The sequence below is a fragment of the Trichomycterus rosablanca genome, chromosome 11 (genome assembly GCF_030014385.1).
Source record: "Trichomycterus rosablanca isolate fTriRos1 chromosome 11, fTriRos1.hap1, whole genome shotgun sequence".
Lineage (NCBI taxonomy): Eukaryota > Metazoa > Chordata > Actinopteri > Siluriformes > Trichomycteridae > Trichomycterus > Trichomycterus rosablanca.
This window is the reverse complement of record NC_085998.1, coordinates 36,784,415-36,836,923: the sequence shown is the minus strand read 5'-3', so window position 1 is coordinate 36,836,923 and position 52,509 is coordinate 36,784,415. Positions and strand designations below refer to the sequence as shown.

At 40.0% G+C, this 52,509-nt stretch overlaps 4 protein-coding genes across 4 annotated transcripts; 3 read left to right on the top strand and 1 right to left on the bottom strand.

Moving 5' to 3' along the window:
• Positions 1 to 3,935: 3,935 nt before the first annotated feature.
• chkb (choline kinase beta) lies at positions 3,936 to 20,740 on the top strand. The gene is made up of 11 exons (XM_063004288.1): positions 3,936 to 4,422; positions 6,784 to 6,892; positions 7,314 to 7,427; positions 8,231 to 8,364; positions 8,454 to 8,558; positions 9,987 to 10,045; positions 11,216 to 11,303; positions 11,413 to 11,521; positions 16,682 to 16,776; positions 18,425 to 18,506; positions 19,108 to 20,740. Exons 1-11 carry the CDS (start codon positions 4,166 to 4,168, stop codon positions 19,162 to 19,164), a joined length of 1,209 nt encoding a protein of 402 aa, XP_062860358.1. The 5' UTR covers positions 3,936 to 4,165; the 3' UTR covers positions 19,165 to 20,740.
• A 1,595-nt stretch (positions 20,741 to 22,335) lies between these two features.
• Positions 22,336 to 30,104, top strand: LOC134323353 (kelch-like protein diablo). The gene is made up of 4 exons (XM_063004860.1): positions 22,336 to 22,614; positions 23,002 to 23,721; positions 28,092 to 28,392; positions 28,474 to 30,104. The coding sequence occupies exons 1-4, from the start codon at positions 22,336 to 22,338 to the stop codon at positions 28,812 to 28,814; spliced, it is 1,641 nt and encodes a 546-aa protein (XP_062860930.1). The 3' UTR covers positions 28,815 to 30,104.
• Positions 30,105 to 30,417: 313 nt separating this feature from the next.
• On the top strand, positions 30,418 to 44,991 carry cpt1b (carnitine palmitoyltransferase 1B (muscle)). The gene is made up of 19 exons (XM_063004286.1): positions 30,418 to 30,586; positions 33,040 to 33,198; positions 33,764 to 33,903; positions 34,693 to 34,864; positions 34,955 to 35,056; positions 35,162 to 35,299; positions 36,264 to 36,341; positions 36,426 to 36,533; positions 36,637 to 36,721; positions 36,858 to 37,053; positions 38,354 to 38,539; positions 38,724 to 38,829; positions 38,915 to 39,031; positions 39,119 to 39,283; positions 40,661 to 40,795; positions 40,885 to 41,037; positions 41,124 to 41,237; positions 42,000 to 42,092; positions 44,053 to 44,991. Exons 2-19 carry the CDS (start codon positions 33,058 to 33,060, stop codon positions 44,158 to 44,160), a joined length of 2,337 nt encoding a protein of 778 aa, XP_062860356.1. The 5' UTR covers positions 30,418 to 30,586; positions 33,040 to 33,057; the 3' UTR covers positions 44,161 to 44,991.
• A 686-nt stretch (positions 44,992 to 45,677) lies between these two features.
• sephs1 (selenophosphate synthetase 1) lies at positions 45,678 to 50,701 on the bottom strand. The gene is made up of 8 exons (XM_063004287.1): positions 50,373 to 50,701; positions 50,179 to 50,282; positions 48,826 to 48,933; positions 48,558 to 48,712; positions 48,377 to 48,467; positions 47,875 to 47,974; positions 47,547 to 47,759; positions 45,678 to 46,667 (listed from the first exon to the last, which is right to left on the bottom strand). Exons 1-8 carry the CDS (start codon positions 50,563 to 50,565, stop codon positions 46,453 to 46,455), a joined length of 1,179 nt encoding a protein of 392 aa, XP_062860357.1. The 5' UTR covers positions 50,566 to 50,701; the 3' UTR covers positions 45,678 to 46,452.
• Positions 50,702 to 52,509: the final 1,808 nt, after the last annotated feature.

The window sequence follows — 52,509 nt, the reverse complement described above, 5'->3', positions numbered from 1 at the left end:
TTCTCTGATGAGTCCACCTTTACTGTTTTCCCCACATCCGGGAGAGTTACGGTGTGGAGAAGCCCCAAAGAAGCGTACCACCCAGACTGTTGCATGCCCAGAGTGAAGCATGGGGGTGGATCAGTGATGGTTTGGGCTGCCATATCATGGCATTCCCTTGGCCCAATACTTGTGCTAGATGGGCGCGTCACTGCCAAGGACTACCGAACCATTCTGGAGGACCATGTGCATCCAATGGCGGTGCCGTGTATCAGGATGACAATGCACCAATACACACAGCAAGACTGGTGAAAGATTGGTTTGATGAACATAAAAGTGAAGTTGAACATCTCCCATGGCCTGCACAGTCACCAGATCTAAATATTATTGAGCCACTTTGGGGTGTTTTGGAGAAGCGAGTCAGGAAACGTTTTCCTCCACCAGCATCACGTAGTGACCTGGCCACTATCCTGCAAGAAGAATGGCTTAAAATCCCTCTGACCACTGTGCAGGACTTGTATATGTCATTTCCAAGACGAATTGACGCTGTACTGGCCGCAAAAGTAGGCCCTACACCATACTAATAAATTATTGTGGTCTAAAACCAGGTGTTTCAGTTATTTTGTCCAACCCCCGTATGTATAGGGCCAATCCTGTCCATAGCACCCAAGCACCTACGGCTAAAAGATCCATTGGTTATTTATATCCTACATTTTCTTTAAATTCTGGTGTTTAAACAGAGTGACAAAGTTTGTGTATGTACTAATAAACAGTGTATGTACTAATAAACAGGGTATGTATAAGGTTATAAACAGGGTATGTTTAAGTTTATAAACAGGGTATATATAGGTTTATAAACAGGGTATGTATAAGTTTATAAACAGGGTATGTATAAGTTTATAAACAGGATATATATAGGTTTATAAACAGGGTATGTATACGTTTATAAAGAGGGTATGTATAAGTTTATAAACAGGGTATGTATAAGTTTATAAACAGGGTATATACTTATAAACAGGGTATGTATAAGTTTATAAACAGGGTATGTATATGTTTATAAATAGAGTATGTACTAATAAACAGGGTATGTATACATTTATAAACAGGGTATGTACCAATAAACAGGGTATGTACTTAAAACAAGGTATGTATAAGTTTATAAACAGTGTATGTACCAATAAACAGGGTATGTACTTATAAACAGGGTATGTATAAGTTTATAAATAGAGTATGTACTAATAAACAGGGTATGTTTAAGTTTATAAACAGGGTATGTATAAGTTTATAAACAGGGTATGTATAAGTTTATAAACAGGGTATGTACTAATACACAGGGTATGTACACGTTTATTAACAGGGTATATATACGTTTAGAACCAGGGTATGTACTAATACACAGGGTATGTATACGTTTATTAACAGGGTATATATACGTTTAGAACCAGGGTATGTACTTATAAACAGGATATGTATACATTTATAAACACACACACACAGATATAGATCCCCATTCTGGAATTAGAATGTGTGCTAATAAAACCTTTATGAAGTCTTATTGTACTGGTGGGTTATTTAAGAATATATGCGTTACTATGGTGGAACCTTTATGTGGACTGAGGTGCTGCCTGTCGTACACAGGAAATACAATTAATCACACCTCCTGTCAGCTACTTTCAAGGTTACGTTTTGACATTCACGATCTATAGTCAGTGCCTACAGGCCTGTTAGTGTCTGTTATTTATTGAGTGACGTATGGAAAGGTGGAGGACGTGTTATCTCCAGTGTGAACGTGTAAACAGGCACATGGGAAGATGTTTTAAGTGGGGAGGGGGGCTGTCAAATGAATCTAAAAGTGACACAACATGCATGCACATGCACATATGCTAACAAACTGTCCACAAAAATCTAAATGAAATCCTTTAAAATTAAGAAGGTGCATATAATAACTAATAACTGTAACAGAACAAGAAGAACACAGCTTAGCTGGCAAACTGGAGGGCTGTGTCTCAATCCACACCCAAAATCCTATACGGTATCTAGGAAATTGAGGCCTTTCCATTTGTTGAAATCTAATTCAGCACAATATTTAATATAGGATGGTATTTAAAGGCCAACAGCACTCATCTGCTCAGTGGGCAGCCTAATACAATCAGTATCATGCTGATATACGTATCAAGTAATTATCCATTTCATTGATTTTATATTCCTGTTTTACATTTAATTATGCCTATTGTGTAAATGTGCTACACATGCACTAAGAGCACCATGACCTGACTGTGCTGGGAACGTGTTGTTCCTCTGAAATGACCTGAATGTTTTTTTAGGTAATAATGTTTCATGTAGAAAAACTAGAGAATAAAATGGACTAGAATAACGCAAATTGCATATTTAGTATTTGGAGATTTTGCTACTTTGGTACAGACATAGTAGTTTTTGTACACATTTTATTCTTCACTGATTTATGTTACACATATCTGGAATAGTTGGGACATTCTATAAAATGCAATAAAACAGTAATCTGTGATTTTTTAAATACTTTTGACAAAGGTAAAAAGTGAGATCAAGTGTGCTAAATGAGATCAAGTGAACGAACAAATTACAGATTCTTGATCGTAATGCATTTTACATAATGTCCCAAATGTGGTGGAGAGATATAACACGTGTAACTGGATACAATAGATTGAGAGGAGGAAAAGGGGGAGGAATACAGAAATAGAATAAAAAACCCATCAAAAATAATACTGTTCAGCACAATACAGAGACTCTCTGGGTGTTTACTTTTTGCCAAACAAGAAAAAAGTTCGTTTTATATAAAATATTGTATTATATAGACAGTTGTTAGGGTCAGTCACAGGCTCATAGAATCACAGGGACAGTGGCTTACTATGTAGCCTAGTGGGTAGGGCTTTGGGCCATCAACTGAAAGGTTGAGAGTTTGAATCCCAGTTCTGCCATGCAGCCACTTTTGGGCCCTTGAGCAAAACCCTTAACCCTCTCCGCTCCAGGGGCGCCATACAATGACTGACCATGCGCTCTGTCCCCAGCTTCCAGACAAGCTGGGATATGTGAGGAAAGAATTTTATTGTACTGTACACATGTATATGTACATATGACAAATAAAGGCATTCTATTCATTCAATTCTATACTAGAATCGTCCTGGAAATGGGGCTGATGAGAATGTAGTTACACCACAGGTCCCCAGCACACACACACACACAGTACCAGTTGTACAATGTTTGTGTGTATTTTTGGTTACTTATTTTAATTAAAACTACATTTTACAGCTGCATGCAAATCAGCTATTTAATCTACAGGAAATCTTTAATCTTAATGTACAGGGAAAAAAAACTCATCTAAACTCTGTGGCTAAAACAGACCGACTTACGGCTTTTATTGTAAAAAGGCGGTGCTTGTCCACTACAGTCCAATCAAATATCAGCAGTCTATGTAGTGCGCAAACTGATTGGTTGAACTCCTTATCAGTCTTCTCAAACTAGCCCGGCGTTCGAAATACCATGATGCTCCCTATTCCCTACAAACTACCAAACGCAGTCTGTGCGCAGTTTATCTTAAACTAGAGTGTTAGAACCATAATTCACTTCAGAAAATAGTTGTATATCGTGTATGTGTTCGATTTCCTAAATCAGATTGACACATCCTAACTAAAATAATAAACAACCCTAGGTAGTGCACTAGGTAGTGAACTAGATGTGGTTTCGGATACGGTTCAAAAAATCTAACGGCCACGGCTGAAATAAAACGACTATGTTTTCATATGAAGTGAACTAGATACCGTATTTGCCTCTAGCACTATAGGGCCCCGATGTAGTGTGTAAGGAGAAGGATTAGGATTGAACCAAAGACGGAAGCGAAAAAAGCGACTTGGTATGAAGGAGATCAGTTAGATCACTTTTGAGGTTCATTTGGGTGTTTATGCTGTGTGAATTATTGTTGTACTGTAGGAATAGACAAGAAAATAAAAATTTTTAATATAATAGTAAATGACAGGGAGTAATTTGGTCGGAGCTGATTGATAACGGGCGGATTAGTTGGCACATGGCATCAACTGGGTTGTAGTGAACTTTGCCACAGTGTTCAGATCTATAATAGAGGACTAGGTGATTCTGACCCACGTTTGCTTAATATCGCCGGTATTATCGGTTCTTTATATCGGACGCTGTCAGTATGCAGGCTGCTAGTGTGAGTGATGGTAAGTCTGACTGTAAATCGGATCTGAATGGATGTATGGGTCACATCCCCGCTATCAGAGATCTGATCGAGATGAATGGGGACGATGATTCAGAGGCAGAATCTTACATGCATGGTCGGACTGAAGGTGTGGATCCAGAAACCAAAACCCGAGCTTACACATGGTGCAGGGACTTTCTGTCCGGGGCCTGGAAGAACATATCAGAGGAGGACTTCGAGATCAGCATCATTAGGTAAAATACTACATTCTGAACAGGGCGGATCAATATATTGGTAAAGAATTGGTATCGTGATGTGATTAGAGCTGAGTTTCCCCTAGTCCAGACTCCAGACCACTATGCAAATGAGCAGTCTGGCCATCATCATCATCATCATCATCATCTTATTATTATTATTATTATTTTGATCGGCTTGGTGGGTAGCACTGTCGCCTCACAGCAAGAAGGTCCTGGGTTCGATTCCCAGATGGAGCGGTCAAGGTCCTTACTAGGTGTAGTTGGCATGTTCTCCCCGTGTCTGCGTGGGTTTTCTCCAGGAGCTTTGTTTTCCTCTGACAGTACAAAGACATGTAAGTGAGGTGAATTAGAGATCCAAAATTGTCCATGACTGTGCTTGACATTAAAAACTCGAACTGATGAATCTTGTGTAACCAGTAACTAACCACCTGTCCTGCCATGATTGTAACCAAAGTACCTGGCAGTGGTGGGGCTTGAACCAGAGACCTTTTGATTGCTAGTCCAGTACCTTAACCACTAGGTTACAACTGCTCTTAATTGAGGTGCTATCATGCAACTCAAAATGCTTTATAGTTTTATGATGTTTGATTGCATCTGTTCAGTGGAGATTTCTTAATCATATTTGCTTTTCTGTTTCCAATACAACAGTGATAGCAAAGCTGATTATTAGCCAATGTAAACACAGTATTCAGCCAATGCCACACGATCGATTGGCATCCTGTCTGAGAATTGCACCCAGTGATTCTGGGGAAGCCACACCCACCGTGACCCTGGCCAGTATAAAGTGGTAGTAAAACCAGAAAGAGGAAACAAAATGAACACTAAGCCAATAAGGTCATCGTAGCAGTGAATGAGATAACGTGTTCCTGGTGTCATGCTAGTAAACTAAAAAAATCAGATGTGTTCAGGATAAAATCCAGAATTTCAGTTATGATACGGCATAGTGGTATGAAATCAAGGTGCATGAACAATCCCTCCCCGTTCCAGTAAGTTCTGAGCAATAATTTATTTATATAATCACATCATAATGCAGGCCAACCTTAATACATATGGATGCAAATTTGAGGTTTGTTTTGAATATGTGCCATATTTTTGCCATGAATGTGTCTGGACTTGACTAACACCACAAATCATTCTTGTGAGAATAAGACACAGCTGTCCAGGGTCCTAAACCATTTCACATACAATTATGTGTAAATTTTGCATTCTTTTATGCTTATAAATGCAAATTTTATTACAATTTACTGACAGAATTGTGGCTGATGTATGTCAGAGATTGAGAGGTAAAATATCACGGGCTGTGAAGTATTTGATGTCTCACTATACCAGATGAAAGCATTGTCAATTCAGTTTTGGGGTATTTTTCATATTCTTAAAAGGTTAAACACAATTTTGTTCTCGACTGTAACTTGTTGCTGCCGCACCCCTGATGTTTTGCATAACTTTGCAACTACACTCGGTTATTGTGATGACATTTGAGTCTGCAGGTGGACTGATCATGACCTGATTCCATTTACATTTACAGCATTGAGCTTTTGCTCTTAATCAGAGAGACAGAGTCAACATTTCCCAACTATAGTTGATTGATAGACAGATTAGTAAGTGCAGGATTAATTTACATTTGAGTGCTTAGTGAAGAGTTAAGTCTTTACAGGGGAAGTTAATCTCACCCCCTGGGTGCTGGAACAGAGAGGAGCAGAGATGATCTTCCTCAAGTTCTGACGGATGGATCAAGATGAGTGAGACTTGTGGCTTGAAGGGTATGAAGAGTACGTGAACAGAACAGGGTTTGACAGGTTCTTGACCAGCCCCGACCTTTGTAGGGAGGCCAGTGAAACAAGTGCAGCTCTGGCGTGATGTCTCAGTGCTTGGGTTGATTGAAAACCAGGCACACGTGGTACACCTACTTCTCTTGTATTATTTGCATCTTATAGTTATGACAGATTAACACAACAGAGTCCTATTTCCTTCTGTTCTTCTGTTTACTGTGGCATCTGTAACAGGACACCAGCTACCACACAGGACTTTTATGTACACCAACTATGTGGACACGTTTGCTTGTTTCTGTCACATTGATGGCTAACAGGTGTGGCCTTCACATCAATTACATTAAACGCCTTTGGGATGTCATTTGCCTGACAAGACTTCTTGTCTATCAGTACCTGACCTTACAAATACAGTTTTGATTAAATTGACACGAATTTGCAAATATACAGTCCATACTTTTACAGAAAGCCATGCTGGGAAATGTAGGGTTGTCAGAGCTGTGAAGGTGTTGGGGCACAGTGTGTCACTGCGTTTCCAGATGGTGCGGCCTTAATTCTAATGTAATGCATGTTTGTGTGTGTGTGTTGACAGTGGCGGACTCAGCAATTTGCTCTACAAATGCAGCTTACCTGATCACGTGAAGCCGGTTGGAGCCGAACCTTCACTAGTGCTGCTGCGCATCTATGGGGCCATTTTACAGGTGACCCATCACTGCTTCTGTTAATACAAATAGGGACTGGAGGAACGTATGCACAGCAAGGAGGTTCGATTAACTAGTTAACCAATAACCAATGGTCCCGTCAGTTCTTTGGTTATCTTTTTTTTTTGTCTTAGATTGCTTTTCTTTGTTATATATTTACACGTATTCGTATCAGATCCTGTTTTCACTTAAACAAGGTCATTTTCAAATGCAACCTGTTTAGCATGGAAGTCTGCTGTAGAAATTCACGAGCAGTTAAGATGAGAGAGGAGTGAAGAGGTCTTATGGGTCTTTAAATGCAGGAGAGATGTAATCAGCTTATTTTACCATAATGGATTATATACTGGGTCTTGTACTGTTCATAGACTTTTCACATGTTCATATGTGTTTATATCGTGTGTGTGTGTGTGTTTCTGTTTAGGGGGTGGACTCTTTAGTCTCCGAGAGTGTAATGTTCGCCATCCTGGCAGAGCGAGAGCTCGGTCCTCGTCTTTATGGCATCTTCCCAGAGGGCCGATTGGAACAGTTTCTTCCTGTGAGTTTGATTTTACAGGATGCACAGTAATACAGAATACTGCAATTAAGGACACACATCACAGACATGCATGTTTATTTTTAAGAAACTGCTTTTATTGGTTTGGAATTGGTTGGAATGGCAAATTTAGCCAATTTTATTATTATAATTTTTTTAAAATGAGTGTTCCAGTCCACTTGTAGAAGTCATTGTAGAGATGCCATGACGTACATCTTCCTTTACAATAGACGTAATCCTTTGAATTTGAGGTAAATATAACTGCGGTTTGGGGCTCAGGTGGCACAGGTGTCTATTACTGGTCTATCAGGGCGGCTCAGTGGGTAGCACTGTCGCCTCACAGCAAGAACGTCCTGGGTTTGATTCCCAAGTGGAGCGGTCCTGGTCCTTTCTGTGTAGAGTTCTCCTCGTGTCCGTGTGGGTTTCTCTGGTTTCCTCCTACAGTCCAAAGACGTGCAAGTCAGGTGAATTGGAGATACAAAATTGTCCATGACTGTGTTTGAGATCAGACTTAAACTGATGAATCATGAATGTGTGCAAAACATGACGTTAAAATCCTAATAAATAAATTACCAGTCTACTGCAGCTGACATCCAGGATTGAATTTCAGCAGTACTATCAGCCGACCGGGCATCTACACGGACATGATTGGCTATGTCTGAGGGTGGGGTGGGGGAAGGGGGGGTGGCTGAAGCTGTGTGATGCATTGCCACCCTGTGTTTCGCAGTGGAACCGGACCCACTGGGACCCCCAACCAGGGTAAAATGAAAAGAACTGATGTCTGTAAGTGTGTGTGTGATATTCAGAGTAAACGCTTGTGCACCGAGCAGCTGCAGCACCCAGACATCTCGGCTGAAATAGCCAGTAAGATGGCCCGATTCCACCGCATGGTCATGCCCTTCAATAAGGAGCCCAAGTGGCTGTTCCAGACCATGGACAGGTAAGAGCCTGGATCAGTGACACAACCTCAGTATCACCATTCTAAGAAAAGGTTTTGATTATTCTAAATGCTCTGCTTCTTTTACTCAGGTATATGGATCAGATCAAGAATATTACATTTGTACGTGAGGCTCACATCAAGAAGTTCAAGAAGCTGATGAAGTACGACCTTCCAGCTGAGCTGCTGAATTTAAGGTGAGGGGGCAGGAGTGATAAAGAAGGGTGGGATTAGAGCAGTAAACACGCTAACACAGCATTCAGGCACGACGAGACAAAGCAGCCGTAAGTCATCGAGATTTACACTGGTTAGGGATGTAGTGTGTAGCCACGGGGTGGGGCAGGGGGTATAGAGCGCTGAATTGAGTTTTAAGAGTTTGTAGTTACAGGTAATAATAATAATATGCTTTAAAAATACACAATCAGGCAGAAGCTGAAGGAAACCCACACAGGTACGAGAAGAACAAGAGCAAAACTCTATACAGACAGTAATCAGAGATGAGCATTGAACCCAGCTCTTCAGGTCGCATGTTAGATAGATAGATAGATAGATAGATAGATAGATAGATAGATAGATAGATAGATAGATAGATAGATAGATAGATAGATAGATAGATAGATAGATAGATAGATAGATAGATAGATAGATAGATAGATAGATAGATAGATAGATAGATAGATAGATAGATAGATAGATAACTTTATTAATCCCAGAGGGAATTAATAATGCGCCACTCATTATAGCAGCTCCGCTACCAAGTTGTCGGGCATTATATGTTGGGCTTTGCATCCAAACACTGCGTCCATCAAATAGTTTCATTTTACTAAAAGCAACGGGCGGCACGGTTGGCTAAGTGGGTAGCACTGTCACCTCACAGAAGAAGGTCCTGGGTTCGATCCCCAGGTGGGGCCGTCCGGGTCCTTTCTGTGTGGAGTTTGCATGTTCTCCCCGTGTCCGCGTGGGTTTACTCCGGGTGCTCCGGTTTCCTCCCACAGTCCAAAGACGTGCAAGTGAGGTGAATTGGAGACACTAAATTGTCCACGACTGTGTTCGATATAACCTCGTGTGAACTGATGAATCTTGTGTAATGAGTTACTACCGTTCCTGTCATGAATGTAACCAAAGTGTAAAACATGACGTTAAAATCCTAATAAACAAACAAACAAACTAACTAAAAGCAGCTTATTTTTTTAAACCAGATAGACAGTTATACTGAATCAATGTACCTTTTGCAGTTAAAGAGAGGCTTTATTGTCAAATGTTCTTCCAGGACCAGGGTGCAACACAGAATACAAGTGCAAGACAATACAATATACAGAGTGCAGATAAACACAGTACAATAAATACAAGAACCAAAGACATTTCTACTTTCTAAAGGAATTGAGGGGGGCGAGACTACAGACAAGTGTAGTGTTGGCCAGTACATGGTACTGAGTAAATGATAATTGCAGTTAAAAAAAAACATATTCTGTTATACACAGTTAGCCTCGTAGGTTTTTTATAACAGCAAAGATATAATAGATAGAGATACCTTTGATTCAGTGTTGTTTCTTGTCTGCACCACCAGTATTCGCCTGTGTTTGTGCTCCGGATCAATCCTAAAATCCGATTGCTTTCTCTCTTAGGGCGCTCCTGAAAGAGACTGCTTCTCCTGTCGTGTTCTGTCACAATGATGTACAGGAAGGTAAGCCTCCCGTCTCTCTCTGTCTGGCAAGCCGTAGCCTAGTGGTTAAGGTACTGGACTAGCAATCAGATGGTCAGTGGTTCAAGCCGCACCACTGCCAGGTTGCTGCTGTTGGGCCCCTGAGCAAGGCCCTTAACCCTCAATTGCTTAAAATGTATACTGTAACTGTAATGTAAGTCGCTTTGGATAAAGGCGTCTGCTAAATGCATAAAATATAAATATTACATAGGAGGGGAAGTCACTAGCCTGTGCATATTGTTAATTTAGAAGATAAAACAAATATAGGTGCTTGGATGGCTTATCGGTCTATTATATTAGCCTGCTACCACTGAGATCTGGGTTTGAATCTGAGCAAGTGCTATCAACCGGCTGGGCGCCTACACACACAGACATGATCGGTCCTGTCTGAGGAGTTGGAGAAGTTGGATTGGTGGATTGGATCCTGTCCAGGGTGTATGAGTTTCCAGGGAAACTGTACCCACTGCAACCCTGACCAAGATAAAGTGGTGATAATAGTGAAATTAAATTGACAAATATACACTAATGAGCCAAAACATTAGGACCACCCACCTACTGCACTGTTAAAACAGCTCTGATCTGTGATAACATCAGTCAAGATTTGAAGGACATTACCAGCAGGTTTTTCAACTTTTGTATGTTGGGCAGTTGTATCTTAACCACTAGGCTACTGCACTAGTAATCAAAAGGTCTCTGGCTCAAGCCCCACCACACCCAGGTTGCCACTGTTGGGCCCTTGAGCAAGGCCCTTAACCCTCAATTGCTTAGACAATATACTGTCACAGTGCTGTAAGTCGCTTTGGATAAAAGCGTCTGCTAAATGCCGAAAATGTAAATGTATATTGTGAGGTCCTGAAGGGCATCCTAGCGCACATGTGCCAGGTTTAATCAGTTACTGAAGATGACTGGGTTTCTGCTGTATCAGGACGTGTTGGAGTCTCATTATGACACAGGTCTCTGTTTCCTGCTTCTAATAGATTATCTGATAGTTAGGCCTGATACTCAGACTGTCTAAGATCATTATCAGATCTCCACCCTGCACACACACAGCATATCAACACTCGACGGCTGCCCCTGCAGCCTTTATTTACAGAGAGTATTCAAGAAAATCGTTCCAAATGTTGAAGAACTGGGTCTTGTTTCTTTATTTAGGAAACGTTCTGATGTTGGACGGCCGTGATCGGAATTCCACGGATAAACTGATGCTCATCGACTTTGAGTACAGCAGCTACAATTACAGGTGAAACTGACTCAGCGGTGCTATGTGCTATACATACTACGATTAGTATTATTCAAATCATTGTAATCATTGATCGCTGCTCTAATCGGTGCGTCTGTGTTTGATGCAGGGGGTTTGATTTTGGGAATCATTTCTGTGAGTGGGTTTATGACTACACCTACGACAAATGGCCCTTTTATAAGGCAAACCTGGACAACTACCCAAACCGTGAACAACAGGTGAGTCCAATTTTCAGTTTGCATATTTAAACAGTGCAGAGGTGCAGCAGGTAGTGTTGGTGCTGGTCTAAATCCTCGCCTCCAGTCCCTGTCACACTTGATTAGGGGAGAAAGTGCACCTATGTGGAGGCCCTGTCGTGCCCCTTTAACAATAATACACACACTGACCATATGTATGAGATACCGCCAAGAAAGGATGAATATTGTTATGGCTAAGTTATCTCCTAGTCATGGGTATGGAAGTAAATCTGTCTCATCAGATTTTGAAATTTAAAAGCCTTTGAATTTTGATTACTGAACTTTAAGCCTTTGAATTTTGATTACTGAACTTTTTTGCCTCAGAATTCAACCCACACATTTTACAATAACTCATTTTCACTTTCATTTTTTGATGTTAACAAATTCAAAATCAAAAATTCAAGTTTATAAAATTCAAATAATATATATTCAGGTTGCTCAAATTCGATAGGTCAAATTCAGATCACAAAATTCAGATCACAAAATTCAGACTAAACATCCGGGACACGCAGGATGAGCAATCGATTCCAGAGCCGTAGAGAGAACAGAGTAGCGACACTCCCATAGAGAACCGCTGTGACGGGGGCGGGACATTTCTCTGCACAGCTCCGGGTGGAGCTCTGTTCATTTCCACTACTGAGCAGCATTTTCAGCTGTATGTTGCTTTGTTTTAAAGAAATAATGAATTTGATGTCATTAATATACTTAATACTGTTATTGTTTAGCATTTGCTCAGCACTAAATGTTACATGTTTATCTTATTTAATAGGTATAACTGAATTTAGCTCAGTCAGTTAAGCTTAATTAATGCCACTAGAGTCTTTTCACCTAAAATGAGGTGATTAATCAAGAGTCTTGTTACAGAAATGATAATAAAACATTAGAGCCATAATAAATCATGCTACTTTTACTTTCATACTTAAGTACATTTGAAGGTAAATACTTTAGTACTTTTACTCAGTGAAGTGGAGGTAAAGAGTATTTTTACTTTTACTACTACTTTTACTGGAGTAATATTTTACCTACTTCTAATCAACTACATGGTTTGTGTACCTTGTCCACCACTTACATTAGACAAAATGAACTAGTGCATATTATTATGAATTAATTCATGTATTACATGTAGGAATGAATTATTAATCACTCATGAAATAAGAGATGAATGAAGCTATTTCCTGTACCTGCACTATAATGTTAAAGGTACGGTAATGTGTTTATCAATCTGTTCATTCAGTGCAGGTAAACCTTATGAATCCAGCCACATGGCTCAGTGTTTAACCAAAATGATTATTATTATTATTATTATGAATCCTCAGGAAAGTGAAGGGAGATTATAGTTTATGCAAAAAAAAAAAGAAAGAAAAAAAGCTCTTTAATCTCTGTACTGTATATTGTTTATACTACTTAATGATATCACATTATGTAATGTATGCTAATATAATGTACTGTGTGTTAACAAGAACAACCTATTAAGTCATTATAAAAATCTTCCACTTCATATACCAAACTGACATTAAAGCAGATGCAGTAAATGTAAAGGCAGGTGAAAATACCCAGAAATTGTACAATATTTTATTATTTGCCGTTTAATATTTCACTCACTGCTGCTTGTCCCATGACAGCGCCGGGTTTGTTTGGAACTACTGGAGGGGTACATGAACCACGTGACCGCGAGAACAAGAAGTGTCGCAACTCTCTCTCTCTACGGCTCTGCTGTAAACGAAGCCGCTTCGTTGTCACTTGATCGCTGGAGTGTAACTTGATTGGCTGGGTGTCGGTTCGATTTGAGACAGAATCGATCAGAGCCGTAGATAGAGAGAGTTGCGACAATCCTTGTTCTCGCCGCCACACGGTCACGTGGTTTATGTATCCATCCAATAGTTTCAAAAAACCCCGCGCTGTCATGTTCTCATATCCCAGCTAGCACAATCATCTGGTCCAGCTCCCTCTTTTCTATCGGCACAGTCGGCCGAGTGTCAGAATCGGCCAGACCAGTGTAGCCAGATCCGGTCCAGTTGTTACCACAGCTGGGTTTGGCTGGTGCTCGTAGAGACGCGGAACAACGTCACCATAGCAACAGTGCGATGCGAGCCGTTAAAAAAGAGGACTAATTATTTGTTCGTGTTTGGTAAATTAACGTTGAATCTTAACATTTTACTTAGCAAAATGTAAGCAGAAAGTCTATTAATGAGTTTTGGATTAAGATAGAGAGCAATTTGGAAATGGAAACTGTTAGGTAATGTTATCTATTGAGTTTCAGGTTAACTGGTAGTCTGAACTAATACACTTCAGGTAACGTTAGCTAAAAGGTAAACAGTTTCTTGCATTAGCCAACAGCTGCAAAATAATTAAAGCTCATTCAATAGTGTATTAAATACTTAATAATAATAATTAATAATATAAAATACTTATTTCCACCACTGTATATATATATATATATATGTGTGTGTGTGTGTGTGTGTGTGTGTGTGTGTAAAATATTTATGGTATGTATGTAGGCTGTATTAGTAGATGTAGTTGTAGTAGTAGTATGTTTAGTAGTATTGTGTATGCGTAGTATAGTATGTATATTTACAATATTGTTCACTTTGATAATTATCATTCTTATATGCAATTATATGTTATTTTCTATATATAATATTAATATAGTTGTCATTTTGTTTCACTTTTATAATTTGTCTTATTTTTAATATTCTGATTATTATTATTATTATTATTATACTTGCTGCAATTATCTTAATAAAATACTTTCTGCTGCACAATCTGTAGTTAATCTGTAGTTAATCTGTAGTTAATCTGTAGAATAAATGTATTATTTTATCTATGAGGATGTGAAAGGAGAAGAAAATGGGAAATAAATGGTATCGCAGTGTTTTGGGGGCTATTCCGGCCCAGCTGCGCCGGAAGTGGGCCACAATTACAAGGCTAGCTGGGATGGGACAAGCAGCAGTGAATGAAGTATTAAACACTAAATAATAAACATTTGTACAATTTCTGGGTATTTTCAACTGCCTTTACATTTACTGCATTTGGTATATGAAGTGAAAGATTGATGTTTATAATGACTTATAATGAATAGATCGTTCTTGTTAACACACAGTACATTATATTAGCATACATTAAATAATGCCATATCATTAAGTAGTATAAACAATATACAGTACAGAGATTAAAGAGCTTTTTTTCTTTCTTTTTTTTTGCATAAACTATAATCTCCCTTCACTTTCCTGAGGATTCATAATAATAATAATAATCATCATTTTGGTTAAACACTGAGCCATGTGGCTGGATTCATAAGGTTTACCTGCACTGAATGAACAGATTGATAAACACATTACCGTACCTTTAACATTATAGTGCAGGTACAGGAAATAGCTTCATTCATCTCTTATTTCATGAGTGATTAATAATTCATTCCTACATGTAATACATGAATTAATTCATAATAATATGCACTAGTTCATTTTGTCTAATGTAAGTGGTGGACAAGGTACACAAACCATGTAGTTGAGTTGAAGTAGAGATATCCAAGGTAAAATATTACTCCAGTAAAAGTAGTAGTAATAGTAAAAATGCTATTTACCTCCACTTCACTGAGTAAAAGTACTAAAGTATTTACCTTCAAATGTACTTAAGTGTGAAAGTAAAAGTAGCATGATTTATTATGGCTCTAATGTTTTATTATCATTTCTGTAACAAGACTCTTGATTAATCACCTCATTTTAGGTGAAAAGACTCTAGTGGCATTAATTAAGCTTAACTGACTGAGCTAAATTCAGTTATACCTATTAAATAAGATAAACATGTAACATTTAGTGCTGAGCAAATGCTAAACAATAACAGTATTAAGTATATTAATGACATCAAATTCATTATTTCTTTAAAACAAAGCAACATACAGCTGAAAATGCTGCTCAGTAGTGGAAATGAACAGAGCTCCACCCGGAGCTGTGCAGAGAAATGTCCCGCCCCCGTCACAGCGGTTCTCTATGGGAGTGTCGCTACTCTGTTCTCTCTACGGCTCTGGAATCGATTGCTCATCCTGCGTGTCCCGGATGTTTAGTCTGAATTTTGTGATCTGAATTTTGTGATCTGAATTTGACCTATCGAATTTGAGCAACCTGAATATATATTATTTGAATTTTATAAACTTGAATTTTTGATTTTGAATTTGTTAACATCAAAAAATGAAAGTGAAAATGAGTTATTGTAAAATGTGTGGGTTGAATTCTGAGGCAAAAAAGTTCAGTAATCAAAATTCAAAGGCTTAAAGTTCAGTAATCAAAATTCAAAGGCTTTTAAATTTCAAAATCTGATGAGACAGATTTACTTCCATACATGGGCCAAAAAATTGGTTGCAGACAAAAATAATAATAATTAAATAAATGAATTTTAACAGGCACATAAAGCAATGAATGACCCCCTTGTGAGAGCTTTATGTTAAACATTGTAAGCCACAGTGGAACCAGATTGCCACCATTTTTATTAATTAAGTATATTTACTTTTGTGTTTTGTTTTGATGAATTTGATGTGTTTTAATGTGTAAAAAAAAGTCTGGCAAAGCAAAGATAACCAACTTCCTCAACTTCCTGTCAGTGACCGACCTGAAAACCCAGATCTAGATCACTGGGAAAAATAAGGATCAGATTAGTAGCCTGGAAACAATAACGCAGACCCAACACTACCGCTTTCTGCCATGGCAATGACCCACGGGTTACCATGATGTTAAAAACACAATACATGAAATTTGAGTGCAGCAAAAGAGAATTCAGGCGATCGCAGTGCTCAATGTTGCTTAAGGCATTAATCCATAGAAAAAAACCCAGCACAAAGTGGTTTTGCCGTCTAATTTTGGTTGGTTGTAACTTGGTAGTTACTTGGTTGTCAGCGCCATTGTTTATAGAAACAACCACAGAAAATGTATCTGAGAGATCAAATTACTCACCACACACACACAATAGTTTGTTAGATTGTTTATTTGAACTTTGCAGCCATTGCATTGGCCAGAAGTTTAATAACAATAATTAACAATATTAATACACAGTTGATTCTACTCTGCTGCACTAGTACAGATGCACTATAATGAGAATAATATAAGAAAACACTGATTGACTAGTCACTCGTCACTCTTTCCTCTCCAGCTGCACTTTATTCGACACTACTTGTCTGAGAGTGAAGATACTGGACATGAAGATCAAGCCAAGATTGCCGAGGAGATAATCATTGAGGCGAACAGGTAAAAATTTTGGCTATTCAAATACCTGACCATGAGCTTTCTAGAACCGTGGGCAATAATATGTTGCAACCACAAAAACATCTCTAACAGGAAGGCTTTTGACTAGATTTTGGAGTGTGTCTGTGGAGATTTGGGCCAATTTAGTCAATGCAGCATTTATTAGTTTAGTCACCGTGTGTTTTGATCATATCCAGCTGGACCTTTTTCACCACTCTGAGCCACAGTAGCTCTTATGTGGTATCAGACCAGTTTGGCTAGACTTTGCTCCCTATGTGAATGAACTGGCATCCTGTCCAGAAAAAGCACACAGCCATTAATGTATCCTAACAGACTCGTTCTTTCTAATGATGCCAGAATGCCAGGGTCACTGCACCTTTAATCACTGACACTCATGTGTAAGCTTAAGTCCCTAAATATCTAGTCATCAGGGGACAATTATTGAATGAATGAATGAATCCTTTATTGTCATTGCACCTTGTACTTGTACACTTGCACAATGAAATTGAAGTACAACCCCCCCGACCCGGCGCCAAAAAAAAACAACAAGAAGCAAACAATATTAGCACTATATACAAATACAAATCAACACTCAAACAAAACAAAAGCGATTGCACATGTCCCATTGAAGTGGTATTTGAAATTTTAAAAAATTTTAAATTGCCCATTGGCCCATTTAAAGTGAAATATGAAATTGCACGAGACCCATTGAAATGACACATGATGTGTTACATGTTTGTGTTTATGTTTTTTATTGCACTTTGCCACATGTGGACAAACATCAAAATTCCCCCTATAGATAAATTCCCCCTTAATAAATACCTACATCAAGGAAAAATGGCAAATTGAATGGAACATTCAGACCACCAGCAAACTCTGTGAAATACAGTATACCCAAACATTAACATTAAACTTAGGACACACGGAGGAAGATGCAGAATCGGCCACAGCAGAATAACCCAACACCTGATAAAAGTAGAAAAAAAACCCAACCTGTTAAATCTGACAAAAACCTATTACGATAAAGCGCATCCTGATAGAATGCCCAAAATACACAAACAAAGAACAAGTAAACATGCCTCAAACTGCAAACCGCAAAATAAATTCGTATACAAGACTAATGCAAGAACAGTTTTAACCTACCTAGAAATAAAATATAAAATAGACCCACAATATAAACATAAGTTACAATAAGCAGACTCAAACATAATACTGATAATGCCATAAAATGCCACAGATGTGTTAAACATGCCAGTAAAATCCAAACAAACAAACCGCATGTGGACACGCTTTGCAGGACAGTCATGTCAGGACAGAGACGACGATCGGCCGGTCACGCTAAATCTGTAATCTTGTTGATCCTGATTGGTCTATCTGTACATTCTGTGATCTGTTTTAAAAATGACATTTACAGCATTTAGCAGACGCTTTTTATCCAAAGCGATTTACAGTATACAGTCTAAGCAATTGAGGATTAAGGGCCTTGCTCAAGGGCCCAACAGTGCCAACCTGGCAGTGGTGGGGCTTGAACCGGCAACCTTCTGATTACAAGTCCAGTATCTTAACCACAACGATACAACTGCCCTGACAAATGCTAACAAAACACCATTTCACTGCTTTACCTTATAATCTCTCTCATATGCTCTTATAGATTTGCTCTAGCCTCACATTTCTTCTGGGGACTGTGGTCGATCGTTCAAGCTAGGATTTCCAAAATTGAATTCGGTTATATGGTGAGTAATTTGGAAAGTACTTCATTAACCTGTTGTTAGAACTCTTCAAATACATGAACATTTTCTGTACATTCAGTAATTGTACCATTGGTCGTATGAGCACTAAAACACGACTTATCACCAGAGCTGGGATTTCGAATAAATCATAATGAATCTCAGCTCTGCCATCTGCCTGGGCTGGGTGGCTACATGAACAACGATTGGCATGAGCTGGACCAGGGTTCCTCATAACTGGTGTATTTACGACCTCTGCTGGCTGATTGGTGGCATCTGCGACCAGGGTGTGGCTCTCTGTGCACAAGGCTGATCTGCATACGAACTCGCCTCGTGCAGGTGAAAAGATGCAGTGCGTACTGCACACGTGTCGGAGGGGGCCTGTGTAAATTGCGAAGCTCCTCAGTCAGCCGTGGAGGGTTGTATCGGTAGAGGTGAAGCGTGACGCAATCAGGGTGATTGGATACGACTAAATTAGGGGAGAAAATTCGGGGAGAAATCTGAAAAAAAAAAGAGAAAACAAAACAGGACTTCTAAGCAATGATCATAAAAGTGAGATGTCTTTAACGTATATACTGTTTTTAATCTTTATGTTTTTATGTTTTAGGACTACGCCCAGCACAGGTTCGATTCATACTTCAAGCAGAAGAAGCTGTTTGCATAATTCTGCTCTCCAAGCTTTCCGGAAGGATTGTACTATAGAAGAACACATTTATTTTGCTTCTCAGCTCTTGCTTTTTATTTTTACTTTTTCATGAAAGAGTGACGTAAATGTGAAGAAACCTTGAACGGTTCCGCTGTGGAATGAGTGGTCAGATCATTTTATTATGTGAGAAGTTCGACTGAAATGAATTCCTTTGACTGCATAGAGCACAAATCTTCAATACTGCGGCCTGTAATAATCTGAGCACCTACTGTTCTGTGTGTGTTAACTCTCCTGTCATGTAATATTGGAATATTCATTATTTATTTAAACGTTTTAAGCATTTTTGAAGCTGATTCTTATATGTTAATCCTGTGTGTAATTTAGCACGGTTGCCCATGTAGACCTTTAATCCCCTTATATACAGAAGGGTCCAAACTCGTTTTCTCGGTTTATTTGTTTCATTTACTGCCTGAAACCTACTTCAGTCTCTTCTCATCCCCCTCTCTGCCCTCATTAAGCTAATGTAAAGAAACGACTGTAATTAGGCGGTTATTTTCTTCTTCCTTAAGCTTAAAATGTACTGATGCTTTTCAGTGCTATTGGAAACTTGACTGAACACCACAGGTAATCAAACTGCTGTGTAAGTGCAACCTGTACAAACCAGACGGCTTGTATTTTCACTTGGAGATGTGCAAAACCACTTTTTGGTTGTGTGTATTTAAAACAGAAGTGTTTCAAATCAGCCTGTAATTAATTTGGAGACACAGTGATATTATTTAGACTGGGTTCATATTGTTGCGTTCAATTATTATGGGATAAAAATGCAGCTTTTTATCCCACTTTTATTTTGGCTGTCTGCTTGCACTATATGTCTATTTAAATGTGTAATTTGCTGTAGCGTATATTTATTTCTATGTTAATTGTTACCCTGTGAGCTTTTCATTTTAATGATTATTTTCTCGTTTGCAGTGTTTTTGTTTGCTTATTTATTAATTTTGAGTGTCCGTCCAAAGAAATTCATCCCTAAATACAAAATGTGAAAGCCATAGTGTTGGTGTGGACCCACAGAAAGGACAGGAACAGTGGTCAGAAAGCATGATTTGTGGTGTGACTTTTAGATAGCTTCTCATCTCTCTAAGTGTATGCAGTTATGTGTGAATTGTATGTAATTTAGTAGAAAAAGCCAGTGGTAGCTCAGCGGTTAAAGTACTGGACTAGTAATTAGAAGGTCCCTGCATGGTTAAAGCACCACTACCAGCAGGTTGCCAGTGTTGGGCTTTTGAGCAAGACCATTTACCTTTATTTGCTTGCATTGTTTATGGTCAGAAATGAAAAGTGTCTGCTAAATGCTTTAAATGTAAAAAACAAGGACGTATACACATACAAGGGAGCAAATGAATACTGGTCCATGTGTATTCAGTGTGTCCCTTCACTTACTGACTAATAGTGTGAGGCTTTTATTGACACTGGTTTTAAATGTCTCATCTGGTTTTAATTTATCCCATTCATAAGGGGCCATGTGAGTATGGGGCAGGGTCCAAATTGCAATAAACATGTGCATTCTTTTAATTCATTAAAACACTTGGTGACTTAACTTCACTTTGTTTGTCTCCTTTTTTAGCTTCATTCTCCTTAATCTTATGTAGTTTTAAACCTCCTGCTGAGTTTTCCTATGAAAGAAAACAGGCCAAAATGCAAACATTATATTTAATCTAAATGAAATTAATATAACAATACTATATAAGGTGGGTAGCACTGTCGCCTCACAGCAAGTAGGTCCTGGGTTCGATCCCTAGGTGGAGCGATCCGGGTCCTTTCTGTGTGGAGTTTGCGTGGGAGCTCCGGTTTCCTCCCACCGTCCAAAGACGTGCAAGTGAGGTGAATTGGAGATACAAACTTGTCCATTACTGTGTTCGATATAACCTTGTGTAACCTGTAATGAATGTAAAGTGTAAAGCATGACGTTAAAATCCTAATAAACAAACAAACAAACAATATAAGTAATAATTGAATTGTAACCTCTGTCCACTCCAAAATGTGCTGGGATGTGGTTTGGCTACTAAAGCTGAATTTATAAATCATTTTTTCAGATTGATTTACAGAATCCTCCTCAGTAGACATGTATTCTTACACGTATCCCTATAGTACAAACCTATAAAGTATAGGAACTGCAGTGGTGTTTGTTCAGTAGAGCAGTGGAACATAGAAGGTATGGTTTATGGACAGTTCCATATTTAGCTTGAAGATTGAAGCTTTTTTCTGCTCAGAATTTAGGACAATGGCCTAATTACCAAACTGACACACCAACTTCCCTTGTAGCGGTCACTAAAAGCTTCATGCTGCTAAATATTAGTGTAGCATTTGATACAGTAAACCCACAATCTATGTAGAAATTTGTAGCTCATCATTATGGTAAAAAGCTGAAAATGCAGTCCCACAGGGTTTAGTACTTGGTCTGCTTATCTTTTCCTTATACACTCGCTCTCAAGTTTTAACATCTCGGCTAAGGTTCAAGCATTTCTTTCTATTGAAGCCACTAGAGTTCCCCACACCAAACTTGTCAAACTCACTTTGTGCACACTGTTATTCTAAAAAGGGCCTTCCCCAGACTGTTGGCAAAAAGTTGGAAACAAAATATGAATGAATTTACTTTTCATCAAACGCAAAAGCCAGGTTCATGGCGGGTTCGGTTCCACCAGGAAACACTGTGTGCAAGGCAGGAACATACTGGACAGGACGCCAATCCCTCGCAAGGCTTCGACCATCCCCTCCCCTCAGATACCCAGAAATTCAAACCCAGGATCTCGGTGGTAGTTTTGCCCTCTTCAGCCCAACAGAGGTCCGTAAGTAGTACATAATGAGCGTGGCGATCCATCATGGCTGTCATGTGTACTGTTTCAATCCAGTACTGAGAGCACTGGGCTTCCTAAAATAACTCTGCTCCTCCTGCTGCAGTTAGATAACACACAGACTTCAAACTGAACTCCTTCAGCTTAATGGAGAGAAACCTTCAAAACAAAGAGGCTGCTTTCCAAGAGACATTAGAAGATGGACCGATTTATTTAACCAGAGACTGAGAAATGTGCCCGGGACTTGGATTAGGGTTTAGAAGTCAAGTCATGTTTAGTTAGCTTCACTTAGAAGACCAGAAACAGCCTGGAACAGACGGCTGATCTGGACTGGAGAAGGATGGGTAAAATATGGCAGACGGTTTCAGCTCTAATTCTCTGTCTAGGCTTGTGGATAAAGTGCAGTTTCAAATATATTCAGAAGAATTTCTGGTTCAGTGGTGGTTTAACCTGGATTAAATCCACTAGAAAAAAAGTGCTGGATTATTCTGGTGTTTCCATAACGGGCGACACTGAGAGTGAAACAGAAACATGGAAAATAGACCAAGAGGCGAGAACCTACAGATGCCATGGAAATGGTCCAATGTTTACCATCCAGACCAGCATGCACCTTTTTTACGTGAGTCTCCTTACAAATATACTTGGAATTTGCATTGGCTTGACCACCTTCCCAGACTTACATGTACAGTACACATAACCAGACTAAATGTTCATCCATCTTTATAGCAACTACTTGGGCGAAGACTTTTCCTGTTCCAGCATGATTGTACCTCTGTGCAGAAAGATAAAGAATAAAGTCAGGGTTTGCTGTGGAAAAAATACGATGGTCAATCGTATCTCAATCATTTGTTCATCTTCTAGGGCATAAATCCAGAGAGATTTGTGTTATGAGACTCAAACCCAGCTCATACAAAAATGCTGTAAATGATATGTCATGGCAAGCAGAATGAAATGTCATACATGTGGATTTACTTTGAGTCTGTTCATGTCATGTTCTGTGTATCAGGCTGACCTGGAGAGACTGGCTGACTGTAGTGAATACTTCAAGGCCCTGTCTAACTCCTACATGAGAGAACAAGCAGAACATCAAGTGGACCTGTCCCACATTCCCTCCAGTGTGTTCCACAATCTGCTGCAGTTCATCTTTCTACAGAGGTACTGTGTTCCCAAAGATCTAATAGAGGAGCACTTACGAGCGAGCATGTACCTCTTGGTCCCAGACTTCACTCGTTGCTTGATGTTGGCGATCTCTAGTATCCTGACTTCGAACACGTGTCTGAAATACCTGCAGCTGGCCGATGAGCTGTGCAGTTATGAGCTTCAGGAAACTGTTCTGATGTACCTGAGCACAAACCTTCTGGAGCTACCACACCTGAGCAGGGGTCTGGACGTCCACCTACAGCAAGAGATTCTTCGTCTGAGGTCGAGGGGCTCACCGCGCCTTTGCTGCCTACGGAAAGAGAATCTGGTGGCACAAAACAACCAAGAAGTGGAGTCTGCAAGGAAGCTTTTTAGACTGGAGGAGGATGATGGGAAATGGAGCTCTGTTACAGATCTACCTTTCATTGCGGATAAGTGGTGCTTCACTACAGCCATCCTGTTTAACTATCTCTATTTAATTGGGGGGTTCCGGCACAAGATAAAGAGGGGATATGAGTTCAAGATGGCTTCCTTCCGTTATAATCCCTTTAAAGGTAACTGGGTATCAACGGCTCCTCTCATCAAGGTATGGAGTACACTACATCAGAGGTCCTCAACCACTGGGTCACAGACCAGTACCAGTCCGTGGGTCATAAATCTTTTTTTTTTCTTTTATATTGACAATTACACTCTGAAAGATGTTTTATTTAGAAAAAAAATATTTATATATATTTACTGTATATATATACAGTATATATATACAGTGTATCACAAAAGTGAGTACACCCCTCACATTTCTGCAGATATTTAAGTATATCTTTTCATGGGACAACACTGACAAAATGACACTTTGACACAATGAAAAGTAGTCTGTGTGCAGCTTATATAACAGTGTTAATTTATTCTCCCCTCAAAAAAACTCAATATACAGCCATTAATGTCTAAACCACCGGCAACAAAAGTGAGTACACCCCTAAGAGACTACACCCCTAAATGTCCAAATTGAGCACTGCTTGTCATTTTCCCTCCAAAATGTCATGTGATTTGTTAGTGTTACTAGGTCTCAGGTGTGCATAGGGAGCAGGTGTGTTCAATTTAGTAGTGCAGCTCTCACACTCTCTCATACTGGTCACTGAAAGTTCCAACATGGCACCTCATGGCAAAGAACTCTCTGAGGATCTTAAAAGACGAATTGTTGCGCTACATGAAGATGGCCAAGGCTACAAGAAGATTGCCAACACCCTGAAACTGAGCTGCAGCACAGTGGCCAAGATCATCCAGCGTTTTAAAAGAGCAGGGTCCACTCAGAACAGACCTCGCGTTGGTCGTCCAAAGAAGCTGAGTGCACGTGCTCAGCGTCACATCCAACTGCTGTCTTTGAAAGATAGGCGCAGGAGTGCCGTCAGCATTGCTGCAGAGATTGAAAAGGTGGGGGGTCAGCCTGTCAGTGCTCAGACCATACGCCGCACACTACATCAAATTGGTCTGCATGGCTGTCACCCCAGAAGGAAGCCTCTTCTAAAGTCTCTACACAAGAAAGCCTGCAAACAGTTTGCTGAAGACATGTCAACAAAGGACATGGATTACTGGAACCATGTCCTATGGTCTGATGAGACCAAGATGAATTTGTTTGGTTCAGATGGTCTCAAGCATGTGTGGCGGCAATCAGGTGAGGAGTACAAATATAAGTGTGTCATGCCTACAGTCAAGCATGGTGGTGGGAATGCCATGGTCTGGGGCTGCATGAGTGCAGCAGGTGTTGGGGAGTTACATTTCATTGAGGGACACATGAACTCCAATATGTACTGTGAAATACTGAAGCAGAGCATGATCCCCTCCCTCCGGAAACTAGGTCGCAGGGCAGTGTTCCAGCATGATAATGACCCCAAACACACCTCTAAGATGACCACTGCTTTATTGAAGAGGCTGAGGGTAAAGGTGATGGACTGGCCAAGCATGTCTCCAGACCTAAACCCAATAGAACATCTTTGGGGCATCCTCAAGCGGAAGGTGGAGGAGTGCAAAGTCTCGAATATCCGCCAGCTCCGTGATGTCGTCATGGAGGAGTGGAAAAGCATTCCAGTGGCAACCTGTGAAGCTCTGGTAAACTCCATGCCCAGGAGAGTTAAGGCAGTTCTGGGAAATAATGGTGGCCACACAAAATATTGACACTTCAGGAACTTTCACTAAGGGGTGTACTCACTTTTGTTGCCGGTGGTTTAGACATTAATGGCTGTATATTGAGTTATTTTGAGGGAAGAATAAATTTACACTGTTATATAAGCTGCACACAGACTACTTTTCATTGTGTCAAAGTGTCATTTTGTCAGTGTTGTCCCATGAAAAGATATACTTAAATATCTGCAGAAATGTGAGGGGTGTACTCACTTTTGTGATACACTGTATATATATATATACTGTATATATATATATACAGTGTATCACAAAAGTGAGTACACCCCTCACATTTCTGCAAATATTTCATTATATCTTTTCATGGGACAACACTATAGACATGAAACTTGGATATAACTTAGAGTAGTCAGTGTACAGCTTGTATAGCAGTGTAGATTTACTGTCTTCTGAAAATAACTCAACACACAGCCATTAATGTCTAAATAGCTGGCAACATAAGTGAGTACACCCCACAGTGAACATGTCCAAATTGTGCCCAAATGTGTCGTTGGCCTGGGCTATAAGAAGATTGCTAACACCCTGAAACTGAGCTACAGCATGGTGGCCAAGGTCATACAGCGGTTTTCCAGGACAGGTTCCACTCGGAACAGGCTTCGCCAGGGTCGACCAAAGAAGTTGAGTCCACGTGTTCGGCGTCATATCCAGAGGTTGGCTTTAAAAAATAGACACATGAGTGCTGCCAGCATTGCTGCAGAGGTTGAAGACGTGGGAGGTCAGCCTGTCAGTGCTCAGACCATACGCCGCACACTGCATCAACTCGGTCTGCATGGTCGTCATCCCAGAAGGAAGCTGACGCACAAGAAAGCCCGCAAACAGTTTGCTGAAGACAAGCAGTCCAAGAACATGGATTACTGGAATGCCCTGTGGTCTGACGAGACCAAGATAAACTTGTTTGGCTCAGATGGTGTCCAGCATGTGTGGCGGCGCCCTGGTGAGAAGTACCAAGACAACTGTATCTTGCCTACAGTCAAGCATGGTGGTGGTAGCATCATGGTCTTGGGCTGCATGAGTGTTGCTGGCACTGGGGAGCTGCGGTTCATTGAGGGAAACATGAATTCCAACATGTACTGTGACATTCTGAAACAGAGCATGATCCCCTCCCTTCGAAAACTGGGCTCTCATGGCAGTTTTCCAACAGGATAACGACCCCAAACACAACCTCCAAGATGACAACTGCCTTGCTGAGGAAGCTGAAGGTAAAGGTGATGGACTAAACCCAATTGAGCACCTGTGGCGCATCCTCAAGTGGAAGGTGGAGGAGTTCAAGGTGTCTAACATCCACCAGCTCTGTGATGTCATCATGGAGGAGTGGAAGAGGATTCCAGTAGCAACCTGTGCAGCTCTGGTGAATTCCATGCCCAGGAGGGTTAAGGCAGTGCTGGATAATAATGGTGGTCACACAAAATATTGACACTTTGGGCACAATTTGGACATGTTCACTGTGGGGTGTACTCACTTATGTTGCCAGCCATTTAGACATTAATGGCTGTGTGTTGAGTTATTTTCAGAAGACAGTAAATCTACACTGCTATACAAGTTGTACACTGACTACTCTAAGTTATATATAAGTTTTAGTTCTATAGTGTTGTCCCATGAAAAGATATAATAAAATATTTGCAGAAATGTGAGGGGTGTACTCACTTTTGTGATACACTGTATATATATACTGTATATGTATACACTATATTTCCAAAAGTATTCGCTCGTCTGCCTTCACACACATATGAACTTGAGTGACTTCCATTTTTAATCCATAGGGTTTAATATGATGTCGGCCCACCCTTTGCAGCTATAACAGCTTCAACTCTTCTGGGAAGGCTTTCCACAAGGATTAGGAGTGTGTTCATGGGAATTTTTGAAAATTTTTCTAGAAGCGCATTTGTGAGTTCAGACACTGAACTCACAGTCTCCGCTCTAATTCATCCCAAAGGTGTTCTATCAGGTTGAGGCCAGGATTCTGTGCAGGCCAGTCACACCAAACTCACTCATCCACGTCTTTATGGACCTTGTGCTTTGTGCACTGGTGCACAGTCATGTTGGAACAGGAAGGGGCCATCCCCAAACTGTTCCCACAAAGTTGGGAGCGTGAAATTGTCCAAAATCTCTTGGTATGCTGAAGCATTAAGAGTTTCTTTCACTGGAATTAAGGGGCCGAGCCCAACTCCTGAAAGACACCCCCACACCATAATCCCCCCTCCACCAAACTTTACACTCAACACAATGCAGTCAGACAAGTACCGCTCTCCTGGCAACCACCAAAACCAGACTCGTCCATCGGATTGCCAGACAGAGAAGCGTGATTCGTCACTCCAGAGAACACGTGCCTAGGTGCTTGGTTTAATACACCTGTGGCCATGGAAGTGATTTCTGAATTCAATGATTTGGATGGGTGAGTGAATACTTTTGGCAATAAAGTGTATATATATATATATATATATATATATATATATATATATATATATATATATATATACTGTATATACGTATATGTATATACTGTATATATAGAAAAAGAAAATGTGCAACCACATAATAGAAGCCAATAAAACTTCACTGCAAGTTTTGAACAAACAGGTTTTCCAATGTGGGCAAATGTGGCATACAGAGATTACTGATTCTAAATTAAAAGCATTTCTTGTAAGTTTAATATACTTAGTGATTCATTGCACAATTTACTGTAAAGTAACAGAATAACAAACACACTAGTCGGCATGTAAAATACTGTAAGGGCTGACATGGAATGTGTGTTGCTTCTCTCAGCACAGACGCCACTTCAGTGCAGCAGTTTGTGAGGGGCACATCTACGCCATAGGGGGCTGGTATCTGGACTCCCTGGTGACCCCCGACTCCAGCACGGGAGTGTACACAGCAGTGGAGCGATATGACCCGTGGACAGACTCATGGGCCTTCGTCTCCTCTCTACCCCTCACGGACTTTCAGTTTACACTTTCTCTTTCCCATGATTCCCCCCTCACAACCAGCCTGGGAAGCTGCTTGTATGTGCTGGGGAACGTCCAGAGAACCGGAGAGAAACTAATACTACGCTATGATACAAAACAAGGTACGTTTGCGGATTAACTGCTGTATTTTGATTTAATATCTCATCTTGCTTCATTTTCTTTCATCTTTCTCCCATTCTCAGACTGTTGGAGCGAATTGCTTCCCACACTCACTCGCACTCATGTGAACATGCCCAGCCTCCACTTCCTGGGATCCACAGACAGGCTGATTGTGATTGGTGGAAACAACATTGAAACTGTAGTTACATCCTTCTGTGTGGAGACTCAGAAGTGGGGTGACATCAGAAGAATGGAAAAGACCGCATTAATCGGTCAAGGCACGGTGTTCAATAACGAGATCTACATGTCAGGGAATCAGGAGGGTGTAATATTTCGGCTAGATCTCCGCTCTCTGTCTCTTTTCAGCCTTCCCCCGCTTCCTATCTCCACCTGCTATGAGAGTTGCTTTCACCTCTTCTACTGAACTGTGAACTGGTGTTCAGTATTGTCTGAATTTGAAACATAAAAGATATTGAAAAGATTTGCAACCCAAGCCCGATAACACTGACCATTAAGCACAGGGGGTTTTGAGGCGTTTAAGACATGCATGAATCTTCAGGATGTGTTGGAAGTGTAAAAATGGTGCAGCCTGGACTTGTGTATTTCTTGCTTGGTTTTTCCAGTTGACCAGACCACCTTTAACTGAGACTGATCCAAACAAGTACGAGGGTTCTTCAAAAAGTTTCCGCACTTTATTAAACTCTATTTATTAATCATCACCTTTTGATGCATTTTGATCATCAGCAAAAAATGTTTTTGGTTGAGCGATTAGCCACTGATGTGCCGCTGCTTTCACATCATCATCACATGAAAATCTTCTTCCTCTTAAAGCTTCTTTGAGTGTCCAAAAAGGTGGAAATCAGATGGAGCTAAATCCGAACTATAAGCGTCTCTCAGTCTCTCAGACATGACCGATTACTCCTACTACTACACCCTCACCGCTTATAACCAAAACATAAAAGTGCAGAAACTTTGTGAAGATCCCGTGTATATATTTGTAAAAGCCTTATTAGATCACTGTGCTTTGTTAATGATTAGAATGAGAACTATGTATGTATGGCTGCCTTTGACATCTGGTTATTTTTGAATTGTTGTGGGTTGCTCGTTGCATAGCTGCTCACAGCATCACTGTCAGTGAGTGTGTCTACTGCACATACAGAAAAGTAACAAACTTAATTAAGTTTAAACAGCTTTATTATAACTCAAATTCTTCAAATTTCTGGAACCGTATTGGATCAGCACTTATTCCAAAAAAATCCCTTTGATTGTTGTGATGATTTTAGTGGAAGGAATCTTACACTTCAGCCCAAGATTTTTCATAGATGTTTAACTAGGTTGGGATCAGGTTCAGTAAGTATTCAGACCCTTTGACTTTTTGCACAGTTTATTTGTGCAAAATTTGGGCGGCACGGTGGCTCGGTGGGTAGCACTGTCGCCTCACAGCAAGAAGGTTCTGGGTTTGATCCCATAAACATATATTTGTTATGTGCATATGAATAAAACCATTTAGTAACCTCTTATGCTCTGTAAACATGTGAAGAGACTACTGAATACAGCTGAAAGTTACTTGAACAGGTACTATTATTATTATTATTACTTTTTAATCTATGTAACAAAATACAGGTATATTGGTTCTTGGAACCAATGCCAGTTGTTTAAGAAAATACAAGAACATGTACAAATACAAATACAATAACCATGTGGGTTTTATGAACCTGTCACAAGCTTTATTTAGTCACAAGCCTTTACGATATCACACAGCTGAAGATGAAAACATGTTCTCAGAACACTATGCTCTTTCTTTGTGCTTCATAGTTTGTCACACTAGAGTTTCTACAGCTAAGATTTGTCCCTGTGTTTCATTGTACAGCACAGTGGACAGTACAAACACTAGCTGAACCTTAATCACATAGATATCTGGTTACCAACACACACACACACACGCGGTGCCAGAAAAAGCACGAGGGAGATCACAGACTAGAAGAAAGTGACACAGTCTTATAAGGTGGAGGTAAGAAGTGAGACAGAAGAAGGATTATTCAACAAAAACTAGGTGCCTCCCACCGACTCTGAAGGTCATCGGTGTCAGCCTGTACTCCACAGCTGTGTACTTCTGTACTACAGTAACCAAGAGGAACCTGGACCTATTTACCCACTGATTTACCTCACCGGGACACCGCTGCACTGTTTTGAGTGGTAAGGTTACTGTTATCGACTGAACTGATACATAAATATATATAATATATAATAATAACATATGCAGTAAAGATGTTGGCTTTTTTTAGGAGCAGGAATGTTTTTAATATGACTGTATCCACTGAGGTTTACTTTAAGATCTGTTAGGTTATGAATCTGTCTCTGTGAGTAATAAACCCAATTTTACAAGCTAAAATAATACATTTCTTAAGCAATATAAGAAAGAACATCCCCAACTTCTGGTCTTTTAGTATTTTAAGGCAAAACATTTTGTAAACATTGACCCAAAACACTGACAGTCTTAATTCTTGCCCTAAAACATTCAACTTGAATATCTAGGTGAATGTCATGATAATTCTCACACTAAAAAGTTTTAAGGAGGAATTAAGAATACAGTATATTAAGGATCTTGTTTGTATTTTTACATGTTTTACCGTATAAACTGTACAGATTAGAAATGTACATATTTATGCAAAGTGTGTCTTAAAAATTGGTCTTAAATGTTGTAGTACATTGACATTTTCGGCATTTAGCAGACGCTTTTATCCAAAGCGACTTACAGTACTGTGACAGTATATTGTCTAAGCAATTGAGGGTTAAGGGCCTTGCTCAAGGGCCCAACAGTGGCGACCTGGCAGTGGTGGGGTTTGAACCAGTGATCTTTTGATTACTAGTCCAGTACCTTAATCGCTAGGCTACAAGTGCCCATCAGTACATCATTACATACATTTGCATTTTTGAAATGTAATTTGTAATACAGTGTGTTTTACATAGTTAAAATAGTATATAATGTATAATGTAAATGTTATAATGTATAATAGATTATGTCTTTGCTCAGTTAAGCATGTGAAGACAGATATTTGTGTCATTACTAAAGTTAGATCACACACAGTAATGGATTTCCTTCCCCTTTAAAAGCCATGGTTTCATTCTGAGCTTTTCTACCTGCATCATGTAGCTGCCGCCGGCCATGTGTGTGGCTGCGCTACTATTTCTGACCGTTCAACTTTGGCCCAGTTGACAGAACTCCAGTCACATGACATGGAAAAAATCCACTCAGGCTTTACGCTGAACCATCTTACACTTGCGCTCGGCTCCAGGAAGCAAATATTTGTACTTATTACAGATTTGTTGCCCGTTCACTGAACCTTTTGTGGTCATAACACTGCTGTGTTGAACATGGTAACAAGGTGCCTTTCAAAACATGAGGTTAGCCTAGTGTACATACCTGTGCCCTAAATACAACCCAGCTGTATTCATACAGTAGTTGTGCAAGCAGATTGTAACATTTATAAACATGCTGTGTGTATTTATACAGTATTACACTATTTATAGGATTTTTAACTTTAAAAACACCAGATGATATCAATTGATTGTGAAAAGCAACAAAAGCTTAACGTAAACCATATGGTCAACAGTAGGTGGACACAACAGTTCTATGAAATCAATTATATTCTTCCAACTGTGTGGCAACAGTTTAGGAAAGGCTCTTTATTGTTTCTTGATTAGTGTCACATTATATAAGGTCAAGTTTTAGTCACACTGATTGGAAGCAAGGACTTAACATCCAACGTCCACATTTTTGACTAATTGGCTTAAATTCCCACAGACATACTCAGAATCTCAGACATACTCAGAATCACATATTCAGGGCAGTTGTAGCCTAGTGGTTAAGGTACTGGACTAGTAATCGAAAGGTTGCTGGTTCATTTACATTCACATTCACATTTACAGCATTTAAAAGCGACTTGACAGTATACAGTCTAAGCATTTGAGGGTTAAGGGCCTTGCTCAAGGGCCCAACAGAGGCATCCAGGCAGTGGTGGGGCTTGAACCAGTGACCTTCTTCTACAACTGCCCTGAGTATGTCTGAGATTCTGAGTATGTCTGTGGGAATTTAAGCCAATTAGTCAAAAATGTGGATGTCGGATGAGAATTCCTTGCTTGAACCCCCATTGTATCCTAGTGGTTAAGGTACTGGACTTGTAATCTAAAGGTTGCTGGTTCAAGCCCCACCACTGCCAGGTTGCCACTGGTGGGCCCTTGAGCGAGGCCATTAACCCTTAATTGCTTAGACAATGTACTGTCACAGTACTGTAAGTCGCTTTGAATGAAAAGCAGCTGCTAAATGCCGAAAATGTAAATGAATCTGGTTGTGCGTTCAATCCAGTTTAAAAATTTTCTATATTTAATTACTTTCTAAATGTCATCGTATTGATTCATATATTTACCGTTAATTTACTGTTAATTAATAATTAGTGCATAAACAAAATCCAGCAGCTTAATTATGGTAAACTGGTCAACTTTTTACTCAAATATTAAAACATATTAAATAAATTAAATAATATATTTTTTTTTATAAGAAGTGTATAAAATCTAAGCTTGTGCTTTTGCTAAGCTATAATGACCATGTTCTGTCTCTCCTACTGCTGATTTCTTTCTGCTAAAACCAGACCTGTTAATTGAGTGCCATGGCGGAAGCGCACCAGGCGGTGGGCTTCCAGTTCACTGTTACACCGGAGGGCATCAACCTTCACCTGAGTCGAGAGGCACTCAAACACATCTACCTAGCCGGAGTAACATCATGGAGCAAACGTGCCATTCAGTTCAAGGTAAGTGGACTAATCCTGGTATCTAATCTCCAGTAAAATCTCCACCCACATCCTTATAAGTGTTCTTATTTGGTCATGTCCAAATAAAGAGATTACTATACTACATTTGATAGAAACATAATAGTATTCATAATAGACTCTATTTTGACATGCTATTTATTACACTACATGCCACTACACCCACCTCTACATCACTTCTTTTTACCCACCAGGGGCGGGGTCTTACAGAGTGCCCCCCTGTGCAGGCGTCTTGACCGGTCAGCAGAGGCCGCTCTTTAACCAGCAACCCAGAATCCTGTTTCAGCCATTGTCCCTCCCTTACATACCCTACGTACACACAGCCAATTCACAATGTGTCCGTGCTGAGCTGAGATTTGACCTTGGAGGCTTGAGATCTCAGCACTGGTGTTGTTGAGTGTTTTATGACCTGAGTGCCACATAATATGTATTTTGAGTCTTTGTCAGAAAAGGATAATGCAGTACACAAAATTAGAATATTCTGATTTTTTAAATCTTTCCACTATACACCAGTCTTATACTTTGATATATTTGTATGTTTGAGCAGAATGGCATCCTAACAGGAGTCTACCCGGCGAGTCCATCCAGCTGGTTATTTGTGGTGATTGCAATCATGAGTTCCATGTATGCCAGAGTGGATCCATCTGTTGGCATGATAAACAGCATTAAGAAGGTTTTACCTGCCAGGTCTGTATGTCAATAGACAAAAGGCATAATTTTCTCTGTACAAATATAATTTCTATGAGTACTTTCCAAATAATTCATAAAGGTTACACCAGATTCAGTCAAAAGAGCAGCTGTAAGGTCATGCATTGGTGTTGTGGCTCACGATTGGTGTTCCAATTCATCCCAAAGGTGTTTATTGGGTTAAGGTCAGAGCTTTGTGCTGGCTACTACCCTTCCTCCATACCAAACTCATCTGATCATGTTATTATAGATCTGACAATCATGCTGAAGCAGTATTACAATTACTTGGATGCTTTTTTTTTATTTTATACACCTGAGAGCAATGGGTGGGTCTAAAACATTTAACTTAGTAATTAGGAATGATGCCCACATACTTTTGGGCACATAATGGACCTCAGCAGCTGTGTTTGTTATGTAGTCAGTTCAAAGTCAGGTTTGTGCACCACTCTTCTATTAATGGCATCTACAGTGCTGTGAAAAAGTATTTGCCCCCTAACTGATTTTTTTAGTTTTTGCAAGTACTGTATTTGTCACTGTTCATAGTTTCTGATCTTTCAGTATGATTTAAGACACAGAGAACCTGAGTAACCACAAACTACAGCTTTTAAATAATCATGTAATAATTTATTTATGGTAAAGGTATCAAAAAACAGTTGATTCTTTGTGATGAAGTAATTGCCCCCTACAGACTTGTCACAGTGTTGATTACTGCCAGTTCTGATCAACCTAAACATCACTTTAATAGAACCTTTAATAACACAACGTTTCTCCGATTTTTCTTTGCTATAGTGATCGTTTCACAGCTCAGACTCAGACGATTCTGAGTGGTATACTGTTTGCCACAGGACTTTGGTTCTCTCTGATTTTGCTCCTGCGCTACACACTGCAAGCTCTGCTGTGCTACCACGGCTGGATCTTTGAGCCACATGGCAAAATGAGCACCGTAACCAAACTCTGGATGGTACTGCATACACAACTAGTCAACAGTTTTAATAAGGGAGAATAACTTCTATAGCTGTAGTAACGTGCAGAGTGTTTTGTATTTTAACAGAGTCTGTTGAAGCTGTTTTCGGGTCGAAGGCCGCTGCTCTACAGTTTTCAGGGCTCTTTGCCCAGACTGCCTGTGCCGAACATTGATGATACCATTTGCAGGGTGAGAATCCCCAAACCCTTTGCTTAAACAGGGACAAAATATAATACTCTGCTCAGATCATATAATTTTAAAAACTTCACAGACGTTTCACTCTTCCTCTCTCAGTATCTTGAATCAGTGCGTCCCCTGCTGGACGATGACCAATATAAGCAGATGGAAATTGTGGCCAATGATTTTAAAAAGGACCAAGCACCCAAACTGCAGAAATACCTCCTGCTGAAATCCTGGTGGGCCAATAACTATGTAAGTACATCTATACATTTATACTCTTTCTTATCTTTTACTTTGTGTAGTCTAAAGAAGACTTTTTAATTCATAGTATGCTTTTTAATTGGTTATGAGCCTGGCCTTTTTGTCCAAGCCCGGTGTCTGACCTTAAATATGTTCTTTTGACTGAATGGGCACAAATTCTCACAGACACACTCCAAAATATTGTAAAAAAGACTTTCTAGGAGAGGGGAGGCTATTATCGATACAGGAGGGGGTGGAATTCATATTTATGAACATAGTTTTGGATCAAAATATCCAACAAGCTCGTCATCACGTGTCCACAAACTTAAGTTTGTTTGTTTATTAGAATTTTAATGTCATGTTTTACACTTTGGTTACATTCATGACAGGAACGGTAGCTACTCATTACACATTACACAGTCATGGACAATTTAGTGTCTCCAATTCACCTCACTTGCACGTCTTTGGACTGTGGGAGGAAACCAGAGCTTCCGGAGGAAACCCACGCAGACACGGGGAGAACATGCAAACTCCACACAGAAAGGACCCGGACCGCCCCACCTGGGGATCGAACCCGGGGCCTTCTTGCTGTGAGGCGACAGTGCTACCCACTTAGCCACTGTGCCGCCCCCACAAACTTAAGAGCATATAGTGTACATTTAAGTTTCATTTAATTTATTTGCTCTTTTGCTGGGAAACACAAAGCAAACATGCTTAAGATGTCTTCAGTTGGTTATTTATTCAACTTTAAATAATTGCTTCATTCTGATCAGGGTTGGAATGGGTCCAGAGCCTATTTAAAAGTTTGTGGGATAAGAGGGAATAACATTCTGGGCACCAATTCATTTCAGGGCTGAATAATTGTCTGTGAAGGTACAGATCAGGTTGAAAAATTAGGAAATTCCTTTATTTAACTTGACTTTATTTTAACAGTGTGTTGCTTGTGGATTCAAACCTGCACTGTTTCTGTATACAGGTGAGTGACTGGTGGGAGGAGTACATTTACCTGAGGGGTCGTGGTCCCATCATGGTTAACAGCAACTTCTACACTATGGTGAGCACAATAAAACTACTATTAATGATTTACTGAAAACACAAACATCTGTAACATCTAACAGCTGGAGTCTGTGTCTCTCAGGACCTGCTGTATGTGATACCCACTCACAGGCAGGCAGCGAGGGCAGGAAATGTGGTCCATGCCCTTCTGCAGTACCGCCGTAAGCTGGAGCGAGGGGAGCATGCGCCGGTATGCACACACACACACACACACACACTCACAAACACAAAAACAATAATATACCTGCCATGAGTCTGATTAATGCCCTGACTGTGTGTGTTTTTCATGGTAGATGAGGGCTCTCGGGGTGGTGCCCATGTGCTCCTCTCAGTATGAGAGCATGTTCAACACTACTCGTATCCCTGGCATTGAAACAGGTATCGACGTTTTTCACCCTAGCAATTACATTTTATTTTAAAATGTTAAATATTAAGACAAAACTAAAAAAAGCTCATTTCAGACACCACATATATCTTGTATTACTAAAGTATTAATAAAACATGTTTTATCCAGACAGTATCCAGCACCTGAGGAACAGAAAGCATCTGGTTGTGTATCACCGTGGACGCTTCTTTAAAATCTGGTTGTACTATGGTGGACGACATCTCCTGCCCTCTGAGTTAGAGCAACAGTTTCAGCACATTCTTAACGACACCTCGGAGCCGCAGCCTGGAGAACTCAAATTAGCCTCTCTCACAGCCGGGAACAGGTAAACACATAAGTATATTCAACACTTCATACTGTGTTTTACAGTGTTTCAGCTTAAATACACTTAATATACACTGATCAGCCATAACATTAAAACCACCTCCCTGCTTCTACACTCACTGTCCATTTTATCAGCTCCACTTACCATATAGAAGCACTTTGTAGTTCTACAATTACTGACTGTAGTCCATGTGTTTCTCTGCATGCTTTGTTAGCCCCCTTTCATGCTGTTCTTCAATGGTCAGGACCCCCACAGGACCACCACAGAGCAGGTATTATTTAGGTGGTGGGTCATTCTCAGCACTGCAGAGACACTGACATGGTGGTGGTGTGTTAGTGTGTGTTGTGCTGGTATGAGTGGATAAGACATAGCAATGCTGCTGGAGTTTTTAAACACCTCACTGTCACTGCTGGACTGAGAACAGTCCACCAACCAAAAGTATCCAGCCAACAGCGCCCCGTGGGCAGCGTCCTGTGACTACTGATGAAGGTCTAGAAGATGACCGACTCAAACAGCAGCAATAGATGAGCGATCGTCTCTGACTTTACATCTACAAGGTGGACCAACTAGGTAGGAGTGTCTAATAGAGTGGACAGTGAGTGGACACAACACACCACCACCATGCCATTTTAACTGCAGCGCTGAGAATGATCCACCACCTAAATAATACCTGCTCTGTGGTGGTCCTGTGGGGGTCCTGACCATTAAAGAACAAGGTGAAAGCAGGCTAAAAAAGCATGCAGAGAAACAGATGGACCACCGTCAGTAATTGTAGAACTACAAAGTGCTTCTATATGGTAAGTGGAGCTGATAAAATGGACAGTGAGTGTAGAAACAAAAAGGTGGTTTTAATGTTATGGCTGATCGGTGTATGTGTCAGTTATTTAGTGTTGAGCTACTTTTCTGTCTCAACACTATTATTCTGTTTCAAATAGTGTTATTGGAGTTTATAAAACAAGGGAAAATAGTTTAAATAATAATCAAATAAATAAAAAGGTTTTTAACTGTAGTAAACTGCCATATTTAATCAATTTAAATACATTGGTAAAGCTACAAGTGTACAACAGACACTACAGTATTAATTTTAAAGAGTAACTATAATAATACATAAAGCATCAAACATTTCAGTGTGTTCAAGTGAAATTTTAATCTTGGTCCTGGTCTTGGCCTTGACTTATCTCATTTGGCAAACCTTGTGCCAACAAAAAAAGGCTTCCTGATGTCCTTTACAGTGATTAATGAATTCAAATGAGACATTTTACAGTTAATATTTACAAACTATACTTTTGAAACCCACTAGAATCCCATGGGCCAAAGCACGACAGAAGTACTTCAGCGAGGGTGTGAATAAGAAGTCTTTAGATGTCATCGAGACGGCCGCGTTCTTCCTCACCCTGGACGAAGAGGCGCATGGATACGACCCTGAAAAACCAAACTCCATGGACCTCTATGCCAAGTCTTTACTGCACGGGAAGTGCTACGACAGGTATGTGTGTTTGTTTAGGGGGTGGGGTCGTTGTTTTTATGCACCAGAGGAGCTGAGTGATTCAGAATTATTGTAGGTAAAAGGGCACCTGCAGTCAGGAAATTCCACCGTCTTATACAAGCACAAACTGTACTGTTTGAGTACACTGTGTCTCTTTATACTCATTATACGCCTTATGTCTTAGGTGGTTTGATAAATCCTTCACTCTTATTGTCTACAAGAATGGAAAGATAGGAGTGAATGCCGAGCATTCATGGGCGGACGCCCCCATCGTTGGACACATGTGGGAGGTAGTTAGGATGCAATGGCAAAAAAAAATAATAATAATGAATTACTTAGGCAGAATTTATAGATATTTCCATGTGCCATGTCCAGGACATCTTGGCCAACGACTTTTTCTGCTTGGGCTACACTGAGGAGGGACATTGCAGAGGAGATGTAAACAAAGCTCTAACGTCTCCAACCCGGCTCCACTGGGACATTCCACAAGTGGTAATTCTGCTCTAATAATACAAACGTTCACAAATATTCAAGTTTCATCACTGTAGGTTGTGACGTCCATCCTTTATGTTTTCTCAGTGCCAGGAAATTATAGAGGGATCGTATACAGTCGCCAAGGAGCTGGCTGATGATGTGGATTTTAAATGTTTAATATTTGATGAGTTTGGGAAAGGCCTGATCAAGAAATGCAGAACGAGCCCGGATGCTTTCATTCAACTAGCACTGCAGCTTGCTCACTACAGGGTAACTCATGCACACATATACATGTGTAGTTTCGTTTTACCTGTGTATAGTCACAATATTTATTTATTAGGATTTTAACGTCATGTTTTACACACTTTGCTTACATTCATGACAGGAACGGTAGCTACTGGTTACACAAGATTCATCAGTTCAAAAGTTTAACGTCAAACACAGTCAGGACAATTTTGTATCTTCAATTCACTTCACTTGCACGTCTTTGGACTGTGGGAGGAAACCGGAGCTCCCGGAGGAAACCCACACAGACAGGGAGAACATTATTGTAGGGGCAGTGATAACTCAATGGTTAAGGTACAGGTCCACTAATCAGAAGGTTGCCGGTTCAAGCCCCACCGCCACCAGGTTGCCATTGTTGGGCCCACAGTTGCTCAAAGTCGTGTTCAGTCGTAATTGTAAGTCACTTCAGATAAAAAGAGTCTGCTAAATAAAATGAAAATGTAAACATGCAAACTCCACACAGAAAGGACCCGAACCAGCAACCTTTTAATTACTAGTCCAGTATCTTACCTACTGCCCAAACGTATGTGGTCAACCAACCATAACCTTGTTGGACATCCCATTCCGAAAGGCGTCACGGTGGCTTCACAGCAAGAAGGTCCTGGGTTCGATCCCCAGGTGGGGCGGTCCAGGTCCATTCTGTGCAGAGTTTGCATGCTCTTCCCGTGGCTGTGTGGGTTTCCTCCAGGAGCTCCGGTTTCCTACCACAAACATGCAAGAGAGGTGAATTGGAGACACCTTGTGAACTGATGAACCTTGTGTAATAAGTAACTACTGTTCCGGTCACGAATGTAACCGAAGTGTAAAACATGACGTTTAAACCCTAATAAACAAACAAACAAACCCATTTTGAAACTAAAGGGATAATAAGGATGGTGGATGGTGATATGGAGGCGTTTTTCCCACTTTTTGGCTATAACAGCCTCAACAATCTTTTTGAGATGCCTTTGGGAATTTGGGAATCTCTTTCTACTGTAATCTAATCTGAAGATATTCTAATGTCATGTTGGGCAGTTGTAGCCTAGCGGTTAAGGTACTGGACTAGTAATCAAAAGGTTGCTGGTTCAAGCATCACCACTGTCACTGTTGGGTCCTTGAGCAAGGCCCTTAACCCTCAATTGCTTTGACTGTATACTGTGACAGTACTGTAAGTCACTTTGGATAAAACCGTCTGCTAAATGCTGAAAATGTAAATGTAATGTTGGAGTCTGTACACATCTAGAACAAGGAATACTTCAATATTGATGATTTGAGCTCAATTTCATATTTAAAATAATTAAAATAGACCTGTTGTTATTTTATTATTAACTGCCGATTGATCACCTGTTTCATACTGGTATCCGTGTATTGCATTTGGACTAGGATAAAGGAGCTTTCTGTCTTACGTACGAGTCTTCCATGACCCGAATGTTCCGGGATGGAAGGACAGAGACGGTGCGCTCCTGCACCAACGAATCCACGGCCTTCGTCCGAGCCATGAAGGACCAGGCCTACACGGTGAGAACTTAATTCTGCCACATTCCGAATTTCACATATCTGACAGTTTGGTATCTAACTGCTTTGTGGTGATGATGATCCGTAAACAGAACGAGCAGCGGCTGGAACTGTTTCGGAAAGCAGCAGAGAAACACCAGAACATGTATCGCCTGGCCATGACGGGTGCTGGCATCGACCGCCATCTATTCTGCCTGTACATCGTGTCTAAACTACTAAACATCAAATCACCCTTCCTTAACCAAGTAGGATAAAGCTTTTTAAAGCACATTTTATATTGTTTACTATGTTAATATTACTTAAAGGCTAAATTTTAATGAATGTCCTCCAGGTTCTTTCGGGGCCCTGGCGTCTGTCCACCAGTCAGACGCCGCAGCAGCAGCTGAACCTCGTCGACATCCAGAAATTTCCCAAATATGTAGGAGCTGGTGGTGGATTCGGTCCTGTGAGTGTTTTTTTGTATCCTACACATGTGTGGTAGTGATAATAAACAACAATTTGATGTCAAAAATAAGCAATACGGCAGATGGAAACAATATGTTTAAATACTTACCAGCAAGTGGACTGGTTGCTCTGAAATTACGGAGAGAAATGGGCTTCATATCTTGAAGTGATCTTGGCAGTGATGGCAGTAATTTCAAGCACCAGCAGTGGTTGAAAAGTCTTGACTCACAGTTGACATTCTGGTTCATCCCAAAGATGTTTATGGGGTTTAGATCAGGGGGATTGTTGTATGGCTGTAGCCCTCTAATGGACTGTACAGAGCATTCCAGCCTTGCACCCAGGGTTTCCGGGTGAAACAGGACCCACTACGACCCTGACCAGGATAAAGCAGCTGATGAAATGTGCCCCCTTCTGTGTGCCGACCTCAAACTTGCAGAACCCCCCCCCAACACCCCCCGCCCCTCGACCTTGAATTTGTGGCGTGTCCCACAGGTTGAAAACCCCTGATAGATACAGTCTATAATAATACTGTAGGTTTTGCATAATGCTTTTGACTTCCATTAAAGGTGAGTTTTGAGGCACCAGATTATCTGTTTGTTTATTTGTCAGTACAGGAAGACGTGCCAGAATGATTGTTCATGGTAGTTATCCATGAGTTGCTTATGTGGCGGATGTAGATGCATAGCTTTAACTTTCGTATTGTCCAGCGATTTGTTTCACTTCTACCCTTATCTGAGCTTTACTTCACTCGGTTTGTATGCAGGTTGCTGATGACGGCTATGGAGTTTCCTATATTATCGTTGGGGAGAATCTCATCACATTCCACATCTCCAGCAAGTTCTCGAGCCCTGAAACGGTGAGAAACAAAAATGGTTTATTGTGATGCCTGTTCATACTGCTTACCGAAACTGCAAAACTACCACACAGATACAGAAAAACAGCCATGGACTCTTGAGGACTCTGAGTGGTGTTGTTGTCCATAGATTCTATCCAGGTTGTGTCACATTTATTACTGTTAGCTTGTGTTAAAGTTCTCCTCCAAGCATGTTATGCTGCTCTGTGACATGGCATCTCCCAGCCAGAGCCGTAGATAGAGAGAGTTGCGACACTCCTTGATCTCGCCGCTACGCGGTCACGTGGTTCATGTAACCCTCCAATAGTTCCAAACAAACCCGGCGCTGTCATGTTCTCATATGGGACAGGCAGCAGTGAGTGAAATATTAAACGCTAAATAATAAACATTTGTACAATTTCTGGGTATTTTCAACTGCGTTTACATTTACTGCATCTGCTTTAATATCAATTTGGTATATGAAGTGGAAGATTGATGTTTATAATGACTTAATAGGTCGTTCTTGTTAACACACAGTACATTATATTAGCATACATTACATAATGCGATATCATTAAGTAGTAGAGACAATATACAGTACAGAGATTAGACAGTTTTTTATGTTTTGTTTTTTACATAAACTAATCTCCCTTCACTTTCCTGAGGATTCATAATAATAATCATTTTGGTTAAACACTAAGCCATGTGGCTGGATTCATAAGGTTTACCTGCACTGAATGAACAGATTCATAAACACACTACCGTACCAATACCTTTAACATTATAGTGCAGGTACATGAAATAGCATTAATTCATGTCTTATTTCATGAGTAAGTAATAATTTATTCCTACATGTAATACATGAATTAATTCATAATTAATATGCACTAGTTCATTTTGTCTAATGTAAGTGGTGGACAAGGTACACAAACCATGTAGTTGAGTTGAAGTAGAGATATCCAAGGTAACATATTACTCCAGTAAAAGTAGTAGTAAAAGTAAAAATACTCTTTACCTCCACTAAAGTACTAAACTAAATTTACCTTCAAATGTACTTAAGAATGAAAGTAAAAGTATAATGATTTATTATGGCTCTGATGTTTTATTATCATTTCTGTAACAAGACTCTTGATTAATCAACTTTTAATTAATCAATTTTAGGTGAAAAGACTCTAGTGTCAATAATTTAGCTTAGCTGACTAAGCTAAATTCAGTTATACCTATTAATTAAGATAAACGTGTAACATTTAGTGCTGAGCAAATGCTAAATAATAACAGTATTACGTATATTAATGACATCAAATTCATTATTTTTTTTAAAACAAAGCAACAAACAGCTAAAAATGCTTGATAAGTAGTGGAAATGAATGGGGCTCTATGGGATGTTTGGAACTATACAGAGCTCCACAACCCGGAAGCTGCACAGCAAATATGTCCCGCCCCCTTTCCAACGGTTCCCTATGGGAGTGTCGCCACTCTGTTCTCTCTACCGCTCTGCTCCCAGCAATAGAGAAGGTTTAGCCAGTGGATGGAAACTGTTCCATGGGTATAAAAAAAGCACAAAAACGTGGGTAAAAAATATTAGAATGGTCATGTCATGGTTCTGAAATAGTTAAAGATTGAAGCCAAATGCTAAATAATTACTTTTTTGTTTATTAGGATTTTAACGTCATATTTTTATACACTTTGGTTACATTAATGACAGGACAGGTAACTACTGGCTTCATCAGTTCATCAAGTCTTTGACAATTTAGTATCTCCAATTAATGTCTTGACGGTGGGAGGAAACCCACACAGACACAGGGAGAACATGCAAACTTCACACAGAAGAGACCCGGACCTCTCCATCTGGGAATTGAACCCAGGACCTTCTTGCTGTGTGCCACCCACTTGGTTAATTAAGGCTCAGTAACAGTGCCGTGTATTTTTGTTATGTAGAATCTTCATGATGTATATTAAAATAAGTCTCTCTCTGTGTCTACAGGACTCTCATCGCTTCGGCCAAAACATTAGACAGGCAATGCTGGACATCAGAGCTCTGTTTAACCAGAGGGAGAAATGTAAACAAAACCATTCTAATGGTTCTCCTTAAAACGTCCCAATAATCCAAGTCACACAAACCCCAGATCTGATCTAACTGTACAGTTATGGATTCTGCTGGTCCACCTTACAGCACCCATCATACACACACATCACACAAACCCCAGATCTGATCTAACGGTACAGTTATGGATTCTGCTGGTGTGCTGGTGTACCACACAGCACCCATCATACACACACGTCAAACAAACCCCAGATCTGATTGTTTCAATCACAAACTCTTGGATTCTGATTAACCACCTTACACAATCCATCATATACATGACACAAACACCAGATTTGATGATCCAATCACACACAGTGAACTACTATACACAAAAGTCACCAAACCTTCAGATCTACTGATCTAAACACACACACTAATGCTAATTCTGCTGGTCCACCTAAATTAGTGTTAAATTAATGTCATGTACAAAGTCAATCTCGTCTTGTTGATTTCTTTTTTAATTTTCCTTCATTGATGTATCTATTTCATGAGAACAGTGTATAAATATAACTAGTACTAAATACAGATGACAAAATGATCATTTTAATTAGAAATATTGTACATAAGGTTTAAATTAATTAGTTAATTTAATTGCCACTGTGATGTATATTATATAAAAGCTTGGGTATTTTGTCCTGTAATGTAATGCGCTGCTACGGAAACTCTACGATGTGTACAATTGTAAATATTTGTGTTAAAAGCATGCTCATTTCACAGATTAGAGGTTAGCATTGAGCATTATTATATTTATGTGTCATTTATTCAGTTATTTAATGCTTTTCATGTGTTGCACTGAAGATTAATTCAAGTTAGTATAAAGGGAAGACAATACAATAAGCTGGGTATGTATTTATGCAATTATTTATTTATTACTCCTAAAGTGCCATAAACATGTATGCACCTGGTTTGATTTCATTTATTTCCATCAACTGCTGTATCATGGTCTGGGTCTCAGCAGGTCTGGTTCCACTGGGGAACTATACAAAAGGCAGAAATACCCTGAACAGAGTGCCGATCCATCGCAGGGTTGGACCAGCGACCTTCCGATTCTAGCACTGAGCTACCACTGTCGTACAATTATGTGAAAGACTAAATCACAAAAAGTGTCTAGTTGAAGTCATTGTTAGGTGAAACCAGTTTAAGGGGGAATTACTTCTCCACAAGAGTGATATGGGTGTTACGTTTGCTTACCCTCTATAATTTCCACAAGTGTATATTAGTCTCATAGGAAAATGTGTTAAATCAGCAGTCCCCAATATTTTTTGCACCACAGACCGGTTTCATATAAGATATCATTTCACGGGATGATGAAATGATGGTGTTTTGTTCATTTTAGCTTGCTTGTGGGCTTCATTTTTTGGTACCACGGTACTAAAATAGGTGCGTGTCAAACTATTATTCTCTGTGCGGCCGGTCTGTGGCCCGGTGGTTGGGGACCACAGTGTTAAATCAACTATTGAGACTGTTTATGGAATAATTTAGGTCAATATTATGGATCCTAATCACACAGACATCCACAACTCTTTCAAGAACATAAAAAAGATCTCTTTTATTTAGGGGCCATAAAAGTAAACGGTTAATCAGTAAGAGAACATAAGAATAATAACGGGGTCTTCATAGCAGAATATAAAAACGTAACTATCACAGAAGAATCGAATGATGTCTGTATGAAACAGTGAATATGATACAATATAGAAGCTGCACCCCGCACCGTTTACATTCTTCGACGACGGGTCGACACACAACCGTAAAAAGTAGCCACCTTGAAATCGGGATTCATTCAGCCTGTTGAAAATCAGGGAAGCATCATTTTTATTTAAGTTGATTAAGGGGAGTAGAATACAAAAGTAAAAAACATATAGGATCGCCTTTTTAACATTTGCTATTGCTCAGGATGGCTATAGTCGAAAGAACTGCTAGCAAAGAGCGTAAAAAAGCAAAACAATATTTATATATCGCTACAATTTACATGTCAGTGTGCATATGCTGGGTGAATCGGGACACAATTTGTTTCTAAAAGGAGCTTAATGACTCAACAGGGTCCGATTCTGATTAGACTTAATTTACTGTAGAAGCTGCCATAACACTGGGGGCTTGTGGAACCTTCGGTAACAGAAAACAGTTAACTCAAAAAGCAATGAATGGTTTTACAGGTCGTTCCTTTTCTCTTTCTAAAACTCGAACTCTGAAGTGTGTCCGTGTAGTATCTGCTGTAAGGCCTTGGGAGGGCAGGTGGCGTTTTCTACTCTCGGGTGGTGCTAAAGCACGCTAAGTGTTCAGGCCGGGATCGGCTTCGAATTAGGACGTAGTTCCGGGCGTGGTGGTGACGTTTTGCGTGGCCACTTGTGGAGCCACCTCGATGATGCGGGGCTTGTCGATGATGCGGGCCGTGCGGTTTCCCTTTTCTACGATGCCGATGATCCAGGCCTGGTGGCCCTCGCCGTATTTGGGGGACTTGATCTCGGCGCAGAAGCGAGCAGCTTGCTCTCGGGGAAGACAGATCAGCAGGCCGCCTGCAAGGAACAGCAAGATATTAAAACGTCATTGTATGGTGAAGCATTAAGATTTTCCTCTAATGTAGCTCCAGAGTGCAAGAGCAGGGTGCTTTACACCATGGTTTTTCACCACCAGTCTTGAAGACCCATTGAACCCTTGCTTTATACCTCTCTAGTTCCAGTTGGTGCTTGGCACTGAGCATGATTTGGTGATATCAGACCTATGTGTTGTCTACCCGGCTATATTTTATTCATTTATTAGGATTTAATGTCATGTTTTAGACACTTGGATTACATTCATGACAGGACAGTTCAAGTTTAATGTCAAACACAGTTATGGACAATTTAGTGTCTCACTTCATCACTTGCTGGTCATGTCTTTTGAGCCGACCATTTTATGACTGAGCTGTTGCTGCTCCTAGATGTTTCAGCTTCATAACTGACCAGGGCACTTCTAGCTGGGCAGAAATATGGCTAAGTGACCTGTTGTAGAGGTGGAATGGAGTTCTTTTCAAATGTAAATACATTCTCATTGAGTTTTAATTTGTATAAAGGTGCAGAAGTGTCATTTATTGGCAAATTCAGGCTCGTCTTGGACAGTTTAACCATTTTTGGTACACAGAGGGAGACTTAGTTTTCATGACTTATTAGAATCCTTTCTACTGAGGCAGCAAGGCAGCTCACTAGGTTTTCAGGCAGACCCTGAGATTGCTTTGTTAATTTTATTTACCCAACATGGCCAAGTCCACTAAACAAAAGTGTTCTACATAATTTTGGCCATGTAGTGTATCTGTTAGAACTTAATTTATATTGTCAAGCATTATAACATAGTCAGTTTCAACAGACTGAATCCAGTCTATTAAACTTAGCAGTGAAATATATAACTGTGGATCTGACCTGAGGTCTCCGGGCAGGTGCCGTGCATGAGTCCGAACATGTTCCCGCAGGCTTTGCTGACGGCGGCCATCTTGGCGAGGACGGGTAGGTTGTGGATGACGAACGAGACCTCACTTCGCTGCTGTCGGGCCAGATTCTGAGCGTGACCCAAGATCCCGAAGCCCGTGATGTCTGTAGCAGCATGTGCGTTAAACGTGTGCATCAGACCTGCCGCTAAACAAAAACAAACAACAGACACAGGATGAGCAGATGAGCGTAAAGGTCGGAGTGTGTGTGTGTGTGTGTGTGTGTGTGTCATGCAGAATGTGGATGCGTGTGTTTCACTGACCTGTTCTGTTGAGTCTAGCCATGTTCATCATGGCCTCGTGATAGGCTAGTTCCACGTCCTCCTGAGTCACTACTAACTTAATCTTGTTCCATTTCTCCGGCTGAAAGACAGAACAGCTTATATTCAGTATAATCCATAACAAACAAGAATACATATTAAAATAAGAATATTAAATTTGTTTTGATGTCATTGGCTAATCTGCTTTATTACAGAAAAAGTCAGAACTGGCAAAATTGCACAAATCAGTCAAAACATTAGAACCATATGGTCATCCTAGGGCCATCTCTTCCCCAAGTACTCAAGACCAACCATCCACATGATCTAAGAGTAAACAGGATTTATGGGACAAGGTGACCTTCTCCCATTGCTCCAATGCTTAGGTCCCAGACTTAACCCTAGTATGGACAGAACGCCGCCTTGTCTAACTGTTTCAGCAATCAGTGCATCAAAATCACAACGCACTTGTACGTGCCTCTAAAATATATTAAGAACAGAGACTTACGATGTCCAGCCACTGGTGCACTGCTACCGCTACTTGAGTACCGAGAGGTTTGGTAAGAACCAGCACATCACCTGGCACGGCATTATCTGGCCTAGAACACAAACGAAAAATGTCACAATAACACAAAAAAACCGAAACAAAACTGCAATAAAGTGGACGAGTGCATCAGAAGAACGCTTACATGATGAACTCGTTCGGTTGGCACACTGTTGTGGCCACGCCCCCCAGTACAATCCAGGGGTTTAAAACGGTCTGGCCACCGGTCACGGAGGTGCCTGCTTCTTCTGCTGCATCCTTAAAACCCTGAATGATCAACGGCATCACTTTATCCCGCTCCTAAACATAAACACAAGACACATGAATTCAAAGTTAGGTGTGTCCAGGACGTTTATCAAAAAAATAAAAAAATAAATAAAACACGGACGCTCCCGATTGTTGTCGTATCTTACCTTTTCTGAGAGTTTATTACTAACACCCAACAGCATCAACATATTATCGCACTCCGTCACTCCCATGGCATACAGGTCGCTTAACACATTGGCACAAGCAATTCTGCCCTAAAAAGTAAATAAAAGACCACGTTAAATATTTCATATCACAGCTGGGTTATATAAAAAGATAATGTCCCTAAGAAATATATCATATGGCCACAAGTTTGTACCAGAATTATGATTGTGTCTGTGGGAAGTTGGAAAAGTGCATTTGCACGAACAGGAACTGATTTTAAACAACCTGCAATTGCTGTTCAATTTCCTGTGAAAGGTGTTCAGTGGGATTGATGTCAGGGTTTTATTCAAGCCACTGACATTCGCTCAAACCAAAATAATCAAACCACAAACTGTTGCCTCACATTTGAAAGCACACACCTTATATAACTGACTTTACAATAGATAAGGTAGCTTAGAGGTTAAAATACTGGACTACTTCTATTAAGAGGTTGCTGGTTCAAGCCCCATCACCACCTAACTGCCCTTGTCCCCTTAGCAGGGCTCTTAACACTCAAATACTGATCACGTTAGATAAAAGTGGATGCTAAAGGCTATAAATGTAAATGAGTGTGCCTAATAAACCTGAACTCAATAATTAGGAGGGGTCCCTATTGCAATCTTTGCTAATTAGTCACATTTAAATGTTTCAGATCTGCCAACTAATTTAAAAATAGTCAAACCTGGTTGGTTTTGTAGCCAAGCAGGAATTTATTTGATAAAAAAAATCTTTACTGACTGAAAACGATCATTTAAAAGCTGCATTTTGTGTTTAGATAGATAGATAGATAGATAGATAGATAGATAGATAGATAGATAGATAGATAGATAGATAGATAGATAGATAGATAGACGGACGGACGGATAGACAGACAGATAAACAGACAGATAGATAGATACATAGATAGACAGACAGACAGACAGACAGACAGACAGATAGATAGACGAATGGATGGATAGATAGACAGACAGACAGACAGACAGACAGATAGATGGATGGATGTTACATACATACAATATTCACTGACAAAGTAAAATAAACAGCTAAAAAAAAATCACAGAAAAATCTATATACATGTAAACATTAGAAGTTGGTGTAAGAATATCATATAAATAATTGTAGGTATTTTTATAACTTATTATAAATGATTGAACAGCCTGATTTACTCATGCTGTCTATCACATGTCTAAAATTAGATATAAAACATTTAAATGTGACAAATTAGCAAAGAAACAGTAGAAATCGGAAGGTGGTGAATACTTTTTTCCACAGTACTGTAGTGTGTGTGTAATGTGTAACTCAGTAGTGCAACTTACCATCATGTATGGGTCATCTACTATGGGGTAGATATAATCTGTGGTCTGCACTAATGAAAGCCCTCCGTGTCTTAAAGGAATTACACACGTGTCCATGCCGATTCCTATAAAACATGAATATACTCATTAAACTGCCAATCTGATGTGATCACATATTAATAATGTGTATAAATTATGGAAGTACAGTCACTAACCCAGTCTGGGCATTACAGCGCCTAGGAACTGCTCATCCTCCTGATAATGGTTTTCATTTAATGCCTCCAGTAGTTTCTGTAGCACATCTTGAGGAACTTTACAGCCCGTACCTTTCAACTCTGTGAAGCGTGTTAGCCTGAAGTTTTTGTCCAGCTCGTAGCTCTCTGGGTTAAAAGCCTCCCGCACAGACATGGTGGAGATATAACAGGAGCCCACACCAGTCTACACAACTGTTTACAGAACAGAAAGCAAAAGAATTTCAGTTAGAACGCAAATAATAACAAAACAAAACTGACTGAACTTCGGAAAACCATTGTCACTGAACACAGTCTACCGCTATATCAAGAAACGCAACCTCAAACTGTATTACAGAAACTGAAAGCTGTGTATCAATTCTATTCATTTGACATTTTCAGAATTAACAGATGCTTTTATGCAAAGTGACTGTTACTGTCTAAGCAATTGAAGATTAAGGGCCTTGCTCAAGGGCCCAACAGTGATAAACAGTGGTGAGGCTTAAACCAGCAACCATTTGGTTACTAGTCCAGTTACTTAACTGCTAGGCTACAACGCCCATGGTATGCAGAAACGCTGCCAAGTTCTCTGGGCCTAAGCTGGTCACAGATGGACCAAAAGACTGGAAACGTGTGCCGTGGTCAGATTAATCACTGTTTCAGCTTGGCCATGTTTTACTGAGCGTAAGGTCACATCCTCTTGTTTTTAGGTCCAGGCCCACCGATCTGTCACACTTCACATTCAGCAAAGTACTTTCAGTGGAAGGTTCCGCCAACTCCGCTGCAACAAAGAGCGCTACAGGAAGTCATTTCTGCCAACAGCTGTGGCAACCTGTAATGACTCTCACTGGTGCAAGAGAAGGACGCAGAACCTGTAGTACCCACGGAAGACAATAAAGCTTGGAAATGGTACTACCTGATTTGCAATTTGCACCGCTTTCATTGCACACAATGTCTACAATGTTCGATGTCTTATATTCTGATTTTTTATATATTTTTTTAGATTGTTATATCGTACTTGTAATACATTACTGTCTTAATTCTTTTTTAATTGCTGCTGTGACACCGCAATTTCCCTTCAGGGATCAATAAAGTAATCAATCAATCAATCAATTTGTGCATGATGGCCCACCAGCAAAATGTCACACAGATACTGGATACTGAAAGTTGAGAAATACAAGAAAAGAACAGCACATCATGTTTAGTTTTGCACTTTTACTTAATTTTCTATAAGAGAAGCTGTGGTGACCAAGTAGCGTCATGGCCAAGTGGTGGAACAGCTTCAAAAGACGATTAAAAACCTTCATCACCTCTTTACTAAGGACTTAAGCTGAGAACTATCAAGTACTTACTAACGCTCTAATTCATTTCCTATCAGGGTTTCAGCAGATTTGTGTTCTTGGACTGTTGTCTACTTAAACTAGAGTAAGGTAATGTTCACTATGGAAGTCGCTCCGGATAAGAGCGTCTGCTAAATGCCCATGTGTGGTCCCAGGTCTGGTGGTCTGGAAACTTGCTTAAAAGGTGCTCGTTTCAACTAAATTGAGTTCCTCAAATTTAACTGCGAGCTATAGCTTTATTACATCCGACCATTATCGAATTCTTCCAAATAAATTACATTTAACAAATGAACAGCAATTGTAACTTGGTTTTTAGAAGGTTTGTGTTGACATTGTGTAAACTGCCTAAAACATATGTGTAGTTAGAAGTCATTTCTTGTAAGTAAACACTCAAATGCTGGTTCAATTTGGATGAAAAAGTGGACGCTAAATGTCTATAAATGTAAATGATTACATTCTCCAACGATTAGGAGAGATCTGCACTGCAATATTCGCTAATTATTTACATTTAAGTGTTTCAGATCTGCCAACTAATTTAAAAAATACACCGGTACCTTGAAACTCAACGTCAATTGGTTCCGAGACTGGCGTTGAGTTTAAAAGGTATTTTTTTCGCATAAGGATGTTTGCGAAACCTGTTATTCATTCCATGGTCCCGTGGAACTGCATATATTTTAGGGTTATGTAAAATTATGGGGTTGTTTTTGACACATAGACACTGAAAATAACACGAATATAATATAACAACACTGAAATAAAAAGCTGATTCTTACAATTTCTCA

What these genes read in the sequence shown, in the direction of transcription:
- chkb (XM_063004288.1), top strand. Translation starts at nt 4,166, where the DNA reads ATGCAGGCTGCTAGTGTGAGTGATGGTAAGTCTGACTGTAAATCGGAT. An exon ending in TCTATGGGGCCATTTTACAG is followed by an intron (nt 6,893 to 7,313) that starts GTGACCCATCAC and finishes GTTTCTGTTTAG; the next exon opens with GGGGTGGACTCTTTAGTCTC. An exon ending in CTGTTCCAGACCATGGACAG is followed by an intron (nt 8,365 to 8,453) that starts GTAAGAGCCTGG and finishes TCTTTTACTCAG; the next exon opens with GTATATGGATCAGATCAAGA.
- LOC134323353 (XM_063004860.1), top strand. Translation starts at nt 22,336, where the DNA reads ATGGGTAAAATATGGCAGACGGTTTCAGCTCTAATTCTCTGTCTAGGC. An exon ending in CAACGGCTCCTCTCATCAAG is followed by an intron (nt 23,722 to 28,091) that starts GTATGGAGTACA and finishes TGCTTCTCTCAG; the next exon opens with CACAGACGCCACTTCAGTGC. An exon ending in ACGCTATGATACAAAACAAG is followed by an intron (nt 28,393 to 28,473) that starts GTACGTTTGCGG and finishes TCCCATTCTCAG; the next exon opens with ACTGTTGGAGCGAATTGCTT.
- cpt1b (XM_063004286.1), top strand. Translation starts at nt 33,058, where the DNA reads ATGGCGGAAGCGCACCAGGCGGTGGGCTTCCAGTTCACTGTTACACCG. An exon ending in CACGGGAAGTGCTACGACAG is followed by an intron (nt 38,540 to 38,723) that starts GTATGTGTGTTT and finishes CTTATGTCTTAG; the next exon opens with GTGGTTTGATAAATCCTTCA. An exon ending in TGAAGGACCAGGCCTACACG is followed by an intron (nt 40,796 to 40,884) that starts GTGAGAACTTAA and finishes ATCCGTAAACAG; the next exon opens with AACGAGCAGCGGCTGGAACT.
- sephs1 (XM_063004287.1), bottom strand. Translation starts at nt 50,565, where the DNA reads ATGTCTGTGCGGGAGGCTTTTAACCCAGAGAGCTACGAGCTGGACAAA. An exon ending in TAGATGACCCATACATGATG is followed by an intron (nt 48,934 to 50,178) that starts GTAAGTTGCACT and finishes TTTACTTTTTAG; the next exon opens with GGCAGAATTGCTTGTGCCAA. An exon ending in GTAATAAACTCTCAGAAAAG is followed by an intron (nt 48,713 to 48,825) that starts GTAAGATACGAC and finishes GTTTATGTTTAG; the next exon opens with GAGCGGGATAAAGTGATGCC.